This window comes from Cyprinus carpio, chromosome A18, assembly GCF_018340385.1.
Source record: "Cyprinus carpio isolate SPL01 chromosome A18, ASM1834038v1, whole genome shotgun sequence".
NCBI lineage: Eukaryota > Metazoa > Chordata > Actinopteri > Cypriniformes > Cyprinidae > Cyprinus > Cyprinus carpio.
Window position 1 is genome coordinate 646,805 of NC_056589.1, and position 72,089 is coordinate 718,893.

At 37.3% G+C, this 72,089-nt stretch overlaps 3 protein-coding genes across 3 annotated transcripts in view; all 3 read right to left on the reverse strand.

The window, feature by feature from the left end:
* Positions 1-1,380: 1,380 nt before the first annotated feature.
* On the reverse strand, positions 1,381-52,193 carry LOC122148508 (pleckstrin homology domain-containing family A member 7-like). Its single transcript, XM_042774699.1, has 4 exons — positions 52,053-52,193; positions 51,870-51,946; positions 51,677-51,734; positions 1,381-1,468 (listed from the first exon to the last, which is right to left on the reverse strand). The coding sequence occupies exons 1-4, from the start codon at positions 52,133-52,135 to the stop codon at positions 1,381-1,383; spliced, it is 306 nt and encodes a 101-aa protein (XP_042630633.1). The 5' UTR covers positions 52,136-52,193.
* A 6,833-nt stretch (positions 52,194-59,026) lies between these two features.
* LOC109073468 lies at positions 59,027-62,342 on the reverse strand. The gene is made up of 3 exons (XM_019089587.2): positions 61,852-62,342; positions 59,950-61,047; positions 59,027-59,674 (listed from the first exon to the last, which is right to left on the reverse strand). The coding sequence occupies exons 1-2, from the start codon at positions 61,997-61,999 to the stop codon at positions 59,954-59,956; spliced, it is 1,242 nt and encodes a 413-aa protein (XP_018945132.2). The 5' UTR covers positions 62,000-62,342; the 3' UTR covers positions 59,027-59,674; positions 59,950-59,953.
* Positions 62,343-65,005: 2,663 nt separating this feature from the next.
* The window catches only part of LOC109073481 (phosphatidylinositol 4-phosphate 3-kinase C2 domain-containing subunit alpha-like), a 26,011-nt gene continuing 18,927 nt past the window's right edge, over positions 65,006-72,089 (reverse strand). Inside the window, exons 18-31 of the mRNA XM_042774723.1 lie at positions 70,672-70,776; positions 70,183-70,275; positions 69,686-69,815; positions 68,811-68,947; positions 68,535-68,704; positions 68,305-68,461; positions 68,024-68,133; positions 67,713-67,920; positions 67,479-67,603; positions 67,282-67,399; positions 66,042-66,123; positions 65,746-65,855; positions 65,534-65,659; positions 65,006-65,444 (exon numbers count right to left, since the gene is read on the reverse strand). Coding sequence (XP_042630657.1) covers positions 65,262-65,444; positions 65,534-65,659; positions 65,746-65,855; positions 66,042-66,123; positions 67,282-67,399; positions 67,479-67,603; positions 67,713-67,920; positions 68,024-68,133; positions 68,305-68,461; positions 68,535-68,704; positions 68,811-68,947; positions 69,686-69,815; positions 70,183-70,275; positions 70,672-70,776 — 1,854 coding nt within the window. The 3' untranslated portion in view covers positions 65,006-65,261. The remainder of the gene's footprint in view (positions 65,445-65,533; positions 65,660-65,745; positions 65,856-66,041; positions 66,124-67,281; positions 67,400-67,478; positions 67,604-67,712; positions 67,921-68,023; positions 68,134-68,304; positions 68,462-68,534; positions 68,705-68,810; positions 68,948-69,685; positions 69,816-70,182; positions 70,276-70,671; positions 70,777-72,089) is intronic.

Consider the following 72,089-nt stretch of genomic DNA (forward strand, 5'->3'; position numbering starts at 1 on the left):
AGCATGTGCCTGGTCTGCTGATACATTAAGAGCGAGAGCATATACCTGCGGTTCTCAGAAAGCCTCATGCACCCACACAGCTGTTAATGAGATGCATCCATTAGGACGTGGCAGGAGAATACAGCCTCCCGCTCGCAGACAGACGCTAAGAGAGGCCCAGTCTTTGTAATATATGCACTAATATGAGCTGCTTTTTGAGAGATCCAGGTTAGATAAGACTGGTGGGCAGCTGTTGAAACTATGTTCTAATGCCAGATCCTTTTCGGATTATAGCTGTTGGACTGTGTAATGTTACTATAAGATTCCCTAACATAACCCAAAAGATTCTGATGTACCTCTTAACAGCATACAATGAAACAGCCCAAAATTCATCTTCGATAAGGAATACCACTGAATTAAATTTTCCAAGTCTGAGAAAACAGACAGCTATAATATGAGTTACAATTTGACAGCAGCAAGAGGGGATCTGAGTGAGTGAGACCACTGACAAATGCCAGTGGAGACATGTGATACTTAAGTCAGCTGTATTTTTCCAGCTATGCATCTGCCAACATATAGATCATTAACATGATACATCATAACCGTATGATGGTACTGATTTTTTTAAATGCTTTATTTATTTATTTATTTATTTTTAAAGTTCACCAAGCCTGCATTTATTTAATAAAAATATAGTAAAAAACATTCATATTGTAAAATTTTATAACTATTTAAATAACGGTTTTCTATTTTAATATATTTGAAAATGTAATCATTTTCTGAGAATTTTCAGCAGGCATTACTTAACTTTTCAGTGTCACATGATCAATCTAATATGCTGATTTGGTGTCTAAGAAACATTTCTTATTATCAATGTTGATAACAGTCATGCTGCTTAATGATATCATGATATGTTTTATCCAGGATTCTTTGATAAAAATAAAGTTCAACAAAAAAGATGTCTGTTTTTTTTTTGTAACAATGTCTTTATGGTCACGTTTGATCCTTGCAAAAAAAAAAAAAAAAACAGTTTGCCAAAAAAATACCTTACTGACCAAAAAAAAAAAAAAAAAACACGTATAATATCAAAGTAGGAAATACTCCTAGTTAATTACCAGTGTTGGGGAAAGTAACTTTTCAAAGTAATGCATTACAATATTAATCTTTAAACAGTTTTGAGAGAAAATGCTGCTGGAATTATTTTGGTCCCATATGTAATTCACTCATGCTTAATAAAAACCCTTATTAACATGAAGCATGAGACAAGCAGCCTGAGCTCTTTAGACTCTTAAAAGTATATGAAGTCTCAATATTTCATCTATGTAATCAGAAACCAAACTCGAGACAGAACATGAAACTAACAGAAAAAGAAATGACCTAGTCATACCAAAAAGACCATACTTACTGGTCCTGTAGTCTGAAATCAGAATTCTCAGCCGAGATCTGGCCTGTCACTGGATGTATGAATGTAGTCGTCCTCTGGTTATGGCTACAGATAAGACAAAAACAAAGCACATTACCATGGTGATTATTATGCTTCTCTGCAGCAAAAACACCATCTGAACATCAGAACAATCAACGCCTCGGATTTTCCCAGACATGTCCATCACAAAACAAATCACACACACCAGTGATAATCAGTGGTGTTTGTCTCTTTAATCATGTTGTTTACAGAGTAACCACAGATTAATGCAAACATATATGCAGTATATAACCTAATATCATCTATAATATTACAAACGGTAAGTTAGTAAGGTACAACTGGAAAAGATTTATACTCTCAGTGTAACATAGTCTGAGGTTTGGCAATATGTCAGCATGACATGTATTTCCAGTGTGCCTATTTTAGGAAACTGCATCAACATCGAGTGGTCTGTTACATTTGAGGGGGACACGACTGCATGGCAGAAACAGGCTGTGCACCATATGAACAGAGGCATTGTCTCTACTATGTATTAAAGTGCTTCATGAAATGAACAACAAGAGACTAACTAACTGTGCATGCATATGTAATCAAAGTTACACTGCAGTCTATGTCTGAGCTGATAAAAAGCACCTTTCAAATCTGTTTAATGGCTGCAGAGTGTTAAAGGAAAATGTCTACACAATTGAAGTCTGATAGGAAATCTGAAGGTTTATATAATATAATTATAAGCTCACACTTCAACGTAATTTAAAACAACTGTATGCACTTTTTTTTAATGTAGTTTTTTTTTCTCTACTACACTTTTCCCTATTGGTGTTGACAATGTTAAACGAACTGTATCCTGACAAGATGAATAAAAATAAGAAAAAAACTGTTTTAGTACATTTTTATTTTCTCTGACACTTTTTTTCCTACTATTGTTGTCTCACAGTCATTAAATTTAAGACTCTTGGACAAGACGAATAAAACACAATTTTGTGCTAACCTACACTTTTATTGTCAGCATAAAAAATAAGAAAAAAAATCTTTCAGTAGACGAGAAATTAACACAATTTTCCTACTTTGTTGCTGGACTACATTAAATTGTCAGAACGGGTCAAGAGCGTTGGGAAGATAACACATTATTTTCAGTAGTAGACTAATTTTCAGACCTAAAAAAAATTTTAAATGTGAGATTCTGGAAAATGAGATCTAAACTTTAGCGGGAACGGTCGGGTTGGGAAGAAAATTATTCTAAGCGGATAGCGGGTGAACAAAGAGTGAATATATAGCGGGAGCGGGTGGGTGTGGAATAAAACCTTGTGGGAGCGGGACAAAAAAAATAGTCCCACACAGACCTCTACTTTAAGGTATGGTCACATTAGCGAAGATTTCATAAGGAAAAATCAGCAACAAAATCTGACAATAAACCATCCCATAGATCCTGTTTCATAAGCTTCATTAGCAGGTTGGTCCAACCAATGCACACTCCCAAGCACACGTCTCAGGACTCTAACTGCTTCTATTGGCAGCTGCAATGACTTTACCAATCCATGACTGGCTGATTTATTTAGAAGGCGGGACTTATTCTGCCATACAGACTGCAACAGTGCCTGCCCACTTTTTTCAACAACTTTGGTTCCTTGGAAGTATTTATTCTAATGTTTTTCCTATTAATGTTTTAAAAAGTCTCTGTTAAAGAGTTAAAGGCTATAAGCAGAAAACCAATCCAACCAGCTATGAGGTTAAGCACATCATTACAAACTTTGCATCTTTACAAAAAATAAATATTTGAAAACCAGAGACAGCAAAAAGGTGCAAGACTCCATACTTAATGCCTTTATTGAGGGTAAGAACTACAATCCCATGAAACTTTGCAAAAGACAATCAAATTAAAAATGATGAAGAAATATACAACTATTTTTTAAAGATGTTGATTATATTTAAAGCAACACTTTATTTTAAGGACAAATTCTCACTATTAACTAGCATGCATATTAGCTGTTTATTAGTACTTACAAAGCACATATTAATGCCTTATTCTGCACGTCTATATTTTATATCCCTTAATCCTACCCCATACATAAACTTAACAACTACCTTACTAATTATTAATAAGCAGCAAATTAAGAGTTTGAGATGAATATCATAGTTAATAGTTAGTTAATAATGAGAATTGGACCCTAAAATAAAGTGTAATCATATTTAAATATAGAAACAATATAGTTTTGATTTATTGCAAAATATGCATATACATTTAAGTATTTTGAGAGCGTAGGAAGCAGTCTCAGATAGTTAGTTAATATGGTAGTGGGTGGAAGCTATTCTTTTGATGCAATTTGATTGTTTTGATTCCCCCCCCCCCCCCCCCCCCCCCCCCCCCCCCCCCCCCCCCCCCCAAAACACCCCCCTAGAGCCCCCCCCCCCCCCCCCCCCCCCCCCCCCCCCCCCCCCCCCCCCCCCCCCCCCCCCCACCCAACCCACCACACCTCCGATCGCTGGAGATTTATCTGTAGAATCATGGGTAATGTAGTTTTTAACCAGAAATTCCCACTGTTAAAGATGATTTAAATAAATAAATAATGCATCTGGTGGCTTCAACAAAAGCATATACCATTTATTAAAAACCTTGCTACATTAACCTCATAGCTCTTTAAAAGTTTCAAAAACAATTTCCTTATGAAGAATATTTATATTATTTTTACTTCCAGAACCCAAAGTGTTTCTTGGTGTTTCTTCTAACTAAAAGCGATAGAGTATGCAGAAGCACTATTGTAATAAAGAGCCAAGAAAAATGAAGCCTTGGAGATTGTAGCAGTATTTAAGGAAAGTGCAGGCAGCTCACTGGTTCCTGAGAGATAAAGCAACCGGTATCAGACATGAATCCACCACCATCACCTTCCCCGCTACGTCCTGAAAATTTGGCAGACAAGCCATGCAGAAGAAGTCATAGAAGAGCTCTGAAATTATCATCTAATAATCAATTAATAAATCAAATCTAATTTAAACCAAGTAGAAGACATGAAATGTAGTTTCTTGCCATTATAAAAGTATATACTGTAAGCTATTTTTTAAATGGATACAAACTGACCCCAAAGCCTTGAATGTAAAACACTTCCTATCTGAACCGGAATGCTTTGAAGTCACGAGGCATCATTTCACAAGCAGAACACAATGGTGTGCATCAAGAGTGTATACATGTGAACTCGACACGCTTTTACACTTCCACTAAGGCAGGAGAGAGGTAGAGGTGAGGTCAGAGCACATTGTTTCCTTTCCAGTCGCTCCTATGTATTTAAAGACCATAATTCACTGCATGGAGATGCCACAGGTTGCAGTGACTACATAAGCTTTACTGTTGTTTGTAATGGAGCTCTTTACTGTTCTGGCTGACAGCCTGTGATAAGTGAGGGTTTGTGTGCACAAACATGGTGTGTATCCTTGAAAGGAGCCCCCGGATCTTTATAATCACCACACCTGTTTAGTCTCATGTGATTGTGTAGAAATACTCACTACGTCTTGCTACAAAGCCTCATCAGTTCCACCTTATATTTTTAGATATACACCATTATATGAAAAAAACTGAAATTACACAAAGGCTGTGATTTAATCAAATAAATATACTGTATGTTCACTGTGAAGTGTGGCTCTATATTTATTTACAAAATAAAAAATGCAATTATTATTATATTACATTATATAAATATATATATAAATAATATTTTTATATAATAATAATAAAATAATAATAATAATTATTATTATTATTTAATAATAAATATAATTTTTCCCAAATTGTGCTGCCCTACATTTAAGTTTGGTGTCAAATTCAATGCGAATTCTATTTGGATTTTTTTTTTTTTGCATAATTTTAACTTCTTTTTTTTTTTTCTACCATACTGATTTTGAATAAATGTTTTCCAGGCTGGTTCATTATCATGCTTAAATTATTTCAGATAAACATGCCTCATAAATGGAAACAGAACACCACACTTTATGTTTCTTTTTGTGTCTAATTTGTGACAAGACTCTCTAAATCATGATGAAGTAAGACCAAGTGGTCCTAACAGCCTTCCGCTGATGAGACCCTCAAGCAAACTTGGCTCAACACAAGCTAAACTGCAAGTGAAAGACAAGGAGGACTATAAATACAAATGCATTAATTTATCTGAGAATCCAAGGCTATATCCAGCTAAGTAGTGCACGTCAGATGACTGCGTAAATGTGTCAGAAACAAATTGTTAAAAGGCACAATCTATCGATTATACAGACAACTTGTCCAAAATTGAAGGATTTGTCTCTGTATTGCTTGGCACAAGCCAGTTGGTTTGTTTTACAGCCCCAAAATGAATTGCCTTGAACCATTTTTTTATTCAATGGGCATGTAAAGGTGGTGTCTATTTAAAAAATGTTCAGATAAGCTGTGTTTAAGCACCGGAAGCAGGTTGAAAAGCATTTTAAATGGCTCTCTCACAGGGACAAGGTCATTCCCATTCACATCACACAGAATCGAGGGAGAGAGATGAAAAATTACAGAAAGCTCAGATACAAATTTCATCATCTGACATTTAATGCTGGACCCAATTACAATGAGAACAATGAATCACCACATAATCAGTTAGAAATCCCACACACACCGACCCAGTGTAAGCATGCAATTTAATGCTATATAGAGAAGCCAAAAATGTTTCATATGACAGCCATTTAATATAACGTTATAGGCTGTGCAATGATTCATGGAGTAGATTCATTATTGCATTCGACTAACATTATTAAGTTTCACATTAAAAGCTTTGTTAAACTTAAACTTGCATATCTCAGAAGCACATAAATCAGTTGAAATTAAAATTTAACTGAAGCATGACTGAAGTGCACACTGTGTGAACACTCTACAAACCAGCCAGACATTGCCTTTAGAAAACACGCTAGTGCAGCTTGTTTACCAGTAAGCTTAAACCGTACTTAAGAGACCACATTACTTCAATGAGCGCATTTTCACAATGGTGAACATGACCTGGTTTCCACTTACAATCAATAAGTGTCCCTCTGATGCCATATACAGTGTTGCAGAACAGCAGCAGGCTTTTGTTTACCTGTCTCTTCACAGCTTAGGCTTCAGCGCTCTGTCTCTGTTGCCGGGGCTTTAGTGTGTCTAGCTGTCTCGTATGGTTGGGAGGGTAAAATGCCAGCGGTGTAGTGGTGTCTTGTGTCAGTGTCAAGGCACTGAGAGAGCCGACCCCTGAAAAGAGCCGCTAGAGCTTGCAAAGACTGTGAAGTAATGACCCTTCCGCATGTGTTAGGCTATTAGTCAAACCTTAATGCTTGGAACATACACTAGTACCAAAGTTCAAAAGTTTGGGTGTCTGTAAGATTTTTAAATGTTTTATGCTCACCAAGGTTGCATTTATTTAATACAAAAAATACAGTAAAAACTTGTGAAATATCATTAATTTATAAAGTATGTTTTGTTTTTTTGTGTAATTTAATTATTTTTAATTTTCTGTTTTCTTTTTTTGTGTAATGTAATTTATTTAAAACATCTGTTTTCTTTTTTAATCAGCCAGTTTGGAGTCTCACATGATCATTATTACTCTTGCAAACAGTTTTATTGTGGAAACCCTGATTTCATGAATAAATGTTTTTTATTTCAAATGCATTTATTTCAAACTGAAACCTTTTATAAATGTCTTTACTGTCACTTTGGACCGATTTAATGCATTCGTGCAAAATAAAAAGTTTTAATTCCTTAAAAAAAAAACATACTGACCCCAAACTTCTGAACAATAATCTACGTGTACAGTATATTAGAGTTTCCTACAGAATACAAAAATGCAAGGATTTCATACTAACTGAGTTCTATATGAATTTCTTTTCAAGCAAAGAGTGCACAAAACAGTTTAATAAGATGAAACAGTTATAAATGTCAAATTTGGCAAATGTGTTAAAAACATTTCTTGTTATCATCTTTATTTCTGGGAATTTTGTTGAAATGTTTCTACAAAGAAAACAGCTGTATATTTCAGTCCATTTATTTTAGACAGTCTTGTTCATCTGACAACTTAAATGCCTTTAACAACCCAATGACAAGCATCGCCACATAAAAACACAATGAATTATACAACACATGCATCTGTATGTTGAATGCTCAATGGCAATGTTTGGCAATGGTTTTGCAGTGTTGTAATGGCTTTTCTAAAAATGGGTTTCCTAAAGCACAAAAAAGACTGCAACCGTATGCCAAAACAGTGGTCAGTGCAGCAGCCATTCATTGACATACACATAAATATACATATGGCAACATGTGCATGGTTTAAACTTAATATGCATGGTTTAAACTACACATGACAAAATATATGCATGATTTTATGTATGACGTCCTAGGTCTCTTACAGTTAGTATAGCCACACTGCACAGTATTAGGACCTGCTTAATGCATTCTGGATGATATAACCTCAGCATTTAACTGCAACACCAGCTGAATTCCTGACAACCTGACAAAATGTATATGAAACAAAAATCAAACAAACAAGTTTCTATGCAGATAGGGACAGTAAAAACCAACAAAAGCAGTTAAAAGTACCTGCAAGTTGACTAGGGAAGTGTCAGACTTGTTTCATTGGTACATAAAAGACATTAATACTGTGTATATAAGATGATTTGTAATAGAATGCTGGGATGCAGCCAAACTTTGCCTCTAGAGACTTGCCAGCAGTGTAATAAGAATAGAGCATGGACTCGAAGGAAAATGTAACTAAAAATATTTAGCTGCTGGAGTAGAATTAAAGTATGCCAAGCTTTGCCATCCCTCTAGTAATACGAGCTGAGAGCCAGCAACATGACACTTTTGTACACTTGTTTTTTTTGAAGGACAATATCTGTTAAGAAATGTAGCGTCATGCTGTATCGTACCTTGTCAATTTTGTTTAAACTGTTCATCATAACCATAAACCATTCAGTGCCAGCTGTTGCATACCAACTGTTTTATCCCTCAAGAGCAAATTCCCACCAACAGTTTACTCATTAATCTGTCATTGGAAAGGTAATGAAAATTTTGCTGTCACCACTGTATATACAGTAATGGCTGAGTGGGAACTGGCTCTACGAAATGGGACGCGACATTTAGTATCACAATTCTACAACTGCCTAAGACACCAAGAGACTAGCAGGTCACGTGTTTACTGAAATTGAGTTTCAACTCAGTGAAAGGACTCTTAAGGAGCACTGGTAAGGCAGGAGAATTTTGAGTGCTACTCAAGTCTATGACCTTAAAGTAAATTCTAGTGTGGTACTGTAATAGGATGGCACTTTTGCAATAAGTCAGTTTGTGAAATTTCATTCCTGCTAGATATTCCAAGGTCAATGGTAAGCAGTATTATTGGAAAGTGGAAGCATTTAGGAAAAGCAACAACTTGGAAGACCAAGTCACAGAGTGGGGTCACTAAGTGCTGAGGTGCATGGTGTGTGCAGCCCTGTTAGATGTGTTTGGGTTGATCGGATCAAAAGTAAACAAGAGAGACACTCTCCTGTTGACACCTGGTATTTTAATCTGTCTCTTTTGTCCACTTTCGACCACTTCTGTCCTGGTTTCTTTGAAGGGAGCGTTTATGGGCAGGTCTTTTTGTTTTCGCCAAAATACCGGTGGCCCTTCCAAATGTTGTGTGCATAAATGTTGATGCGCACTAATCTTACTAATATAACATCAGATTTATGCTGCTTGTGGTGTTAGCGAAGAAAGATGCTGCAGAAAGTTGTGTACATGTATATGTATGGGCTTTTTCAGCTCTTTTGATCCAGTAGACAAAACAAGCTCACACAACATTCATATGCTCGCAAAATAAGTCAACAGAAAAAGACGTGGAGAGCAGCTGCTTTCGTTTTTTGCAGTGATAGACAGAACACTGAATGCTGTGGGTTTCTGGGCTTAGCAGATGGAATAGTGAAAGGTGATTTTGTTTTTGCATCAGACATCATCTGAATAGAACAGCTATTGTAACAATATATATAGAGTGTTTACTGTAAAATCAACACAGATCTTATTGTTGATCACTTATTGTTTTTAACTTAATGAACAAAAGTAACATTTAAAAATCATATTTAGTTAAATTAACATATGCCAATATTAACATGTTACAAAATAACTTGCTTATTCAAATCATCTCAAAAATCAACAAAGAGACAACCAAAAATCTTCTCATGAAAGAAATCATCATATAAGAGAGCATCAATGCATCATCAAAAGAGGGAGAAGAAAATACACAAGTCATCAATAGTAAATCAAGACAGTATTTGACAATTTATTAAGTATTTTTCAGTTCAAACATCCATAATGTAAGCAACACCTCAACCCATGACTCTTTGAATAACTCATTTGAATGTTTATGTCCTTAAATATTGGGTTTAAAAAAAACGTGATGTTTGTGTGTGTCTGTGGTTGCAGCGCGAGTTATATGTCCACTAAACCCATCTTCTCAGAGGGCCGATGGTGATTAAATGGCTTCGTTGAGGAGGAAGAATGTACTGTTCATGGCCTACCTGGAGTCCAACGTAGACAAAACTCAAGACAAAACTCACTCACAGTGTTCTAATCCCATGCAGATCAAACACAGTTTAATATCATATGCCATAGCTAACATCCAGACACCCATCCACCCATCCACTGTGCAGCCAATGAAACTCTCAAGCTATTGGTAATCTTTAGTCTCGTTGTTTCTTTGTCAGTGGCATTATTTCTCAGTGCTTAATGTCTGATGACTGAGCTTCCGTACAGCCCAAACACAACTGGAAAAGGAGCAGCCTACAGGAATGGTAATAATCCAAGCACTCCATCACGAATAAAGCTCTCATAACACTGTAATCTTCAATTCTCGTCGTTTCATTTTGGGGCATTTTATATGTCCAGAGACTCCAAAGCAGTTCAAACTTGTCCCAAACACTCTCACACTCAGTACAGTATACGAAAAAAACTCTTACTCTCAAACACCTGTGCCTAAATGGATCCTGATTTCCCCCATTTGCTTCTGACTCCTCCTACTTCTTGCATTGCATTTTGGTCACTGTACTTCATTTTTTGTTACACTTTGAAGCAAATTCTCTCTGATAATGCATGAGTTTTCACTGACTGACTTAAACATCCATGATTGGTCGGTTCGTTCTTGTGTTCAACAGACATGTCTGTGATTGACTACAATGTTTAACACTGCATAAGCACGTTATCACGATATTCACAATACTCCCTAATTTAATATTGTCAGGATAATTACCATGCCAATGTTCTATGTATCGCCCATTTTTAATTGCGTATAGCTCTAGATTTATACAGTCCTGCTTAAATGTGGCTGCGTTCAAAATGATGGAAGTCCTTAGGGGGTTGTGCAGCTAACACTTTATCAAATCACAAAACGTTTATCTGACAGTCAATAGCCCTGAAGATGACATGGAAAAGCCACTTCAACTGTCAGGCCAGTGACCTCTCTGAGAGGTATGAGAAGGAAAAGGTCTCTATCTTTAAAGACCGATAAAGAGCAATCTGTTCAGTATCTGAAAAAAGACAAGCCTTTGGCAACACATCACGAATATGACTTCAATCAGAGTGGGTGTATGGCACAAATTTATATCCTCACTAGTCAACCCAAGATACTTATCTCAGTTAATGTCTGTTTTACATCCTGCCATTTGATATGGAGGCATCAACAAGCCACTGTCACAAAATGAGCTCAATCACAGATAAATATAGATGACAATTTGACGTAATCCATCATGCAGCTTGGAGATTCTTGGCAGCGTGCAATGAGACTTTGAAGGCTGCTTATCTCCAAAATCAATTGTGACAGTCAAAGAGGCAGGATGCTGGAGAGAGAAAAATGCAAGAGGGATCAAAAGGAAAATGAATCAGACAGGATAAACACCACTGGAATAAGAAATCACTTTCACATGCTGTTACTCATGACCTTCTGCTTTAATACTGTGGTCTCATTTAACAACTAAGATCAGCTACTTATAAGCCTATAAATGAACAGATAGTATTTTAAATGGACGCATATTAGTGTTTCAATACTAGAATTTTTATTAATCCAATACCATGAAAAATATTGATACATGAATATGATGATGAATATTTTAGAATAGGTATATTAATTATTTTACTTCACAGTAACAGTTTATTCACTTTAAAGAGTTAAACCCTCAAGGTTTTATTTATTTTTGGCAGAGATGGAGACAAAAACACACAGCTGGTACTAGTGTATCAATTCTCAGCAAAAGTGGAAACCGTTTCGCTATACATACAAAAATAAAAATTTATGACAAAACTAACAAGATATGCATTACCTTTAACTTAGTTTGAATCAAGTTAGTGAAGTCCTGGATTCCTTTGACCAAAAACAGTTGGAACAAGCAGACCTTTAAAAGCCCTCTCGCTTAAATTCACAAAGGTAGAAATGGGATTCTTTCAATTATTTTTCCTTTGTAGGATTCCAGCACATGATATTGAACGGAAAGTAAAATAAGGCTCCCGTGGATGAAATAAGGTTCAAAAGGTCTTTTCAATTAACTTTCTAACCCTTCTGTTATGCAAACCGCTGTCTCTTCCTGTCTATGATAACAGAAGTAATTCACAAGCCTCATTCACCTCAGAACAGCAGCAGAAGAGAAACATCAAGAAACTCAATAGCTCAGACATCTGGAGAAATGAGATTAACCAGTTGCGTCAGTTGCGTGAGCAAATTAAGCCTTGAAAGTTATTAGGAGAGAAAGTATAATCCTTTGTCAATACTTCAGAGAGCAGAATTTTGTGTCTTGAGAGCGATCTTGTGATCTGAGAGACATTGAAAGCAAAATATAGAATGTATACAGTAAATAAATGAATCACTTCACAATCAGCCATGTAGCCAAATTCTCAGTTTTTATCATTTATATATACTGAATTCAAATTATATGTGTAATTTTGTTTTGTGAGGTAGAAAGTTATTTTGTTTATTTGGTGTAATGCAATGTGTTTATGCAGTTTAAGGTTCAAAAAACACATTATTTTCCACAGACTGTACAGTATTGTTGCTCCTCTATGCCCCGCCTTTCTGAAACGCGTAAATTTTTACAAATGTAATTTTTTTGTGAAGTTTGGTGTTCGATGATTGGCCAGCTATCCAGTGAGTTGTGATTGGCTGAATACCTCAAGGTTGTGACGGAAATGTTAAGCCCCTTACTATACTGTGATGCCGTGTCCCTGCGCAAGAAGACAAAACCAATAAAACCCATTATAAACGAGCCATTTGTTGCATTCAGTGGGGACAAAATTACTGATTATAATGACTTATACTGTCTTTTTAAGTGTTGCTTGCATATCGCGCCGCATAAACATAAAACCATGTCTTTTTTAAATATGTAAACGTACTTACAGGCCGTGAGTCAGAAGCGCCAGACTGTTCTTGCAAAGTTAGAATTGCCCCACTTTATAGAAACAGCCTTTGTGCACAGAAGCATTGTAGGCTACTCTCCCAGGTTCAGGAAACAGTCCTCCGTAAAATGCGCTAAACGCATCTGAATATATGGGTTGAACTGTTCTGGAACAGTGTTGTAAATACAGCTTAACCACTGATTTCTAGTTGGGTCCTCTTTTGGAAGACCAAACAAAGTAGTTTAGCTTTCACAATGAAACAAAGCGTCTCCACAGTGGCAACAGCGAGAATCAAAGTTACGTCTTCTTTCTTTGCGTGAATTGGGCGGTGTTATGCAAATCTTCCCACACAGTGACATAGACATGTGGGTGCGTGTTTACACAAGGCGTTATAGGAGGGCGTGGATGACTCTTAACTTTTATAAAGAATATCTCTTTGGGTTTGAGACTTTAGTTTTTGCAACTTTAGGGATCTTATCTATTCACGAACAGCTTGTAACACTCCAAAGAGAAAGGAAAACTGACCCCTTTAAAGACATGCCCTGACGTTACTTTACAGACATATGGGTAGAACATTGTGTTAACATGTTAGCTAACAAAAAATGACACATTCATATTGTTACAATGGAGTACATTGGCTATAGGTGCAAAGATAATTAACTTTGGGTGTAAAAAGACAACATAGAAGCTCTTGTGATATTTCTAGTGTGGGAATATCCCTTTCTCTGTCTTTCACTCTAATCAAATTTCAGTGAACCTGACAAGTCATGGGAACATTAGACTATGACAGAGGAGCGGTTGAGTGTAAACAGAATTGCTCTGATGACATGGTATTCAAATGACATGTAAAGAAACTTTACTCAAACTCCAGTGTCACCCAACTGGACAAACTGGAATGACATGTTATGCTGGTTAACAGATTAAAGAGGATGTGGGTTATCTTCTGGAACAACGTTTCTCCTGTTGTCAATATTTGTTAATACGTCTAAACAAACTCTTATATTTAGTATGATATGTGAATAATTCTATGGAAACAAATTTGGTAAGTGTTCCTTATAACTGTCAGCAATTTCTGGGCCAATTTCTAAATGAATTTCTAAGCCAAACTCTATGCCAGAATCCCGTTCTCAGTAATCCATCATCATTTAAAAAATATAGAAATATCTGTATTGATAGCATATTGCCATTATCAATCACAATTATTTATGTGACATCATCAGAATGAGAAATAAAATAGATTTTTATATTTTCTGAAAAAAAAAGAGAAAATGTGCCACTTGCAAAGATATGATCCAGAAACATAACTACTGGATTGTTTTCACCCATAAGACATTAACAAAAATTAAAAAAATTAACCATTATTCATTGTCAGCAGTGTAGCATTGTATGACACACAGCCCAGTCACTTTCAAACCAAGCAGCTTTCTGTTGGTCAATGCAGAGAATTCACATGACCAACTTGAACTCAATGTTTAATCTTTCGCCCTCGAGTGGAATTCACGGTTGCACAGACACACATCGATTTTTTTGACAATTAAATTCATAAAACAACATTAAATGTGACCAGAAAAACAAAAAACAGACAGACAGAGTAACAGATTTATCAAGGACAAAAGATGATTCTTGCATTGTGTAGCCTCAGAGCAAGCATATGTAAAACAGAGTTTGAAAGCTATTAGCATATATCTCAGAAAAAAAAAAAAAAACAGTCGGCACTTGTGGCTGCAGATTTGTTAAACCCTGATAAGAAGCCCAGAAGGCATAAATGGAGTAAAGAAAAAAAAACATACCACATCTAATTGAACTGCTTTGAGGCTGTTCATATTCCTCAGTGCTTTACTGATGCTGTTGAGCGGCATAAAACTGATACTTGACGTCTAAAGTAAAAGCAGAGGCGGAGGTCCACTGAGGCCAGAGGAAACATGGATCTCAGTGTAAAATAGTCTCCAGCTGCCTCGAGGCCCAGCAGTGTGGCCCTTCCTCTCTGTGAGAGATGTTGTTTTGCTAGTGAGGAGGATGAAAGAAGAATCAAGAGTGCTGCTATCGTGGCCTACAGAAGGTAAAATGCGGGCCAGGCCAAAAAAACCAAAGGTAATACGGCTCTCTTTGATCCATGCCTTTTCCATCTGACCATTTGTTTCTGCTAAGATCTATTGTGTCCCTCTTGATTCAATCTGCTGCCTGTATGAGTCACTGCACTCATGCCCACACACACACACACACACCACACACACACACACACAAGAGAGAGACATACACATGCACACAGTTCAACCAATGATGTGTGATATTGTAATATTCCTGGTCACTGAATGTTTGTGTTTACATGATGAGTCGTGGTAGACCTGACTCTAGATTTGACTCGCCTAAGTTTAGCTTCCCTATATATAGCTTAAAAATTCATGCTGGTCTGAGAATGAAGGTTACAGGTCATCTATAAGTATTTGTTTGGGGAAATTATGAGGTCAAAGGTCAAAACTAAAAGATAATCCCAATAAATCAAGCAGGGTTGGGTTATTTAAACATTTTTAAAATGTAAAAAAAAAAAAAAAAAAAAAAAAAATTGGTATTTTCAGGTTTTTGATGCTACACATACAGCATATTATATATATAGACCACTTGATCAGAGGAAGCATTATAAATAAAATACAATAAAATCTAGCTGAATATCATCAAGGCATGTTTTCATATTTTAATAAAAGAACACATCAAAAATTGTTTAATAGATTTTTTTTTTTTTTCATTTATATGCACCAAGATATTTACACAAAAGTGTTGGGGTTGGTAAGATTTTTTTTTGTGTGTGTGTGTTTGAAAGAAGCATTTGTTTGATCAAAAATATAGTTAAAATTTTTTGGGTTAATTACCATTTATACCAATCAGTATCTTTAATGTTATATGACTCTTCAGAAATCATTCTTATATACTGATTTGGTGCTCAAGAAACATTCCTTATTATTATCAATTTTGAAAACAGCTGTGATGCTTAATATTTATATGAAAACTGATATATTTTTTCAGGATTGTTTTTATGAATATAAATTTCAAAAGCATTTATCTGAACAAAATTATAAATGGTCACTTTTTTCATGCATCCTTGCTGAACAAATATTTATTTATTTAAAAAAAAAAAAAAAAAAAAAAACGTACCCGAGTCCGCTTAAAAAGGGTGGTCTGGGGTATGGTTCATGTGAACTCCTGGACGGTTCGCTGCTGATGTGAACGCAATCGTACCAAATCGCGGAAGTGAACAGGTATTAATGATGTATTATTTGATAAAAATGTGTGTTTCACTCACTTTCCTGACAAGCGTGACTGACGCGCTGCAAACAGAGAGCTGTATATCTCATTTCTGTTCGCCTTCAGATCATTTGCAGTACATTCATAAGACAGACGTAAGTGCCATTATGTACCGAAGCTTTGTAAACAAAACGAACGGTTCAAAAACGTAAATATATAAAAGTGCAGGGAGCAATGTTATGCATTTGCCGCCTTCTCCTGCGCGTAAATATTTAATAAGCAAGAGGATAAACAGCTGCTGGCTTGATGACGCAAATGAACTGCGGTTCGGACCCAAATAAAAATAATAAGAACGCAGTCCAATGGGGGCAGGGGGAGGAGGGAGCAATGGAACTCGGGTTTGGACCAGGCAAGCAAACCAAGTGTGAAAGCACCCTAAATTAGTGGTAAAACAAACTGCAATGGTGTTTTTGCATGCATAAACATGTTAGTTATAAAAAAACTTTCTGAAGTAGCTAGCTCAATTATAGTAAAATAATAATGCGAAATCTTATACAAACATGGTACTGGGACAGAGCACGAATTTTCTCTGTTATGTTATTTTTATTAAAACTACAGGCTTCATGAACACTATCAAGCAATATTTTGGTCTGTGTGGGTCAGATTTTGCCAGCATCCACCGTACCACCTGCTCCCTCAAGTTTCATTCCCTGCCTCCAACACAAATTTTTTTCCTACGCCGAAGGTTTTTATGATGTTAGGCCTCGTTTCCAGCAATCCCAGAATTTTTAAAGCTGTTTAAAATCAGGGCTGGGTTTGTTTTTTTTTTAATCTGTTTAAAAGAAACTGATTTGCAGAAATGTATCAGACTTGCCAAAGCTTCAGGGAACTGAGAAATGTACTTCACAAATTGAATTATTTAGACGTAAAAAATAACAAAATAACAGAGCCAGCTCCAGCCAACAACTTAGTTATACCGCCAGCCCCACCACTACAACAATTTCCTCACACCACACAACTAATCTAATTAGGTAGGATCAATGGGAATTCAGACCTCTATACTACACAGTATACTAAAAGTACAAGAAAATACCATGGGGGTTTACAGAAACTGTATTTTTTTGTGACTCTCCACGCCAACATACAGCGCGACATTAGTCCTGGTAGAAATATTTAACACTCTGGAATTTTCACCACCCACCATGACATCTGAAATTATTCAAGACATTTACGACAAGCTCTCCCCCTCCATTTCTCTTGGACTTCATGAAAGCCCTGTGCCCTCACAACAAGAATCACTGGTTTGATATATGAGTAAAACCCTCTTGAGCATTATATTTGTATTTAGGCAATTCATGTAGGAGTCTCATCCATGTTCTTGAATGTGGGAAAAAAACAAATATATTATATCAGCCCCTGAACCCAAACACCTGGTGCTGATCCACTCACACACACACACTCACAAATGTTATTTTTAGACATCTCTCTTTCTACAAAGACAGATGATGCTCATTTCTTTATTTCTGCACAGCTCAATTCACATCAGTGTCAATCTTGTGCAGGGCTTCAGATATAATTTAATTGGGAATTGAAACTGCTGCTGGCCTTGACTCTTTTCAATGCCAGATTTAGATTCTGTGATTTCACACACAAGCTAAGAGAGATTATAATGGATCTCTCAATTAAAGATAGAAGCATTCCTCAGCTGGCAATAGAGACCACTTCATAAATGGGCTTGCATGAATTAATAATAAAGGTCTTGCGTCCATACAGTACACACATTGACAGAATCGGGTATGTTAGCAAGACCTATGCTGCTGTCCTGAGTCCCTTGTTGAATATGCGACATTTAAATGTCCGAGGATCGCCTTTAGACTAAGGCGGTGAAGTGACCACCAATTTAGAAAATGAGGAGTGTGGCGGAACTGTACGTTCTCTTTTTTTTATCTCAGCTACACTACATATTTAAGACAACATCCCTTAAGTAAGATCAGTTTTCAAATGGCATACAGTATACTATCAAAAGTTTTGTTTTTTTGAAAGAGACTCTTATTCTCACCAAGGCTGCATTTTCCCATCCCAGGTGTTAAATTAAGAGATCTCTTATTAAATGATTGTGGGATTTTTCATCATTTAGCTTTGTAATATATAAGATGTTAGATTAGCCCAATTGTTATATTTTTAATATTGTCTATAGTTTTGTTTTAATTGTTCTTAAACTGTTGATCTATTTAATACTGGTGTTTTTTCAATATAACAGAAAAAACAAGAGTTTTACTTTGCAATTGTCTTTTAAGAACCTGTAGTATAATTAAAAAAGGCTATTAAAAAACATAAAACACATTTCCATTAACAAAATATAGTAAAAACAGTAATAATGTGTATATTATTACTATTAAAATAGCCTTCTGTTATTATCAATGTTGAAAACAGTTGCACATTAAATATTTTTTGTGACCTCAACCTGTGATACAGTTTTCTTTTTCAATAGCAAGTGAAAAGAACAGTTTATTTGTGACAAAGAAATCTTTTGCACAAATTAAACGTAATTACTGTTACTCTTTGATCAATTTTAATGCATTCTCTTGCTGAATCTCAAAATATAATAATATAACATATAATAATAATAATAAAGATAATTAAAAAAAAATGTTTTTTCGAAAAACAGTGTAAGCTAGTACTGACTCACATTTTTTATAAAAAAAATATATATTATAAATGATAAAATATAGAAATATTTTAACAAGTTAAGTTTAGAATTAAATAATTTAAAATAATAATAATAATAACAATAAAATATTAAATAAAAGATCAAGGACAAATACTTGCCAATTGATTAAGAAAAATTAAAATAAAGTAATTCAAGAAAAAACCACTTTTTTTAAGTAAATTTATATATTTTTAAAAAGATCACTTTGATATAATACTGGGAAACGAAGACTAAAACAAACATAAACGCATGACAAATATACGGTTATGAGAGGCAGTGCATCCATCTTCCTTTCTGGTCATGTGATACTTGACGTTGCTGGCTAAAATTGCCTAGGTACCTTTCAAACAGCAAAACCCTCATTTAGTCCTACCTTACATGGTTCAGTCCCAAGCAGCTCTGAAAACAGTTGCTTTAGCATTTTAACAACCCCTTAGTGGACTCAAGATAGACAATATCCTTTTGCTGTAACATCTACTGTGTCCTCCCACAGAAATAAAAAGGTTCCAGTTCACTGGCGAGATGTCCACTCATCCAGAGAAAGAGGCGCGGTCACAAATCACATCACAATCCACACATCTGGATCCATCCCTCTGATCTTTGATCCTCTCAATCTTCTGACAGCACTAGGATAAATCACGAATGTAAATTACTAGGCAGGATCCAGCCCCAGTATGCGCATGGGACTTTTTTTTAGCCTCCTTTTGGGGTCTCAGTGTGGCCTCTCTGGAACCCATGCTGAAAGGTTTTGATTGTTCGTGCTGGAGCCTAGAGAAGCAGATGCGCTCCAAGTGCAAATTCTGCTTTTTGTAAATGGGCACAGATAATCACACAAAAGACACTGCCGTAAGTTTTGTCACAGATTCAAAGGTCTTGTTAGTGAAGAGCTGCATTTATAATCACCTCTGATATTACACCTGCATAAAATAGAGCCTCGAGACTGGGGGGCCTCTGAGTACTGCATGATAAAAATCAAAGAGTTATTTAGTACACTCAACAACTGACTGATTGTTTGTGGTGTTAGATGAGGAAACTAATGAACACGGTCAATCACAATCAATAAGACGTACAGGGTGTAAGTTATATGTCAATCATATGAATGGAGGTCAGGCTGGTCAAGTCTGGAAGTCTAGGGTATTATGAATCTGGATCTTGAACTCCCCAGACAATCTGCTATTTCACCTCTTCACCTGCTGTCTGGGCTGAGCCCCTCGCTCAACTGGCCATACATTGTGTCTCAGAAGAAAACTATAATATACTGATCAATTAATAATAATAACTAGAAGTTTCGAAAAGTGGAGTAAAACTAACGTTTGAGTTGTTGGCTTGAGCAAAAGCCTGGGGTCAGCCTTGGGTCAAAAGAGCCATAGTAACTTGTGTGTCCTGCATTCTTGAGCTTCCCCGCTTGCTCAAAAAACCAATTATAATCGTATTTTTTCTATGAGACCTTGCTATGTATCTATTCTAATACAACAGCCTAGCTAGGTTTATGAACAACATCTTCAACAGAGTTGCTAGGTGGATGCAAAATAAGTCATGTCTTTTTATTGATTCCATGTTTGGTATTTTCACAGTCCTTTCACCAAAGCATTGTGGCCCAACACCACACAAGGTAACTGAAAACAACGCCGGTTTAACTTAATAAACAGAAAACCAAATATGTAAAGATAACGTACAGATATCAGGAAATTATTGCCTATAAATCTTGTATCATCTATCATATCTTGCAGCACCTTGAACGGATTGTTTCTTGGTCAATAGATACAGCATACTTTACTTTAATTATCCTGTCTTTACATTTTACATGGGTACGTACCCCAAACCAAACAAGATAGATTATTTCATAGCTAAAAAATATTAGATGACCAACTTAACACTTTACAATAAGGTACACATGAGTTAGAATTCATTACAAACATGACGATGTATGGGGTTTTTGTTAGGGTTACGGTACACAAATATTGACTCGGTTCTCGTACGTACGCATCGGTTTTAACACTCGCGCGGTTCCTTCGGTAATGCTTTCGGTACAGCAGGGGGTAAAAACTATTAGTTTTATTTTTTAATGGTGTTACTAGGTCCACCCCCCATGTTGCTCTGCTTCTTGAAATACCTTCAGGTTTTCAATTTCTCTCGGAGTGATGCAAATCTAGCTCTCAGCTTTATTGCTTTAGAAACTATAGGGAGCGACTTTTACATTATCAGATTAACAATTCGTCGTGCCAACTTAACTCCCACACATACCAAGCCCAACAGATTGTGCGTCTGTTTTTTATTTCAAACTACAAGCTAAAAGAACACACTAGAAATCAGTCGCATCCTTGTGGCAAGCCGGTGATGGACACAGTAAAGCAGCATACACAGCATATGGTGATTATGGAGAGACCAGAGGACGACGCGTGTTGACCAAAGGAATCATCTGTAATAAATACGTATATTTCTTGCTGTTCCTTCTCGCTTACACAAAAGTTCCTTTGCTTCATATAACCATATTGCACGTCCGATGGCTAGATGACCTCAGATCTGCACTTCCGAACTTCTCATACCTTTAATGGATATTCACACTGTTATCTATTTGGCAAGTCTAGGGGAGCAGTCTCAAGCCTCCCGTGTTTTTCATGCCAAATATCGTCTTAACCCGCGATTGTGTTTCTGAAAGACGAACTGACGCTTTGTTTACGGGATGTTAGAACGACGGGCGTGAGATAAGATGAATTACATGACAAATAATTTTCAGTCTTTGGGTGGAGTACCCCTTTAATGCTGCGTTCATCCACAAAATGCGTGAATAGAGCGGCAAATGTTCGCGTCTACCGCGTCTAGTTTGCCGCTTGAACATTTGAATGCTTCCTCGCGTGTCTAGAGCACAGACGACGCGCATTAGAAAGCCAAGGTTAGTTTGAAGCGAAATGACTTAGCCGCTCTGCCGAGGCGAAATCATCCCTTCTTGATGGGAGGGGCAAGTGCTTAGGTCGGTTTGTCTGTTTTGCATGATGGCTCAATGTTGAATTGCGTAGCTATTTCGTAGGCTTTTCCATCCACCTTTTTCCTCGCACACGTTCTCTGAATAACCCACGATTATCTTTTTAGCGTAAAGGTAGTTGTAATATTAAGGTGGGACAATAGTTACCTCTAATCGTCTGTTTGGTGTGAACGGCCGCGCTTTATGATCGCGTTCACTGCGTGCTCAGGCTCAGGTCCAATTATAATAATATAAACAGATTATTAACAACTTTGGTTTATTAAAGTATTAGTAAATGTGTAAAATGAACATTAGTTAAGATTAATAAATGCTATTTTTAACTACTTTTTCATTGATAGTTCATGTTAATTAATGTAGTTAACTGTAATGCTAACAAATGGGACCTTATTGTAAAGTAGCGTTACCTAGCGCTAAATATTGAGGATAATATTTGAGTTAAAAATTATGTTAACACAAGGGTGGTAAAAAAAAACAAACAATGGAGAGTTAAAAAAAAGAAATGAAAAACAGGGAAGAACATCTGCTCCTGCCTGGAAAATGGTCAGTATAAAATATTGCCAAAATTACTGGCAATTAAACCAATCAGGAATCAAGTCTTCCAGTGTAAAAATAATTAATAGCAAACAATTTCTGGTTTTCCACACCATACAAAGTTTTATCTGCTATTGGTCCCAACTAAAGTACCAAAAATCAACTAACTTAAAATCAAACAACCAAAAAATAAATGACACACAGTGGCTGACACTTATTCTGGCCCCTGTACGAGACAGTGGCAACATACTAATGGATAGGGATGTAACAGACCTTCACTCAACTCACGATTCAATTCTATTCGATTCACGATTCGATTTCTCTCACAATTTTTTTCTTTTTTTTTACAAAATGAGATTCAAGACATTATACAGTACATGAAAAGGTGTCATTTTATTAGGCTATTGCTTGCACATTTCTTTGTTCGAAAATTAACAATATAACAAAAACTAAATTGAAATTGTTAAACAACACCCCAAATCAAACAAGTAAGTAAATAAGTATGGACGATAGGGGGGGGCGGGGTAAGGGGTTGTGCCCAAAGCGTAACACCACTAGGCGCAGTTCTATGGAGCCACCACAAAAAGGTTAGCACGCCTTGCCCAGCAGTAAGCCTGTTGCATTACAGTACATGAAAATTTCATCTTACCACTAAGTGTTAAGTTAGTAGAAATGTCCTGATAAGAAGATTAGCGGCTATTGATTTGCAGATCCTGAGCACTAATTGACAAAACATCTAATCTTGTCAAATGTGTGGGAACTACTGCCACTCCATAGTATAGAGTCCTGTGATTCGCGAATCTCAAAGGTGACAGTGAAATTAAAATGAGGAGCGTGCTGCAAGTCGGAAAGTGTGTTTCCAGATAGCGGCTCCCTGATGCCCACTTTATATACATTCGCCTATTCCCTATAATGATATAATTGAAACAGAAAACCAGTATTGAAAGTATAGATTTTACGCTTCCTCCCATCTCGATATACGCTAATTTATTCCCTTTAGGGTTTCGATAGTACACTTTATTTCCTGGTCCAAACACCGAAACTGGGAATGCCGGGGCGGATTGCAGGGGGGATTGCATCATGATGTCCAGCATTAACCATTGTGAACTGTCTGTCAGCCATCGGTGAGTAAACGATGTATCGTCTATCTCGGCCCAACCTCTATATAGTCTATACCAATCAAAAATACAATCTCTTAGTCATGAACAAACACTAGGAGGCTTTGACACTCGTGCGCTTTGCTATCTGACAACTAGGAGGAACCACGGGATTGGTTAATCACAATCCTTGTGATGAAGCAGGGTGCCCAATTCCTTTTATGAGCACGTCTCTCATCTAAATTAGACTCCATTAATTTCTCAAATTGGAAGCCAAAACAGAATGGTCGGACCATTTTGTTGTCTGAAACTATACTTACATAAAACATATCTCTATTTTCAAAAACAGCAGAACGACGACTGAACTGAGACTCGTTGTTGTCTACCTTCCATTGTTGAAGCTTTGGCTCAATTCAAATAATGGAATTTAAATTTGTAGTTAAAGGGAAAGCCATGCAATAAAAAACTTAAGGGCCTTCCAAAAGTTCTCATTCCATTCTCCAAACTGCATGTTCCAGGATGCTGGGAGGCCCTAAGTGTAAAAAAAATTACCACTTAAACCATATCACTTATGATATGATTTTATAAGATTATAAAAACAATGGAAACCATACACTATAATGGCTAGTGTTTAATGTGTAGCCTATTATGTTATTCTGTTGGTAACTGTAATAAGTTGCGCTAAGATAAGTCTTATGAGTTTCAGTTTTACTATAATCTCTGCAATTTCAAGTTACCTAAAATTCACCTGACTTCGTGAAGTGCATTGCATACATGCAAGTCTACATGAGTACAATCACTCAACCAGACATACCAAGCACAGTATGAAGATCATAAAAAGGGACAGACTCGTTAACTTAACTCAGCATAGAAAACACTTTCAGCAAAGCATTATCAGTTGAGTCAAAAGCAGGCCACTTACATAATGTCGCGGGTTAAATAAATGCTAGAGAAGTAGGCCTGCTTACTTGGGAGTGAGTTTTATAACAACAAATGTAGTGTATACAGAGTTTTCCAGTAAACTAGAGAGGGAAAGTGAAAGTCAAAAAACACACGGGCAGTTATTAGAGAAGCAACTCATAATAATGGGTTTGGTATAATGATCACAATGCAGCTAGAAAACATAAAGCAGACTATAATCAAGCAAACCCCTGCTGTGACCTCGAAAGTACACTAAAAATACAAATCCAAACTCCACACTAACATTAGCATTTCCACCGTAATCACAGAGAAGAACATGCATGGCCGAGCCAAATGGCCTGCAATGTGTTAATAATGACAAGAAACAATCTCTGTCCTTTCTGAGCTATTAGGAAACACTAAGTTATGAGAGAAAGTAAACAAACCTTTGCAGAAGTATTTGGCGTTCAAGATTGGAATGCTGCCCCTGGTATTTGAGAAATACAAAACTTTCAGTCAGGAGGACAATGAAAACTGGAGGCATGCTGTCAGACTATGAACACCTTCACACAGAAACAGAAAGGAACTAAAGCCACAACGAGTGAAGATTTATGACATGTTTTCGTTGCATCACGTCTCTCACTTTCCACAGAACTGCTAGACTTGCCAGTTCAAACAGGACTTGTTGGAATTCACAAAATGTCTTGACATAAAGCACACCCCCCCCCCCCCGTTAATTCTTCCTCCTCTCAAATGTAATCCGTGCCCACAGACGCACATGGTTTTAGATTTAATCTAGTATTATCAACATTAAACCTTGGCCAAAACGGTATTCAGCATCAACTGTCAGGCAATCCATCCTGAAATGACCTCTCGGCAAGCAAATCTGTGGACATTCCCCATTACAGGAAGAGGAAAATGAAAGCAAAATCTGCAAACATTGTTGCCAAAATAACCTAGCGTCAACATACTTTATCATTAAACTCTATTGTGATCTAAGATAAAACAGGAAGGCCAAACCCACCTGTAGGGTTTCATGGTAAAAGGGATGAGGGGGGGGGGGGAGGAGGATGAGGCTGGTGGTTGGAATATCCTGACTGGCTCCACATGGTAAATCCAAACAGCTCCAAGTGCCAAACTTCCAACTGAATAACACTTACAGAAATTCAAGTTCTAATTTCATTTTAACAGCAGTAAATTCAGGTTTCATGACAGAGGGGAAAACACTGCAGGAAAAGGAACAAATCAGTCTGAATAAAAGGAAAGAGTCCCGAGAAGAGCCCTAATGGAATAGTTCCAGAATCTAAATCTCATCCGTTTCTCAAGAAAGAGCAGCAGAGATGTTTCAGAGCTCCATGGCTGTTAAAAACGAAGAACAGGTAAAACCGGAGCGTTCTGCCGTTGAAGCGGGCAAAGGCGTAAGCATCAGGATTTGCTGTCTGTGTGGAGTCTCCTGTCTCTGAGCTCCTGTTTCCTCACCGGCTCACAGTCACCAGCCGGCGTGCACGCACACATACACACCAATCTTCTGCTCTGACGTACCACTGCACACACTCACGGGAGGAGAGGGAGAAACGGGAGGGGCGTAGAGCGAACTTACTCTTTTTGAATCTGCCTGCCTGCCTCTGACAGGCAGGATGTGCAGTGTTGTTGGGAGTGGAGAGACAGACTGAGAACAGGAAGGGAAATATATCATATGAATGAGACAAATATATAGAGAGAATATTTTGTAAACGTCATTAATCCAGTGAATAAATAAATGGTACAGGGGCTCTTCAAGTCTACTTGGATATAAATCTCAGCATTCCAGGCTGAAACTGAAAATTGCCTGCCTTCACAGACAGTATAAAGGGACCGTTCACGTTTGCATTCAACTTCGCTGCTTTGTTTTTCCATTTATTTTCCTATGTAAACATACTTTGTAATTTTTTAATCGAAATGTCATAAATCGATCTTCTGGCGAAGCGACAGACAGTAACCTTTTCACAACTGATTGTGAGCTTGCATTCAGATCTGCCTCCATCCAATCATCAATTGATGGATGGAACCAAGTCCCCCTACATGTTTTTTGATAATCTATTTTACTCAGATGCATGTCAAAATACATTGCATTTACAAATCCTTCACTACTTCCTTTACATCAAGACTTAAAAGGTTTTAAATATAGGAAAAGAAAAGTATCAGTTAATGGAGTGTGAGGGGCATTGTAATCACAGTTTCAATCTTAATGGGCTTCAAGCTGGTGCTAGAAAATGATCTCATTTAGATCTCACTGGAGTTGAATGTGAATTTAAGTGAATTGTGTGAAAGCTAAAAACTTTGGCTCCACAAAGAAGGATTAAAATAGGAGAAGATAAGTCATAGTCTGTCTTCTCCCAAGATATGCTTTGTTTTTAGTTGGAGTCAGCACAAAGAAAGCATTAAAATAACTCCTCCATGTATTCATTCCTGCTTAGTCTAGTTTTTTAGTTGTCTTTAAGCCATCATGGAATGAAAATTCACCCTATCCATTCTGTAAATGAATATTATAGATCTTACTGTGAAGGGTCCGTCCATGTATGTTTCATAATTTCATTTTTTTGAACTTGCAATTTGAAATTAAATAAAATTTTGAATTAAATAAAAAACTTTCAGTAAAAACAACAGACTTTTCTCTGGTGATGTATACTGGTCTTTAGTCCATTTAAAAAACAATGTTAAACTTTGTTAAAATTGTATTAATGTGTCTTGTTTTGTCATAACTGGATTTGAGATTTATGGGTATTACAAAAGAGCACTAGCAAAACAAACGTGTATTTGAAAATCCTTCCTTTTAAACAGAAGAGATCACCCTCTTCCCCTGTGCAATTACATGGAAATCCCACCTTGGGGCATTGAAGGGCTGACAGAGCTTTATTTAAATCAGTGAGTAAGAGTTAGAGTAATGAGCTACATTAAATAAGCCACAGAGGTTACTGACCAGAGCTGCATATCAGCAACTACACTGTGGTACAGTAAATATGCAATGCCTCATGATTCAATATATCATGATTCATCATAATATCCTAATATAAGCATGACTGAACCTGCACCAAACACACCTTTATGTCATGGATTCTCCTTAAAGCTGTGCACGTTAACCACAAACTTGAGATTGTGCGGTCATGAGATTTGAATGTGTGGTCTGCTGAATGCTATCTGCTAAAGGGAAGTGTGTGATTAGTGACGTACGTACAGCTTATCAGCAGCGCACAGAAGTCTGCAACCCATACAGTCATCAAAGTCAAGGGGACATCTTCCGGGATGTGTAAGGATTTACCCTATAAATCTTTCTCTGTGTTTCAACACAGAAACCCAAGCTCACAGAGTTATGACCTTGTGTAGGGTCTATTCTGGTGCAACTGAACGAGTTCAGGCTTGCAAGAGATTATTTAAGGAAAGCAATATGCTCCAATAATTCAGAAAAAAAAAAATCCTAATTTAAGAGACTAATATATAAAACCACTGCTAGAGAATAAAGCATTTGTGTATTTGGACCTTTAACTCAAACTACTGATACCTTGTGACAATCCTCCTTACTCACAATACAAATAATACCACAGGAAGCTGCAGACATACACTAATATTCAAATGTTTTGAGTCTGTAATACACGTTTAACCAAGGTAATTTTTTGTGGGAATTTTCAGCATCCATTAGTCTGCTGATTTGATTCTCAAGAACATTTGTCATCATTATCAATGATGAAAATGTATTGCGTACAGCAGTTTTTCTAATCTATGCTTTACTGTTTGTATCTTTTACTGCCATCTCAAGAGCATCTATGAACCAGATATTTTATTGCGAATCCCAGCAGATGCACAGAACTTACTATTAATACATCCTACTACAACATAGCCTGCGGGTCTTAACCACACTATTCTAAAACCAGTAATGCTTGTGAATGGTACAAGACAGAGAGATATTATTGGACAGGAATATCAATAGCAACAGCCATTTGGAATCAGCTTACCGCTGAGATGCATTTAAATTAAATAGGGGTTTAATGTATTACAACAAGTAAAAGACATTGAATTTCAAAATCAGTGAATGAAAAATGACTTAGTTTGATCTTCAAATGTAAATCTGCTTCTTCTTATTATTTCTTCTTATTCAGTGATCCCAATTCTTTAAGGAATATCATGAGAAATAGCAAGACTCCTGTTTCGGAATTAAATTAAAGGGCAAGTATTTAATTTTTTTAGACAATTAATTTGATTGTCATGTGAAATAGCAAGACTCCTGTTTAAGAGTTTTTCTTATTTTTGTTTGTTGTAGTATGAATGGTCTAGGTTTTTGTTGTTTGTTTGTAATGTGTTTTTATTATGAGTCATTATGTTATGTGTAATGTTTTAAATAACAGCCATGAAAATGGGCCTCAGTTATCAATCATCCTCTCATTACCTCCACATCCCTTCCTTTAACAAACATTTACTGACCTAGTTTAATAAAAGACATGACATCTTCAATGTAATGGAGGGTCCAGTCAAAAACATCAAAGGTTCAGTTTTAAACTAAATATGGATGCACTAAATCAGTGTTCACAGTCTGGACAAAACCTCATTCCACAGGCCATGCACTTCACTGAAAAGCTGAAATTGGGATAATCTCTCACTTTGAAAGGTGTCTGTAGGGAAGATTTTCTTTTACTGTGTGATATAAACAGGCCGAATTTCTACAGGTCACACTTTGGAAAGAAAACAGACAAGTGATTCCTATTTGATTCCTAAGCAAAAAGAGTAAACAACCTTTCAAACCAATTTACTGGAAATAGGGCTCGACAATAAGGACTGCTGATAGCGTGAAAGACGCTCTGGATAGTTGATGGAATTGTAGTTGAGATAAACAGACGTGAAAATAAATCAGATGTTTAATTAGTTTGAATTTGTGCATTAGGTCTTAAAGTTGACCACAGCCTAATAGACAGTACCTGCTGCTCTCTCTTGTCATTTATGTTATTTCAAACAATAGAGAAAATACAAAGAGGAAAATTGCTCACTGATCTTGACTGAATAACGTTTGTAGCTTTAACAAGGATTAATCCATATTTAATTTACCACAGTGAAGAATATGTAGTGTTATTTTACAAAAGATTATTGAATTTCTGTAGCTGAATGCCACTGTTAGACCTACTGCACATCTATTTTATTTGTATCTTATTCTGTTGTTATTATTGGTGATATTGCTTAGAATTTTGTTTATTTGTTCTTATTTTATTACTTACTGTTCACTTGTCTTTAATAAATTTACATTAGTTAGGCTAGTTTTTACTGTGGATCGAGAATCCAGGGTAACGTGAATTGTGAAACTTTATGGTATCAAAAATTTTTGTGTCATGAAAAAAGTTTCAAAATTTTTAGAGTACAAAGTTAGATGGGTAAAAAGCTATGAAAACAATAACTGATTGATTGATTGATTGATTGATTGATTGATTGATTGATTGATTGATTGTAGGTTCAGTTAAAATTTTGGCAGGGCAAGAAAAAAAATTAACCACTGGCCCAAAAAGGGTGAGTAGAACACATTCTCAGAGTTGAGCCCTGGGAAGTGACTTTAATTTATGGGCATTATCTATGTGAACAGCTAAGTGATGTTTTCAGAGCTTCAATTACATAAACATTGAAAAACCCTTTAATTTACCCTTTTCCTGGTTTCAAAGAGCTTTGTCTGTGTGTGAAAAATACTGAATTCCATTTAGAGTGTGCCCCTATTATTCCTTTCCAATAATGTGCCTTTCATTCAGTGTTGTAATTGTGGCTGTATGTGAATGTAAATGATCAGTTAAAGTTGTAAAGCCAAAAGTGCACAATAAATAAAGTTATTGTCTCCAAAAATAAAGAATCAACTCTCTACAGCCTAAACGAGTCGTTAGTAATTATGAATCCCACTTCCGTGATGGCTACAAGTCACAGTGGTACACATTTGCATATTCCTCCTATGTTCTCTACGTTGGCTGGCCTAGCGAACAACTTGACCCCACCCACAAACACATCATTCTACCGACGACTACTTCTCTAATCCTGGGTAGTTAAAAAGTATAAAAGTCTCGGGGGTTTCAACGCTTGTTCTCGAAAGATGGCTCAATACCCTGTTTATTTGGATTATTATGATAAATAATAGATGTTTATATTTTCTATTGAGTGTAGACCAATCAAAAAGACTAGGCCACCTGACCAATCAGAGCAGAGCAGGCTCACGGAAAGAAGCGTTTTAGAGAGACTGAATCGTAGAACTGCTTTGAACGAATCGTTTGAGAATCGCTGGAAAATTAGGTGATACTTAAAGCATATTTTGAGAAAACAAAAGTGTTTTTTGACCTAGCATGCATGTAATCCTATTGTAGGAGACTCTCAAAACAATAATAGGAACCTTTAAAATGGCATAATAGAGGCACTTTAACACTGTTGCACATATAACAGTCTTTACTATACAATATAACAAACTGTCATAAATGGACCTTGAAAGAGATCTATACACAAAAACCTATGAGAGTCTACAAATATGTAACATTAGCATTTATTAAGACAGATCAAAATGTTAATTTTGAAGGAAAATCCTTCTGGTTGTCAAGCGACCCCTGATTTTGACATTGCAACTAATAGAAAATGTAATACAAAAAAATGGATACCTCAAACCTCTGAGCACCAGCTGCTTTCTTCTATTATTTTTAAATTCAGTACTTTGCTGTAGTTTTAGTTTTAATACTTTGCCCTATTATCTGAATCAGAACAGCAGTGGGTAGCAAGGCAGCATTTAATGATTCTGAAACAATGCTAGCAGCCTGGCGCTATCAAAGAGACTTCAAACAGAAATCATTATGGAATAATTCAAAATGCAGAAAGAACGGACACCATTTTAGGTTGAAAATTCTTCCAGAAGTTCGGTCTTCATACAAAACCTCCCAGTACATGCACAGATAACACATCCCATGGCAAGATTAATGTGCAGTTTTTCTACGCTTTACACAACCCTGCTTTCTCAAAGCAAATGTGAACACAATCCAAAAAAAGCTGTAACTAAACATGACAGCTTTGCACTGGAAAAATGTGAGGTGTTCCTGTTAACATCAAGAACCAGCAGGCCCTCATTCTGTCATTATTAACGACTTGAATTAATATCTCGGATGGAAACAAGGGCTTGAAGATGATCAGTAAAAAGTTTTCAGAGCATTAATGTTGCATTGCATTTTATCATAAAACAAATGTCAAATACGGCTATTTGAGATTTGCAAACAGGGCAACAAAATGATCAGATATTTAGCCTCAATATTGCTTGAATGTTCTAGAAATCCTGAACAGATTAATTATTAAAGATGAATTGCAATTAATTGTCTTCATTCCTGCTACTTTTGCAGGTTCATTTGAATGTAGTGGATTTAATTGGAATAATATAATTCCTACCGCTTAGGAATTACTAAACCTTATTAGTAACTAGACTGTTTTTACAATCTAAAGATGTCAAAAGAACTGGTACATTGCCCACAAGTTACCAAGATACCAAAATAAAAAAGTAACAATACCATGGCTTTACACAATATACATATAAGGTACTAAGTGACTTATGCCTTTTCACACCAAGGAATGCCAAATATTAAAAGATTACTATTGTGCAACTATCTTATCATCCACACCAACACTTGATAACATCTGTTTTATTATGAGCGCGCATTCCAGTTTATGCTTGAATGTTTCCAGGTCTTTAGAGTCAGGTGGATTCTGATAGGTTGTCCAATGTGTTCACATTCATAAGACTGGAAAAAAATTATTATTCTATGTTGGTTATCAATGTAGCTGTGGTGTGGACTTCCATATTTTTTACTAAATTAGAATGAATAATTGACTCTTTATAGGTTACAATAAAAACCGGTCTTGAGACTCTTAAAGGGTACATGTAACACCAACAAACACATTTTGTTAGCTGTTAACAGATATATCCGTGTTGCACATGGCTTAAGTAATAGCTGTCACAAAATATGTTACCAAAAGTGGAAACTGGTCCTTTTTGAATTTTTGGGCCCATGCCGTTCATCCGGTTTAAAAAAGTACGTTCAAGGCATTGACGTAAAACCCGAGTCTTTGAGTGATCATTGGCTGCGTGGCTGCACATTACACCATTTAGTCCATGGGTTGAGCTCCATTATCATGAGAACAGTCACAAGTGGTGGCAAGTAACCTTCCAAAATGTAACAAAATTATATAGTGGTACTGCAATCTGAAACTAGTTAGTTACAATAATGTTTGAAGTTACACAACTTTTGCATTACCTTTGAGTAATCTTCACCAAATTAAAAAATAGCTAGCAAAGGAAAATGGCTTGTAAGGGTATTAACACTATGTTTAAATGGCAGACAAAATATATTTAGATGGCAGTATATAGGCTACGTTTAACGTTATGTTGTACAGTAGTTTGTACTAACACGGTAGATAGCATAGGTATGGCCTAGTAATCAATACTGTAGCCTATATGAATCATAGCAACGTTAGTTTACCTTGTCATTGACTGACAAGCTTGCTAAACACCGGCGAGTCTACTGTTGACAGAAGCTGCATATCTTCCAGTACAACATTCTCAGCCACGAAGTCACTTCACTTCTCAGGATTCAAGCAGCATGGCAGACCGAGAGAATATTCATTTCTGTCGCTTTGTCTTGCTCAGCTCTAGTGTGACACCGGTTCAGGTCTTTCTTCAACTTACTCATGCTACTTCTCGATGTAGATGTGTTCCCTCAGTTTCGCACATAGATTGCACTTGACTATTACGTTCTTGTTCTTTTGTCTTACGAACTAAAATAATATCGGGAGCATTTCCATCTTGCAAATGTAGAATCTGTCTGAGCAGTCATCTGGTGCTGGAATGTCTAGAAGTGCTGGTAAATTCTTGGTAAAAAAAAATTAAAGAAATAAAACATCACTAACACACTAACACCACATGAGATTGTTCAGATTACCCAAAAATGCCTTGTTGTACATGTTCGTACATCTGATTTGTTTAAGATTGTAACAGGTAAGGACAAATTGTTACAAACAAAATTTGATAGGTAATTAGGTATTGCGTGTATATTACTGCGGTTTTTATTTACTATATACAGCAATGATTTAATATTACTTATTGTATTACCGTGCTCACATTTTCTTTGCCGTAAGCGTCACATATGGAGTTGTTTGCACCGGAGGTTTTGACCAGTACAAGCAGGGAGAAGAAACTAGCGAATAGCCACATGCTGGTGAATGCTCCCGGCAAATCTGCAGCATTCGCCGTGAGGGTGGGCAGGCGGGGCAGTGGGTAAGTCGAGAAAGAAAAAGAAAAAAGCGGGAAAGATAAAACTAATCGGACGAAGTCATCCAAAAATGTGGGAGGCCCCTTTACTTTGAGCCTATCAAAAAAAGAAGAGTAAAATGTAACTGCGGCTGGTTTCGCGGCAGGAAACATATCCTCTAAAAAGAGAGCAAGCTAACTGTGAAGCCAGAAATTTGGACATGTTGACCTTTTTTTTTTTTGCCAAAAACTGCAATGCAAAGTTTTTTTTCAAATAAGAGTGAATGTGTTCTGCCTCAAGTCACAACATGTAGGTCGAATTCCTAGTCAAGTTCAGGCATAGCTGTTTGTTTAACATTTATGATTATACATTTTTGAATTTTGCCACTGTTAAAAGGACCACTACATATTAAATCGATGAAAAATCACAGTTGTGCATGCAGACTTTTATTGTGCAGATTCTGCCGAGTACAAGGTGTTGCAAAGGTTTAGTCGTAAAAAGTGATGATAAATTGCTTTTTAACAATTAACATTTAAAGCTTTGAGTAACCAGTTAATAATTCAGTCTTGCAGCCTAATTATGGGAATGAAGGAGAGAGGTTATGTGTAAATGTATTTGAAATGCACTTTTTTCTAAGTATTCACTGCACTTTTTCACACAGAGGTTTTTGGTGTGTGTTCCAATTTTTTTATGGAAACTTCTGAGGTGTTACTTAAATTTTACTTTAAATGTGAGCGTCCATTCAAGTTTCCTGCCGTTGGCACTTTATGCGAAGGATGTTACAATTTCCAGAATAAGCTATAAAGCTGTTTCCCAGGTCAGCTGTTGTTTACAGGAAAAACATAATAAAATTGCATTTACTGCAATTTATTCGTTTTATTCTTATTCTTCGTGGAAAATATGTTCTGAAAGATTCCTTATAATAAGTTTTGTTCGGGTGTTTAAAGTATTCCAGGAGCCTAAGGACTGCCATTGAAACATTATTTGAAATCTCCTTGGGACATTTTGCTTAGAGTATGTATGGGTCAGTGTTTTGATTGCAGAGCAGTTCGAACAAAGGATTACTAAAATAATTAAAAACACAAAACTACAGGTATGTTTTGATGCGGAGATGACACGGCAATGGTTAAAATCTCTAAAACGTCTATGTTGACTGATAAAGACACTTTGTTAATAAATTTACTGGGGGAAAAAAAAAAATGGGCAAAACTAAAAATATAGTACAAAAACCGATTCATCGATAATCGATAAAATCATAGACCGATTAAGCGCTTATTCAAAATAATGGTAGTTGCAGCCTATAATATTCATTTTATATTTATCCTATTTCTTGTAATTTCTTTATTTGAATGATTGCCCTATATTGTATTTCCTTATTATCTTATTCTTAATTATTAATTGTTAAGTTATTTTAGAATTTCTATATTAATTTACAGGTAGAGTTGTACGGAAACTCCAAGGAAGATGAAGGATAATCCAAAACAAAGTCTTTGTATTTTTAATCCACACGAAATAAAAGGAAGGAGATAAACTCAGGGTAGCAGCAAAACATTGTAAACACCAAACAATAACCAACAGGATATGAACAGAAAGGAGGGGGGTGGGGGGAAACAGAAAGGAGACTTTAAATAGGGGCAGCTGACGAGGGGCAAAACAGGTGATGGAGTAAACTAATGACAACGAGGCAAATAATGAGCTAAAACAGAAACAGGAAAACAAAACCATAAGGAAAAAACAGGAACAGGCAGACGTAAAACAAACAAAGGACAACACTAAAATTTCATAATCCTAACAGTACTCCCTCATCCCAGCAAGCGCATCCTCCCACTGTAACAGGACGATCCACAGAGCGGGGGAAGGGGTGTGGGATGAGGACGGACTGGCAACAAAGGGCTGGTGGAAAGGCAGGCAGGAAGGCAGGCTGACGACCAAGGTGGCGACCGATGGAGGGAGGAGGCCATTCTGGAGACAGGAAGATAACGGCGGGCCGACAGCAGATGGTTATAATTAAAGGAAGCCAAGGAATGAGGACAGGAGAGTGGAAGCTGGAGTAGGAGGAGCCAGACCAGGACCCAGGGCCGCAGCCATGATGGCCCACCCCCAGTGGAGCCTACGGAGGGAGGAGCAGTGGTGGAGGAAAGAGGAAGGGATGATGGCTACATGGAGACGACCGGACGGCGGTAAGCAGGTGGAGGTGGAGGCCAAGGTTGATGGCAGGAGCCGACGAGCCAGGGTGAAGCCGCCAGGAATCCAGAGGGCCACGGCGGAGCCGGCCCCCCCCGAGTGACAGAGGACTGAGGTGGGAGCTGAAGGGACGAGGCTACAGCCAGGACTGACGTGTAGTCCGAGGTGAAGGTAGGGGGGACGACTGGACCACGGCAGAGCTGGAAGGCAAGCGGGAGCCCCTCCCCCACCCCCCGGTGGGAGCTGGTGGATGAGGGCTCCGGTGGAGACGAGGCGCTGCAAGCCATGGTGGACCACTGGGTCACAGTGCTGACGGCAGAGTCTGGGCCTCGGAGGCGGATGTCAAGGGATCCTCCAAGACTAAAACCACCAATGGAGTTGGAGATGGGCAGGACCCGCGGCAAGCCCACGCCACATGATGGTGGGCTGAGGGTGAGAAGAGGGGCTGACAAGATCCAGCAGAATGAGCGGTTGATGAATGGTAAGTTACAGATCAATTGAGTGGAGGCGGGAGAGGGAGTGTTGGGTGCGGGATTTCTTGCCAGAAATAAATATTCAAAGATGATGGACATAAAGGTCCTTCTCAAAAAAATTAGCATATTGTGAAAAAGTTTCATTATTTTCAATAACGTACTGATAAAAATTAAAACGTTCATTTATATTTTAGATTCATTGACACACAAAACTGAAATATTGTCAGGTCTTGTATTGTTTTAATTACGGAGGATTTTGGCATTACAGCTCATGAAAAACCCAAAACTTCCTATTCTCAAAAAATTAGCAGATTTATCCGGAACAATTAAAAGAAAAGGTTTTTAATACAAAAAAAACAGTCAACCTTCAAATAACTTATGTTCAAGTTATGCAACTCAATACTTGGTCGGGGGAATCCTTGTTGCAGAAATGACTGCTGCAATGCGGCGTGGCATGGAGGGGCAATTCGCCTGTGGCAATGATGAAGGTGGTTTAGGAGGCCCAAGGATGATTCGATAGAGGCCCTTAAGCTCATCACAGAGTTGTTGGGGTCCTTGCGTTTCTCCAACTTTCTCTTCACCATCTCCCACAGAGTTCTCTAGGGGTTGGTCAGGAGAGTTGGCAGGACAATTGAGAACAGTAATACAATGGTCAGTAACCATTTACAGTGGTTTGGCACTGTGAGCAGGTGCCAGGTCGTGCTTGAAAAAACGAAAATTATTCATCTCAATAAAGCTTTTCAGCAGATGGAAAGCATATGATGAAATGCTGACTCCAAAAATCTCCTTTGCAATAGCTAGCTGCATTGACCTGCCCTTGATAAAACCACAGGGACCAACACCAGCAGCTGAACATGGCACCCAGACCATCACTGACTGTGGGTTTGAAATGGACTCAGGATTTTGGCATTGTCCTTCTCCCAGTCTTCCTCCAGACTCCATGGAACCTGGATTTCCGAATGGACATTCAAAATTTGCTTTCTCGAAAAAAGACTTTGGACCACGGAGCAACAGTCCAGTGCGGCTTCCCTGTAGCCCAGGTCAGGCGACTTCTGCCGTGTTTCTGGTCAAAAAGCACACGCCTGTGCACGGTGGCTATGGTTGTTTCTACTCCAGAGGGGGTGGGGGGGGGTGGGGGTCTCAGCCACTGCTTCCGCAGGTCCCCCAACAACACCTCAATCCCTATTCATTATCTGTGTTGAGACTGTGGAACAGTCATCCTTCTCTTAAGGGACATTATTGGAATTGGTGTCCAAACCTGTTTGCCTCCCTAAAAGTAACTGGTAACCAGAATCAGCAGGCTTGCAGTCCAGAAACCAGTCCTCATAGCACACTATCAGTACTAAACACTGCAAGAACAGTGTTGGTGTGCTTCAATTTGTTGTACACACAGAATGCAATACTTACCTTTAAATTTATAAACATTAGTGCCAAGCAGCGCAACCTCATCTCCCAAATGATCCGACGTGGTGTCGGAAACATGTACCTGCTATTCCAAAGATGACCTGTCAGTCTTCGGCCATGCCAACTTTCTTGATCACCCTCCGCGGTGGCTCATGGTAAATACAAGGTAAATAAATGGCTTTCATTAGCCCCTGTGATCTCCAAAGCTGTATCCACCATCACTGCGCTGTCGGTCTCAGCACCTGGTCAGACTCTTGAGGCACACGTTCCGGGGTGTGATTTGTCAGCTCTGTCGCTCCTGAATGGCAACTGGGCTCACCGACAGCAGGCATGCGCTTGGCTCTCTGTCCGATCTGGTGCTGCAGCTCTGACAGTCGCAGTGAACAGCTCCGCGTCACATGGGGTAGACTGGACTCGTGGACATCGGGCTGGGCTTCTGCTTTGGTCCATGGTAAATGGTTGATCCGGTGATCCACAGTGCGAAAGTTTATGTATTTCTCAAGCAACACCCGCACGGATCAGCTCTGGCATGAGGAAGCAGATACTTGTTCCAGCCCACACTGAGTACCAATCCATTAGATGAAGGTCATCACATCTTGGCTGAGATGCAATAACTCCAAAAACCTCGACATACTCCTCCATGTCACATCCTCTTAAAAATGAAAATGAGGAAGCCCCTGAAGCTAAGAGACACGCCCTTCGGGCTACATTAATTGGGTGCGGCAGTTTAAGGTCATTTATTCCCCCCCCCCTTTTCTTACGGAGCTCCAAGGAAGATGATGAAGACAAAGGATAATCCAAATAAACGTCTTTAATTTTAATCCACACAAAGGGTACAAGGACTGCAATAACCACAGCAAAAACATAACACCAACAATAACCGGACAGTATACTGAAATCATTACCGGAGAACTTAACACATAGGGCAGCTTACACTGACGTGCCTAACCGTGATGCCAGGGTGGTACAGGGCGGTGGCGGAGACTTGAAACATTTCGCGTCTGTGTACAGCAAACTAAACTAAAAATTAAGGCGTGACAAAAAGATGAGCGAGTAAAACAAACCCTATAAGGAAAACAGGAACAGGCAGACGCAGCCGAAAATGACAATACAAAGTTTATAACCTAACATTATATTAACTACTGAAATTTTGAACTGAAAAACAATTTTATGCAATCGATTTTTGCATGCAGATAGCTGCACAAAATAACATTCCATGCAAACTGCTGTTATTCAGTTTCAATATCAAAACAAAACTTATCTAATCAATATTCCCACTTCCCATCTGTGTACCTGGGAGGCCAGTCATCTCTCATACGATTACATTTATTGGATGAATTGTCCAAGAGCCTGTTTGCCTCCCTAAAAGTAACTATGAGTTAAAACAGGCACCAGATCAGCAGGCTGCAGTCCAGAAACCAGTTCCTCTTCACTAGCACACTCTTCAAGTACTAAAAGCAGTGCAAGAACAGTGTTGGTTGTTAAGCTTCACTTTTTTCAATACACAACAGAATGCAATGCTAAACCTTTAAAATATAAACATTAGTGCCAAGGCTGCACCTCATCTCCCCAAACTAGTCAGGAATGGTGTCGGACATGTACCTTTCTATTCCCAAGATGGCTACTGGTCCGTCTTACGGCCATGCCAGCTTGTATCTAGCCAGCACCCCGTCTCATGACCCAAGTCCCCTTTACAACCCACTCAGGACACATTCCTGGCCAGTCTCTGTCCGCACTTGCTCCTGGTCTCTGCCCTGTCCTAAGTCTGCCCATGGTCAGGACACTCTCGATCTGATGCTGCACCTAAGATGCAATGTGCTAATGCATTAGGGGAGGCGCACAGGGAGGTCAGAAAACCCAGCGCCGTCCACGTTTCCACAAAGCAGGTCCCCTTTAGCATATAGCCGCATCTGCCCTCTCAATTTCTCCTTTTGTCCCAGCACCTCCGGCTAGTGCTCCACTGTCCTACAGAATCACTACCGCCGAGATAACAGCCCACAAGCACACTAGAAATACCGCACAACCAACCATGACAGAGAAGCAGCTGTTCCATTATGAATGCATGCCATGCTGTGAGAACAATAGAGAGACTTATCAAAGAGCACTCATATATCAAACAAGTACTAATCAAGGGTGATATAGTAAACGCATATTTGCTTTGACCGTGTAGAAAGATACAAAACAGAAGTGCAGGCACCAATTGTTTTGATATTTGTTTGATTTTTCCCCCGTGTCTCACATCATCTGAGCAACATAAAAGGCGGCGGAGAAAACATAGCACAAACAGAATAGCATTTTGAGGGGAAAGGAGTGTTCAAATTCACGATATCACCATCTGTAGTCCTGTAGGATAGAGAGATTACAGATAAAAGAGAGTCGCATGCAGTGGAAGGTGCAGGTTAATGTGTGAGGCCTAAGTCAATAGACTGGAAAGGTGACGCCACTAGATTGAAGTGCTGGAGTGCCCTCTAACCAGTATTAGATATAGGGGCCAGGTTTGAAAAAGATGGAAAGAAAATTTTCCTTTAATCAAGAACACCCTCTCTCGGGTCGTTTGTGGGTCATTTTAATTGACTTGTCTTGCACAGCTGATACAAAATAGCTGCAAAGAAATTGAAATGCAATCAGATAAAATGCAGGTTAATTCGTGATAATGGTATCTTCCGATGGCAAACAAAGCATTCGGGGGTTAATTCTGACAGTATCTTCAATCATATATGAGCATAATGAAGATTTATATTTTGCTTATTTTTTTTTTTTGTGTGAGTGAAAATTTTTTTTTTGTTATACTATCTTTTTGTGGTGTGGAAGTGATTTTTTTATATCTAATAAATTTGAAGCCTAATACCTACTTTTCAAATAGGTTAATGAATATAAATAATTATGTTAAATTATAAATAAATGCATTACCATTATCAATAGGTAATTAAGTATGTTTGAGGACTGTTTTATTTTTCTCAGATACACACTTTTCCGCATGCAGTTTAAAGTTCTGATGCCTGATGAATTTAGTATTGAATTTATTTATTTTTTTTTTACATCAGATCTTAAAGGTGTCATCGGATGCCCATTTTCCACAAGTTGATATGATTCATTAGGGTCTTAATGAAAAGTCTGTAACGTAGTTTGGTTACAATTTCTCAATGGTGGTGTAAAACAACACCCCTTTTACAGTATCAAAAACAGCTCTTTTCGGAGCAAGCCGTTTTGTAGCATTTTCCTTTAAATGCAAATGAGTTCTGGTGACCCCGCCCCTCTTTTCCAAGCCCGCCCTCTGAGGGACTGTTTACTTTAGCCACATTCATCGTGAAACTTGCTAATTAACACATTATTAGGGAAGGCAATTTGCAAAGATTCTGTTCTTTCCTGTTACTTTTGATAAATGTAATGGTCCTTGCTGAATAAAAAGTATTAATTTCTTAAAAAATATTGAATGGTAGTGTAGATAGCCTGCTGTGATGTCCTGCGAATTATTTTGTCTACACACCGAGAAAAGGCATATATTTACCAAAGAACTGTCAAGATCACCAGCTGGAATGCCCTTGTTGAACATGTCCGCAAAGGCACTCCATCCAAGGACTTCATTTCCCATAATCCTCTGCTGAAGAAAAAGGGGGGAGGAAAGAAAGGGGGTCTCATCAGCACCTCATTGTTTGCACCTTTGTCTCATTAGCATGGTTAGCTCACCCTATATAAGCCCGTTCTCACAGTCATCCTTTTGCAAAGTCTTGTACTGTGTGTGTCATTACTGCAATTCTAAGCCTTTACCCCTGGTTCCCTGGTGTCTTTGTTCCTGGTCTTGTTATTCTGCCTGTTTTTCTGGATTACTCTATTTGCCTCCAGCCCCTTACTTTGACTTTTTTTTTTTTGGCTGCCTGTTTGTTGCGTGACCTTTTCCTGCCTCTGGTTGTTTTGGAAGCGTTTGTGGATTAACAGCACTATATTCAATAAACTACTGCATCTGTGTTGGATCCCTCTCACACTGTGGGTGATATCACAACATGCAGTTTCATGACGAAAACATGTAGTATTGAATTGCTGTATTATATAACCGCATTTCTGTTATAGCTGTATAGAACTAGTTGTCATAGCCTCAGTGACCTAACAAAAAGCTGTGATGATTGAAGTTATGTTGCTTTCCAAAGGAAAATAATTTCTGGAAGCAAACATATCCGAATTGTCACTGAAATGTTCTAATTGTCTATCAAACCCCCTGAACACAGTGTGTTTGTATGAGTATGTTCCTCATGGGCTCAAGTATCACGTCTAAACAATATCAACACATTCATGAAGTGCTTGCAGATGCTAAAAAAGTTTTCTTCATGAAGGTCACGCATAACTTCAAAAATCAACCAAAAAAAAAAGGTTTTTTAAAAGTGTTTTCTAGGTCCACACAGACTTTGACTCAAAACGCAGGAACATGCATCAAAAAAACAACGTAACTCTCACACCCCCCTCAGGGTGATGGAGATGCAAGTCAAGTAGTAACAGTAAAGACAGGATCTGAGAATCAAGAAGTTACAAAGACAATGTGCTCGTGGATTTCCTCCCACGCTCAGCACAGCCCTGGAGGCACAGTTTAATATGTAATGGCTCAGAAAAGCTCACACTCATCTTTATCATTTATCATTTATTTCCAACAAGAGATTCATTAATATGAACCACACTGAGCTGCATGGCCTCACGTCGCCCCTTTAGGCCAAAAAGGGGGAGGTGAAACATCCTTATTTCATATCCTGAGGAGTCTAAAGCTGTGCATGATTAATCATTTAGGTTAGGCTATGGAGCTTGAAATTCAACCACAAACAAGTTCAGAAAAAAAAGTATTAATTATTTATTTGTGGTAAGCATGTACTACACTCATGAGATATGAGCTATATCTACATTTATGTTCACTCGAAATGGATCTGCAAATATCCATAACATTGCTGATCGAAACCTGTTGGGAAAGAACCACAAAGCGTGACTCATGTGGAGAATACACACTGTATTCTTCTACAGTCAGATTGCCATTTACACCCCCCCGCTGACTGTTAGGTAAACTACAGAACTGTGCACTGCAACACAGGAAGTCAGTGTAATGAATGTGTATTTACCAGTCTGCCTAAAGACTCTACAATTGAGTGCTTCTGAGAAGAGTTTGCACTTATGATATTTAAGATTTATGTGTTGAGAAGCCTAGTAGCACATCCCAGTTCCCTTTTGGCACATCTGCACTTTGTTTGCAAAGCAGTGCTCCATTTACTCCACCCCGAAAATGCAATGTGTAGATTTTGGACAAAAATACAGAGCCTTGATCAATTATTGCATTGCTGTATCGTGCCCAACTGATGATGAGGACCAAATCCTAATAATTTTAGCATGGAGAAAAGAAAAAAGAGCAGATATCATCAGAAAAAGAAATTCTTGTTTTACATAACGCATACTATCTGATAAAACGAATCAAGCTGTAAACCAACACCATGTGGTCCAAAAAACGTCAAATATATTAAAAAAAGAAAGCAGTTTTACTGCAAAGGTTCATGTAGTAACAATAAGGTGTTTTCACTGAATACAGTCCCATAATGCACTAATCAGAAAACAGTTATTTTAAATGGTAATATTATTTCACAATATTACTGTTTTTATTTATCAATACAATAAATGCATAGAGAAAAAAAATAGTAAGCATAAAGAGACTTCTTCAAAAAAACATTAAAAAAAAAACTTAAAGAGAGGTCATATATGATGCGATTTAAATTTTTTCCCTTTCTCTTTGGAGTGTATTACAAGCTCTTGGTGCATGAGAAGATCTGTAAAGTTGCAAAGACTAAAGTCTCAAATCCAAAGAGATATTCTTTATCAAAGTTAAAGACTCTGCCATACGCCGCCCCCTGAAGCAGGCTCCATTAGCAACATCGGCCCCCACATCTCTATGTCACTATGTGGGACATCCATTTGCATACTACCGCCCAAATGTTTACTTGTAAAGAAAGAAGGACGTGGCTTCATGAACCGATAGTTAGTGTTGAAGCAGCCATGTCAGGAAGATGCTGTGTGTGTATCTAGAGTGAAAGCAAAAGCACTTTTTTATTTGGCCTTCCGAAGTAGATGCATTTAGGGAATCTTTAAGATTACTGTACAACAAACATCAATGCATGGTTTATAGACGACTGTTTCGTGAACCTAGGGAGAGGAGGTAATCTCTGACTTTGCTCACGACAATCTGAGCGCTCCTGAATCAGCGCTAGCTGTCATAGTATTGTTTTGTTTATTAGTTTTAAGTATTTGCTATTGCACTGTTCAAAGCAGACTTTGCATTCTTGCATGTGTGGTGTATGTGTGTTGTGCACGTGTGTGTGAAGAAAGGAGGGAACCAAGGAAGAACAAGGGACAGAGAGAGGCAGGAGAAAGAGAGAAGAGAGAGAGGGAACAGGGATCCACACAGTGGATCATTGTCTTACCGTCCCGTGGCTTGGTTTACTGCAAACACATAGGAGCTTCATCAGAGCCGATCTGTCAAGGTGACTCGTCCCCTTTTCAGGCTTGACTGATGGTAAAACTAAGGACATTATTAGCTGTCTTACATTTATTTGAAGATGAATCTCGCGTTGAAGAAAGGCGTTACTGGGTCAGTTGTCAGAACAGACTACTTCAGGAAGGAGAGGGACTTTGTAGAAAATGACGTTAAGGGGAGTCAGGGCATGTAGAGGACCTACAATAATGTAAGTGTTGAAAAGATAATTTTTGAACATTGTATATCAACATATTTCCTATTACAAATGCAAAAAATAATGATCTTTAAAAGCATCATATGACCCCATTGTCCATACTTGATAGTTTAGATTATATTGCAATATATTTGCCATGCATACAGTAGGTGGACATCCAAAGCGTCGTTTCTACGCCCGGCTGTTACCGCCCTTGTAATCTGCAAAGAAAGTGCATTGCGGCACGTCGCAAGGTGAAAACGATACAGGTTTTTCAAACAAAGGCATCAAAGCCGCATTTTATGGAAATAGGCGTCAGCTTTGCCTCACGAGAGTGTTATATTTGAGGATTGCAGTCGGGAAAATGTAGAAAAAATATTTAATATTCACAGATGAAAGTTTAGTCCTTATAGAAGAGATATGTCGTTTCTTTGAGACGAGATTCAAGCAGGATAAATGTCAAGCCCTAGGCTGTGCTTATATTTTCTACACCATATTTTAGATTAGAGCACATTTTAAATGATGTACAGTATTATTTATATAATATAGGGTATGTATTATATTTATTAAAAAGAAAATGTGGTTTACTTTTAAAAGCCCGGGCATTAAAAAGTGATGGCTATTGTGGAAGGCTATAGGCACGTTTTCTCAAGTGCTTCTTTGTATTTTAGTAAGCGTAAGGCTATATAATTTAAACCACATTATTTAGGCCTAGTTAAGACAAAGAAGCGAATAAAATTAAACTACTTGCAGTTTAACAAATCCATTGCAAACTAAAGAATGGATGGATTAGTAAAGGCGTCTCACTTGTCAGCTAAGTGCATACGATGTAAAAAAAAAGATGTAAAAAAAAAAAGAGCTTCACTAATTGACAACTGATTTTAAAATTGCAGTCTTCAGCGCTTTCTAGCATAATTTTAAATTAAAGTAAAAATAAATGATAAAATAAAATAAAATGATTGCAGCCGCATTTAAATGCAGGTTTATTATAATATTCAAATGGAAATATCAGTGCAAGATTTTGCTCTCTGCATGATGCTGAGTGCCTTATTTATTCTGTATACATATTTTATCTTATTTGAATCTTGTTTGGTTTTATTTTTGGATAATTTACATGTAAAAAATAATTTGCTTTATGGTATATACAAAATAGCCAGATTATTAATGTATTTAAGTGAACTTGTGCAAAGATAAATTAATGCATGACAGGAAGGCCTTACCTCTACGTCAAATAATTTTTTTCCTAATAATGAAATAACTGAAATTGTAGGCGTCTCACATACATGAAAAATATATCTACAGAAAGCTTGGGAAATGTCTTTTAGTAGGAATTTAAGCAAGCATTATAATCTATGAAGGAGTTGTATTTCCTGTTTAGGCTGGCGTCCATATGGAAGAGTCAAGCTTTGCATAAGCGTTTCATCTTGGCCGATAAGATAGCATTTATTAATAAATGGGTAAATGTCTCCTTTTCACTGAAAATTATTGGGGCTATTTCTTTTGTGCTTTTATGTAGACAATGCATGTGTGAAGCGTGAAGTCTCGTAGGCTGGATTATAGTTATGGTGCTGGCCTGGCACTTAGTTGGAAATAATGACAAATGGTGACTAGTAACTAAGAAAAAATCTTACGTGGGAAGCAGACCTAGTAATTCTGCAGCGCGGGTGGGGGCAGTAGGGAGTCTCGCGGGTTCGCCGCGAGGGGGATTGATAAAGAAGATTTTTTCGGTACTGGGAGCCCTGCGGCCGCGTTGTCCACCGGGAGATGCGGCCCCGGCGTACCTGGGCCCCGCATGGTGCGCCAGAGAGAGACAGTAGCAAAAAAACAGCTCTTTTCAGAGCAGCAGTTTTGTAGCATTTTCCTTTATGCAAAGAGTCGGTGACCCCGCCATCTTTCCAAGACGCTACCTCTGAGGGACTGTCTTACTTTAGCCACATTTATCGTGAAAAAACTTGCTAATTAAAACATTATTAGGAAAGGCCCAATTGCAAGATTCTGTTCTTTCCTGTTGCTGTTGATAAATGTAATGGTCCTTGCTGAATAACCGTATTAATTTTCATAAAACAAATATTGAAGGTAGTTGTAGATAGCCTGCGACCATTAGAAAAGCCTATATATTTGGGCTACACACCGAGAAAAGGCATCTATTTACCAAAGAACTGTCAAGGATTCAATTTCAATTCACTAAGGGGCAATCTCCTCAAGGACTTCAGTCCCATAATCCTCGGCTCGGTCTCATCAGCCCTCAGTGTTGGCACCTTTGTCTCATTAGCATGGTTAGCTCACCCGTATATTCAACCGTGTCTCAACGTCATTCTTGTTTTTTGCAAAAGTCTTGTACTGTGTGTGTCCATTTACTGCATTCTAAGCCTTTACCCTGGTTCACTGGTGTCGTTTGTTCCTGGTCTTGTTATTCTGCCTGTTTTCTGGATTACTCTATTTGCCTGTTTGATTAGACCCTCTATTTTTTTGGCTGCCTGTTTGTGCGTGACCTTTTCCTGCCTTTGGATTATGTTTGTGGATTACGAATTCAATAAACTACTGCATTTGGATCCTCACCTTCACCTACTTCACCATGCAGTTTCAAGACACAAGAACATGTATTTATTGTATTCATCCTCATTTCTGTTATAGCTGTATAAGGAACTAGTTGGTCATTGCCCTCAGTGACCTAACAAAAGCTGTGATATGACACAGTTATTTGCTTTTCCGAAATCACTTTTGGGAAATAAACATATCCGAATTGTCTGAAATGTCTAATTGTCTCCAAACCACTGAACACAGTGTGTTGTATGAGTATGTTTCCTCATACTCATTATCTCTCACATATCAAACCATTTTCAGGCTTGCAGTCTAAAAATTTTCTTCATGAAGGTCACTAACTTTGTCAACCAAGTGTTTTAAAAAAATACTCGGTTCCACACAGACTTTGACCTCAAACTCAGAACAATAAAAAAAAACAAACGTAACTGCCTCACACTTCCCTCGGTGATGGAGATTGCAATTCAAGTGTGAACAGTAAAGACAGGATATGCGAGAATCAAGTTACAAAAGACAATGTGCTCTCAGGTTGGATTTCTCCCACTCTCACAGCCTGGAGCACATTTAATATGTAATAGCTCAGAAAAGCTCACTCATCTATTATCATTTATCATTATTTAATTGATGAACCATTTATTCATTAATATGAACCACACTGAGCTGCATGGCTCACGTCCCCCTTTAGGCCAGAGAAACATCCTGGTTTCATACCTGCAGGGTCTAAGCTGTGCATTGATTAATCATTTAGTTGCTATGGAGCTTGAAGTCAATAATGACAAATTTAAACAAAAACAAAAAAAAAAAAAAAAAAAAAAAAAAAAAAAACAGTTTCAGATAAAAAAAAAAAAAAAAAAAAACAGTTTCAGATTATTTAACACAGACACTCATGCGAGATATGAGCTATATCTACATTTATACAACTGACAATGATCTGTAATATCCATAACATATGATCGAAAACTATTGAGAACCAAAAAACGTGACTCATGAGAATACACTGTATTCTTCTACAGGTCAGATTGCCATTTACAACCCCTGCTGACTGTTAGGGTAACTACAGACTGGTGCACTTGCACACAGGAAGTCAGTGTGAATGTGTATTTACCAGTCTGCGCTTAAAGACTACAATAAGTGCTCTCTGAGAAGAGTTTTGCACTTATTGATATTAAAGATTTATGTTTGAGAAGCCTAGTAGCAAATAGTTCCTTTGTCACATCTGCACTTTGTTTGCAAAGCAGTTGCTCCATTTACCACCCCTAAAATGCAATGTGTAGAGTTTGGACACAATTACACAGTAGCCTTGATCAATTTATTGCATTGCTGTATCGTGCCCAACTATGATGATGAGGACCAAAAAAATCCTAATAATTTAGCATGGAGGAAAAGAAAAAAGAGAAGATATCATCAGAAAAAGAATATTCTTGTTTTTACATAACATACTATCTGACTAAAACGAATCAGCGTAAACCAACACCATGTGGGCAAAAAAAAGTCAATATATTGCAAAGAAAGCAGTTTAAACCAACAAGGGTTCATGTAGTAAATAAAAAAAACAATAAGGTGTTTTCACTGAATACAGTCCCATAATGCACTAATCAGAAAACAGTTATTTTAAATGGTAATATTATTTCACAATATTACTGTTTTTATTTATTGATGTAATAAATGCATAAGAAAAAAATAGTAACCATAAGAGACTTCTTTCAAAAACATTAAAAAACTTAAAGGGGTCATATGATGCGATTTAATTTTTTCCTTTCTCTTTGGAGTGTTACAAGCTCTTGGTGCATGAAGAAGATCTGTAAAGTTGCAAAGACTAAAGTCTCAAATCCAAAGAGATATTCTTTATCAAAGTTAAGACTCTGCCACGCCCCCCTGAAACGGCTCATTCAAACACGCCCCCACATCTCTATGTCACTATGTGGACATATTTGCATAATACCGCCCAAATGTTTACGCAAAGAAAGAAGGCGTGGCTTCATGAACCGCAGTAAGTGTTGAAGCAGCCATGTCAGGAAGATGCTGTTTGTATCTAGGTGAAAGCAAAAGCACTTTATTTTGCCTTCCGAAAGTAGATGCATTTAGGAATCTTTAAGATTACGTACAACAGAACAGCAATGCATTTTTATGGACGACTGTTTTCGTTAACCTAGGAGAGGAGGTAATTCTGACTTTGCTACGACAATCTGGCGCTCCTGAATCAGCTACTGTAAGTATGTTTTGTTATTAGTTTAAGTATTTGCTATTGACTGTTCAAATGCAGACTTTTGCATGTCTTGCATGTGTGTGTATGTGTGTGCGTGCACGTGTGTGTGTGAGAGAGACAGAGAGAGAGACAGAGACAGAGAGAGAGAGAGAGAGAGAGACAGGGTCACACAGTGGAGTCAGTTGTCTTAACCGTCCATGGCTTGTGTACTGCAAACACATAGGAGCTTCATCACCGTATCTGTCATGCGACTCTGTTCCCCTTTCAGGCTTGAACTGATGGTAAAACTAAGGACATTATTAGCTGTCTTTACATTTATTTTGAAAGATGAATCTCGCGATTAGGGAAAGGGGCCGTATCTGTCATGCGACTCTGTTCCCCTTTGCGGTGTTCGGCCAATCACAATGCACTGGTTCAGTTGGCCAATCAGAGCAGACTGCGCTTGTCAGAAGGAGGGGACTTTGTAGAAAAATGACCCGTTAGAGAGAGTCAGGGCATAGAGGACCTACAATAATGTACAGTATTTGAAAAAGAATGTTTTTTGAACATTAAAGCATGTCAAACATATTCTGTTACACCAAATACAAAAAATAATGATCTTTTAAAAAAGCATCATATGACCCCATTAACTCCATACTTTTAAATGATTTCAATTATATTGCTGTATATTATTTACATACATACATACACACACACACATATTATAATGTATTCTATATCACATTGTAACTAGGGACTCCTAAACACTGGATTTATGGGCAGCGGTGGACAAGGCACAATAGGCATCAGATGTGGCTTCATCAAGTGCTGCCAGCATTTTTTAGAGTCCATCTTTCAGCTCCACAATATTCGGCAGATAGGCAGACCATCAGTCACAATACATATTAAATCTACGTCATACCCTGAGTAAAGACAGCATTCCCTCATAAACAATACAGCTCACTTTCAGCAACTTATTAAAGTTAATTATTTACTTGATCCAGAGGATCACAAGTTTATTTCCTCTTTATTGCACAAGGTTTTGTTGTTGCATGATCGGACACTCCTACTGCTGGGATTCCCGAATGCCATTGGTGGGCCTGCATAATAGCCATAGCTTTTGAAAGTATGATCATAATGTTTCAATTCTCTGCCATGAGCCTGATTCAACCACTTGAATGTTTGTTAGATTGATTTTCTGTTGGGTCTGGGATCATGAGAGGTTAAAACATTTATAAAAAGATGAAGAAATACTGCCACATAGCATATTCTGGTTGTATTGTATGATGTGAGGTTAAAACATTTATAAAAAGATGAAGAAATACTGCCATAAACACTGCAACTGCTAAATCCATATATTGAAAGACCCCAGAGAGTAACAAAAAATGACAAAATGAAAAAAGATAATTGCAATATTTTTTTTTTATTATTTAAGCCTACAAAAATTATATTAACCTCTATAATAATGAGTGCTTGCATTATTTTGTCCAACCCCTGTGTCTTTTAGTTTCAATCAGTTTTGTGTTCCCTAATCACATTAAAAGTCACACTATCCAGAGTCAGTCAGGAGAGCTACAGTAGGAAGTCACTACTGCATCCTGTTTGTCTTTAATCAAACAGGCTCCAGCCATGCAAGAGATCCTCAAAACAGACTGGCGCGTGAATGTCATGTGATGCATTTTGGATTTGTCAGCAAATACATACAGTCCTGCAGACAAAGGCATTGACTGACTGTCTTTCACTCTTTCATACAAGATCACAGCTTTGATTGCAAGTATATGATCAGCAACTTTGCATGTGTGTTGATGTGACCTGCAGCTTAATGCCAAATTCATCCCCAAATCAGCACTTCATGAGTTAAAATCTAACCAGCCTGACAGTGACTCCATCTATGTTTATTCAGAGATTTCTTCCACTCATCCTTAGAAGAAATACTGAAGGAACCATCTTACCTTCTATGGGCGGCCTTTGAAAATGGTGTTGAACAATATGGAGGGGAATTGCAGTCACACAATGCAGTCATTTCAATAGGAATCCACACTAGTGAGAACTTAGATATCTCCATGCAGATTTTTTTATGTTAATTTTTAGACCTTTTTTGTCTGTGAAATTTTGCTACATTTTGGCTAAAGTGACTTATCAGCAAATCTGTTCGACTGCTGCAAACAAACACCTGCATAAAGCACCTCCATTGTCGCAAATGCCTTCAGACTTGCAATAGCAGAAGGTTTATATAGCTTACATACTGTATTCATAATGTATGTATGTATGTATTGTATTTGAGATATTTTTAGGTTTTAGTTATTTTTGGTTTTACAGCGCACAGGTTTTTAAAATTTTCAACACTTACTCTTAATGTGTGTGCATAAAGCATCCTTGAAAGACATTCTAAAAACATTTTGAGAAATTAGCTCGGGTTTTGACATCAAGCCAACATCAACTGTAAACTAAAAGGGGCGTTGTACACCTATTCTGTTCTGTAGACTTTGTTCTTCAATGCCAGGGCTTCAAGGACAATAACGATGCATGTTTCATACCTTTGATACCCCTCATGCACAATTCTCACTATTCATTCTTTCCTGATCAGGAAGGAGCAAGACTACTAGCATTAAGCGCGCTTATGACCTGTAATTCACCTGACGCACTACAGGACCGCAGTGAGGTGTAATTACTGTAAACACATCCACTTACTCAATGAAGAAACTCGCTCCTTCCTTCGTAAATCCTTCCTCCCAACCTGTGGGTAGATCTAGGAGGCGAGAAAAATAGCACGTTTGCGGAACTTTTAGCATTCATTTATTCTTTCATGGTAGCCTATGCAACACCGACATATCACTTAAATACTGAAATCTCTAAAGCTAAATGGAAGCATGAATGCACTTACCGGATCGGATCATGTGTCCAGAATTGACAGGTTCACCAGTGCAGGGATGAAGCCAAGAAGTGCTTCTCGTCTCATCGCTGACAGGAAAACAAACCACCTGTTAGCGATGCAATTGGCTGGGAAACACTCGAACGGTATGAGAAAGAAATTCTTACTAATGTCATATTAAGCATATATCCTCACTTTATGAAAAAGACCCTGCCGTCGCAGCACACCCCGTAACAGTAGTTCTCAGGTAAGGTGTCCCGCCGGAGCGGCGCCGCCATTATTCCCGTGTAAAGTCCCGTCTACCTCATATTCCCTCCGCGCTGTCCTCCTTTGCAGCGCTCGGGCAAAAGGCGATTAAAGGGGAGGGCTAACTTTGCACTTGGCTTTCAGTGACTAAGGTTGGCCGACAAAAAAAGATAAATTCCTTACAATACAGACTATCGTCCTGCAACGTAGAGAAATCCATTGCTCACGGTCTTGAGATATCATATAATAATTATAATAATATTTGTATTTTTTTAGTCCAAACAGATTTAGTCAACACTTGTCTGTATTTGTTTTGTAGTGCTTGGTGTTCCAATGCATTGAATGTTCCCTATGCATGTCTTTCAAAGCATTGATTTATTTATTTATTAGATTCTGCTGTTTGTGTGATTTTTGTTGCAGAATAGCCTTTGGGTTGCCAGGTCTGTGTAAGATAAACGCATACAGTTCCGCTTCTTATCCATAGGTTAGTTAAGCTTTATTTACACAAATGCAGATTTGATAAAGATTCTGTAAGTTTTGTGACATTTAAAAATGACTTGATAATTTATTTTAATCAGTAAAGCACTGAAAGAAGAGTGTCTTAAAACTCTTTACAATACTTAAACTGCAATAGCCTATACTGATTATCTATTTATTTGTTTTTTATTTTAGTTATTTATTGTGGTTGTTTATTTATATCTATCCTGCTTGGAATTATTGTGGTTGTGTGTGTGTTTTCTTTCTTATTTCTTTGGACATACTACTCCAGTTGTAAATTTCCATAGAAAATAGTAGCCAGATTACCTGTTTCCACTTACCATCTGCAACAGTTCCACAGACTTGGCAACCTGCCTGTTGTATTACTCATAGTTACTTTACATATTTACAATAAAATATATTGTGCCGTTGTTAGCCTATGTTATTTCTACCTGATCCACTTAAAATTACTTTCATATGTTTAAACATAACGTATATTAACACATTTTCTTTGTGATCTTCACAGTAGACATGGATCTTTTGCAAAGATTATTTATTAGGGATGCCAGTACTGTACATAAAAGGTTCACTCTATATTTTGATGTGGTCGTATTGTGACACCTAGAGGCGTGTCAGTATAAAGCAAAAGTTATTAGTTACTGATACGAGGAAGGAATGTTTTGAGAAGCTGAGTCTGGGTCAGCAAGCGGAGGGAGGACCAAGCTTCTTTCAGGGGTCTTGAAGTCCTTCCCCTGCAAATCAGGTCCAAATCCCTGGACCTGGACCAGCCAGTGCAGCTTCAGTTAATATTAACAAAGTGACATGACAGTTGAGGGTGGGTTTACTGCCATAACCCCCAGACATTTGCACACACCGCTGTCAGTGCTTGAAATTTCATGTTAACTAAAATTATTTATCTTTTAATAGACATTTTTAGCCCAAGCATGGTGATCCTCAAGATACGGCGCCATCTATGAAGAGAGACGCTTGGATGGTCTTGAGGTATCATTATTTTACATACAATATTTAGCTATCAAATAGTTTTATTCCAGAAATAAATGTTAATTGTATTATAATAATAACAATTTTTGGTTCCTGTCACAGCTGCCCCAAACATGCCTGTCTCGGCCTCTCCACGCCTAGCTTCTCGCAAGGATCTGGTAGTATCTGGCACCTTGGCTTGAGGCACTAATATGGTAGTGTTACTTAAATAATAAATACATTAAAAAACAATTGTGCCATGTTTCCAATTGCTCATATTGTTTATATTCTAATGGTTCATAAAGTTCCTTATATTTCTTCAGAGGATGAAATATGTTGCATATATAATTACCATTTTCAATGTGGAATTATCTAAATATAATTTCATCAAAATAATTTAATAAATTCAATTACATTTTTTGGTAAGTTTACTGAAGACCCTAAAAGATGCATAGTGAATGTAAAAGAGTACATAATCAAAATCAATATATATATATATATATATATATATATATATATATATATATATATATATATATATATATATATATTATTATATATATATATATATATATATATATATATAAAACTTTATATTTATATTTTACTTATGCTATCTACAGGTCCTTCTCAAAAAATTAGCATATTGTGAAAAAGTTCATTATTTTCCATAATGTAATGATAAAAATTCAACTTTCATATATTTTAGATTTATTGCACACCAACTGAAATATTTCAGGTCTTTTATTGTTTTAATACTGATGATTTTGGCATACAGCTCATGAAAACCCAAAATTCCTATCTCAAAAAATTAGCATATTTCATCCGACCATAGAAGAAAAGTGTTTTTAAATACAAAAAAAAGTCAACCTTCAAATAATTATGTTAAGTTATGCACTCAATACTTGGTCGGGAATCCTTTTGCAGAAATGGCGTGGCATGGGCGGCAATCAGCCTGTGGCACTGCTGAGGTGTAATGGAGGGCCCAGGATGCTTCGATAGCGGCCTTAAGCTCATCCAGAGTGTTGGGTCTTGCGTCTCTCAACTTTCTCTTCACAATATCCCACAGATTCTCTATGGGGTTCAGGGTCAGGAGAGTTGGCAGGCCAATTGAGCACAGTAATACCATGGTCAGTAAAACATTTACCAGTGGTTTTGGCACTGTGAGCAGGTGCCAGGTCGTGCTGAAAAACGAAATCTTCATCTCCATAAAGCTTTTCAGCAGATGGAAGCATGAAGTGCTCCAAAATCTCCTGATAGCTAGCTGCATTGACCCTGCCCTTGATAAAACACAGTGGACCAACACCAGCAGCTGACATGGCACCCCAGACCATCACTGACTGTGGGTACTTGACACTGGACTTCAGGCATTTTGGCATTTTCCTTCTCCCCAGTCTTCCTCCAGACTCTGGCACCTTGATTTCCGAATGACATGCAAAATTTGCTTTCATCCGAAAAAAAAGTACTTTGGGACCACTGAGCAACAGTCCAGTGCTGCTTCTCTGTAGCCCAGGTCAGGCGCTTCTGCCGCTGTTTCTGGTTCAAAAGCACACGCCCTGTGCACGGTGGCTCTGGATGTTTCTACTCCAGACTCAGTCCACTGCTTCCGCAGGTCCCCCAAGGTCTGGAATCGGTCCTTCTCCACAATCTTCCTCAGGGTCCGGTCACCTCTTCTCGTTGTGCAGCGTTTTTTGCCACACTTTATCCTTCCCACAGATTTACCACTGAGGTGCCTTGATACAGCACTCTGGGAACAGCCTATTCGTTCAGAAATTTCTTTCTGTGTCTTACCCTCTCGCTTGAGGGTGTCAATGATGGCCTTCTGGGTTAACCTCTTACCCATGATTGCGGTTTTGAGTAATGAACCAGGCTGGGAGTTTTTAAAAGCCTCAGGAATCTTTTGCAGGTGTTTAGAGTTAATTAGTTGATTCAGATGATTAGGTTAATAGCTCGTTTAGAGAACCTTTTCATGATATGCTAATTTTTTGAGATAGGAATTTTGGGTTTTCATGAGCTGTATGCCAAAATCATCAGTATTAAAACAATAAAAGACCTGAAATATTTCAGTTGGTGTGCAATGAATCTAAAATATATGAAAGTTTAATTTTTATCATTACATTATGGAAAATAATGCTAATTTTTTGAGAAGGACCTGTATATACAAATTAATATATTTAGTTCAGGTTTTTTTTTTTTTTTTTAATAAAAACTTAAAATATCGTTGTAGTCTGGTTGTACTTAGGTAGCTTCATATTTTAATTCAGGTTATGAAAAAAATATATAAAGATGGATACAACACATGCTCAGTGGTCCCACCCTGTGTTGGTTGTCATGCAGCACATACAGCGAACCACTGAAGAGAGATGAACTGTATGAACCTGAATTAAAGGTTTCTGCTCTGGTTCCTTCATTTGTGCCACATGTAACAGCCTGAGTGAACATACAGAGAGCTGCTGTTCCAAAATATTATTTCAAGAAATGTATGCAGGCTACACTGAACTATATCATTCATTCTCTGGTATATGTACAGCTTTTAGCAATCTGGTTTGATGTTAATGGTAGTCTGATTTTATAGAGAGGCAGCTAAATAAAGATTCAACCCCTATTCAGCATCCCAACAGTAAAGTGTGCTGGTGTTTTTCAGCGGCAGGGACTGGGGGACTTGTAAGAGTAGAAGGAAAGCTCAACACAGCAAAATACTGAGATGAAAACCTAGTCCAGACAGCATACAGAAGCTGGGCAGAAGGTTCACCTTCCAACAGGACAAAGACCCGAAGCACACAGCAGGAGTGGCTTATAGACAACTCTGTGAATGTCCTTGAGTGGCCCATTCAGCCACAGCCTGAGCTTGAACCCAATCAAACCTTTCTGGAGGAACCTGAAAATGTGCGTTGCCCCCATCCAACCTGACAGAGTTTGAGAGGTGAAGAGATGAGAAGAAGAATGTCAGATATTTGCCAAATGCAGATGTGCAAAGCTTGTCACATCAAACAAAAAAGACTTGAGGTTGTAAAGGTGCTTCAACTTCTGAGTTAAGGGTATGAATATTTATTCGAAGTACTTAATTAGGTTTTTCATTTTTAATACATTTGCAAAGTTGCCACATATCAGTTTTTTGCTTTGTCAGTATGGTGTATGGAAGGTAGATTGATGTAAAAAAAAAAAAAAAAAAGCAGTTTGACATGAGGAAGCAGCATTAAACGTGAAAAAAATGAAGGGAAATGAATACTTTCATAAGGCACCATACACACACACATAATTTTTATATTATATATTTATGTATTTTATATAATGGTGGTTTATATTGACAATAAAGATTTTTACAAAAGATTTCTATTTCAATTAAATGCTGTTCTTTTTTTTCTTTCTATTCATCAAAGAATCATGAAAAAATAGAATCACAATTTTCTCAAAAAAAAAATTGTAAGCACATTAAACATTAAAATAATGAAAAGCATTACAACATTTTACAAACTCCAAACTTTTAAACAGTACATACAAACACAAAGCAATTACCAAAAAGATTAGGCCTCTCACTCACATTCACAAAATGATTCCGTGCAGCTGCTGGATCTAATTTGAATACTCAAATATTTTTACATATCAGACAGGGAAGCATCACCATTTGTAATGATTCACATTTTTAACCATTACATGTACACTGACTGTGCACATTACTGAGATTCAGTACAATTTAAAAGTGACTATGTAATAACCAACCAAGTTCGAATTATTCTCTGCAACATGAGATGTGTCTGACTACCGTTTTTTATTTTTTTGTCTCACACACTGTGGCTGCTGACTGCTCTATTGCATCAGGCAGTCAGCGCTTTGTAATTGAGACTCCAGAGATCCTCCTTCTCAAGCTTTGGACTCCCCAGGATGAGTAACAAAGGCTGGGGCCATGCTGGCCACCCTCCCACAACACACCAGCCCCTGCTGCAATCAAATGCAATCCTCTCATTGCCAAATAGTGCTGTGCTTGGTTGCCTAGAGACCAAGGTCACCTGGGTGAAGGCGCCTTGCAACCCTCCCACAAACTGCTCTCAGATCTGTTGCTTTCAATCAGACACTGCTACAAGCAAAAAGTAAATTACAACCAGTCAGCCTTGTCACTGCTAATATAGAGTTAAACACTTTCATAATAGCATGTGTCCACCTTCACATTATCAATAAATGTGTCTGAAATGGCATCTAATTAAGTCAAGGACAAAGCATCATTAAATTACACCTGCAGTCTGCTGTCACAGCATGAAAGATTGCGTAAACGATTGCTTGTCTTTGCACCATGCAAGCTTGTGTTGCAGCTGATGTGTCGAGGGGAGATGCTAATTGATTTCTCCTCAAGGGAGAGAGTTTCATCACACTTTGTTTTTAACCCTCTCTTACATGGGCTGCACATGACGGTCCCGCAGGAGTTCTGCACCTCTACATTCAGAGTCTGAGACACAATGAACTCATATGATGAACCAAAACAAATGAGCCAGGACACAGTGTGCAAGGAAACAAGTGGATATTCAACAAATGCAGGATGTGATAATGGAACATTTGCAGAGTAATAGTGTAAAACATACACAAAAATGTTTCTGGAAAGCAAAAGACTTGCTGTCATTTAATTTATTCTCAAGTACAAACTGCAATGATCAGTGAAGTCAAATGTAGCAAACATAATATAACAGCATCTGTTTTGTAGGACAAACGGTGTAGGATGTAATTTTCAACATATGCACTACTGCTCCAAAGTTTGGGGTCAGTAAGATTTTTTAAAATGTTTTTGAAAGAAGTTGCTTATGCTCATCAATTTAAAAAAAATCAAAATTCAGTTAAACAGTAATTTTGTAAAATATTTTTACAATTTAAAATAACTTTTATATTTAATTATATTTGAAACATTTATTTATTCCTGTTATCCTGTCACAATTCTTTAGAAATCATTTTAATATGCCGATTTGCTGCTTAATGAACATTTCTTATTATTATTAGAGTTGAAAATTGTTGTGCTGCTTAATAATTTTGAAGAAACTGTGATATGTTTGAACAAAACAATTATTAGAAAGATAAACATTTTGTAACAATATAAATGTTTTTTACAGTCACTTTTTATTTCATGTACACTTGCAGAATAAAAGTATTAATTAACAGTATTAAAAAATTATAAATAGCATAAAAAAATCTCACTGACCGCAAAACTTATTAACGGAAGTGTATTTGAACAAATATATATCTATATATAGAAAAATGTAAACATTGAGGTGCAATGTAACTTGACCTTGTTACATTTTTTTTTTTTTCATTTTCTTCAACTTATAATAATAATAGCAGCCTATTTTCATGCCATTTAAAACCACTGGAATAAACAAGGTACAATTTACCCAAAAAATATTCATATTATTCCAAACCAATGTGACTTTCTTATTTTGTGAATCACAAGTGGAGATATTTAAAAAAAAAAAAAAAAATAAAAGCTATTTTCACTGAACAAAACAACAACCCTCTGACTTTCGTTGTACAGGGAAAAAAGGCCATGTCATTTTTCAAAAAGTCTTCTTTTGTGTTTCACGTAAAGAAAGTTATACAGGTTTGGAATGCCATTTTGGAGTGAACTATCTCTTTAAATAAAATAAAAAAAACACTAGTTAAGTACTCCAACATATCAACAATTTGTGTTAAAAATATATGTGTGATCAGTCACACTGAAGAGTCTGTAAGGCACAGCAAAAAAATAAATCAGTAGCAACAGCAGTAGTAACATTCAGTAGCAGTCAAGGTACAATGTGTGTTGGGACACAGCAGTGAGGTAAAAATGTCAATTTAAATCAATATATCAGTCTAGAGGCTGGCCAGGGGAATATAAGATCAATAGTTACAATCAGAAACCCCTTTCGCAGATCAAGGGCTGGCTACTTCTTCTGTATGCTGTCCTTACAGGCCCACAGCTTTTCCCTGTGTGACAAACTTAAACAGTAGCCAATGGCCTTCTCAGTTTCATTGATCCTCTTTCGGAAACGGTCTCTGTCCCGTGCAAACTCCTCCCACGGTCCCTTACGAGATGCTTGAAAAGCAAAGGACCAAGCTTGCATCTTGTGGACTTGTACGATGGGAGAAAATTTCACCTGGAAAACATTAGCAACATGCTGTTATCAAGCAATGACTGTCAGCTGACATGTTGTCTAAAGCGCCATAATGGGTGCGGTCAGATTAGCGAATTTTTGCCAAAATTTTGCATGCAAAAAGGTCAATAGTGTTGCGACGTATGAAGCACAGCTCACACAAAAATCACTTTCAAACCAAGCAGCTTTCTATCGGTCAGTGTGGCAAAATCTGCATGGAGAAATGGAAATTCCTAATCGCGAAACAAGAGTGACCACACCTTTAGACTGATAATTACCTTCTTAACAAGGGCAACATTTCCTCTGGTTGCCCTGAACAGCAGTAAGACCAACATGTCTTCTCCATGGCACCACTGATAATGTCTCAACGGGTAATTTGTGGCAGCAATGGCGAGCAACTTTACTTGGCGGTAACGGCGGCTTTGAGTGCCTTGAAGATTTTAAGAGTCTATCGGTTTGATTTTGTGTGTTGTCACTGGGCGAGTCATGTATTGGTGCTGCTGGTGAGCTTTGAAGAGGGGCTCTGAAATTCAGTGGATGATATGGGTCATCATTCTGAGAAAGGGACCTCCATAAGGCCTCTTCTTCTTCATCTTCAGAACCTGGTTTGGAAGAATCGGAGCCTGTGGACACAGTGGACTGTGATACAGTGGGACTTTCAGCCTTTGAAACCACCTGTGGTTTGCTTTTTTCAGGAACCGCACTGGACAAACATGCTTTGAAGTGTAGAGGGTGATATGGATCCGTCGAGCTGGTTAGAAGGTCCCAGAGTTTGTCATTCTCCTCTCGTTCTCCTTCAAAACAAGAGCTGTCTGTGCTTCCCCAGCTGAACTCACTGTCTGAGAACTGACCAACTGACTGCACTTGACATGGAGCTCGGACATCCTCTGTAGATGAACTACATGAATCAGGATCACCGATGGGCTTCTGATGCTTTACAAACTCCTTTGCTGAAAACCCGGACACATGTGCAGTAAATGTGCAGGTGTTCTCGGCGCATTTCCTCTCTGATCCTCCTAATATGCTCCAGTCATATCCATGATTCCACATGGAGTGATCTCCGATATAGAGGTCTTCAGTGTCATTGAGACACTCGGTTGCGTGGGACACAAGGTCGTCCACTAAGGAGCAACAGAGTTCATCTCCGACCAAACTGGACAGGACAGCTCTGGAGTGGGAACTCACATCAAATGGGTCCCTGGCGAATTTGGAAAGTGGATTGGAACCCCCGACCACTATGTTTTTGTTGTTTTCAAACAAGGATGAGAGCAGGAAACCGTCAGAAGGGTCTCCTGACCCGCTTGTCATGTGCTGAATGTGTTGCCCTGTCTCGTCTGTAATTCTCAGATGGACCTCAAACCTGAACATCTGGAAAACTGGGGACCAAACAAAGAGTTACTGGATGGATGCATAAATGAATGAATGAATGATGTGTTTTTAATCAATAATAAAATGTTAAAATACTGATAGAAAAAAAAATCATATTTAAAATACTGATAGAAAAAAAAAAAGTTTTTGTTATTTATATTTTATGAATAGTTTTTTTAATTTGTAATTTAATAATAATAATAATAATAATAATATGTCCTTATAATATGCAAAGTATATTACAAAATAATAAGGATAAGTAAATTAATAATATAATTATAAATATGTATAATAAAAGATGTTTAATTAATAAATACATGATTAAATTATAAAATTAAATACTACTAATAAAAATAGTAGTATAAATATAAAATAAATATATTATATTGGTAATTTTATTTTAATAAAACATATTCATGAAACTTCACGTTTGCTCTAGAACATTTGAGTTATTTGGTTTTACTAAAATTCAGTATTGCATTAATGTTTTCTTTATACGTTTTTCTCACTCTCCTCTAAAGAAAATATTTTGTAAATAATTATTTTAGTCGTTTTGGATAAAAGCTGAATGAATCTAAATATACACATTTTGTATCAAATGCAACTGAACTGATCAACAATGCACTTTTTCATTTGACAATTTTCACGCAGTTTGCACTTTTATTCTATAAGAATAATGCATCTATACAGCGATCTACATATAGATAACTGCATCTATACTGTAAATAGAATTATGTAATCCCGCAATGGCAAAGCATAAGAATAGCAAAACATTTTAATGCAAATATATGAATCAGTAACACCAGACTTACCCGTCATCAAGGTGCAGCAGATGACCTGGACCAGCAGCCGCAGGTGCTCCCACAGCACCGTCAGGATCTGTTTAGTCCAGGGCAGAAGCATCATGCCGCTGTCCCCGAAGCGCCGCAGCGCGGTCCGCTCCGCTCCGCTCCCTTCCATCCTCAAACAATACGCTGTCACGTATTCTGATATTCGTCCCTTGGTTTTGTTACTCTGTAGTAATTTATCGGCTGATGTTTGAAGTTTGCTAACCACATCTTCCCAGATATGTGAGCGTTAACTCCGAGCGAAAGCTGCTGAAGTCCACATGATCACCAAGTCCCGTTTACAGCACCTCCAAGTGAACGCGTGCCTGTGAAAAACGACTCCAACTTAAGAAAGCGCTCGACTATAAACAAATATCTCCAGCCCCCGCAACCGTGCGACCTTTGATTTGATCGCTTCTGTGTTACTCACATTGGCACCGCCCTCTTTCGCAACAAACCACGCCCACACGATGCTTCTCCCAGTGACGCATGGTTTGTTGTCCCTTGTGAAATATCATGAAACAGAGGGTTTACATATTGCTACTATTACATCACGCAATTACGGCAAGCAATTTTATATTTAAGACACTTAATTATTTAATTTATTTTAATGATAAAGTAATGATTGAAAAATTAAGAAAAAAATAGTTTTTTTTGCACTCGATACGTCGTGACTGGATCCAAGCTGTGAATTCTGCTCTCAACCAAGATGGAACTTAATATTTTTGTATTGTATTAAAGTAAAAAAATTAATTATGCACTAAAAATAACTTGCATCGGATTTCAGATTGCAACTAAAACCTCATTAAACTTGCTAATTATTGCTGAGGCAAATTTCAATCCTTGTTACTGCTTCTTGCGTCATACTGTACATTACACTGTTGTTTTTGAGCAATGCTCTAACTTACTAATGTTACTGAGAAAAAAAAAACACTTGGAAAATTACAAGAGATATAACTTCCAGTACAATATGTCAGATGGCACATTAATTTAATCTGTAACGAGACGAAGTGCAGCCCATTACACTTAATGAAACTGTCACATAGATTACAAATGTAGGCTAGCTTACTATTATGCATAATATTTAAAATTGAAACTTAAGTTAGTGTTTTCATTAATTTTCCTGTGTGCATTACAAATATTTGTGATAATTAGGCTACATTACAATAGTCAAATAAAAATACAAATCATATGTATGATTTTAATCTATCAATGTATTATTTGATTGGAAGCAGATGGGATTCATTATCATCTCTATCCCTTTGCACTGTTTTTCTATCCTCCAAAATACAAAATGTACATGTACAGCAGCCCTGCGTGACTGTCAAGGAGAGTGTCTTATTGTATATTCTTATTTATTTGTAACCCTCACTCTGGAGACGAAGTAAATGTGTGCACTGGCCTGACTGCTTTCTCACAGCAACAGCCGGTTTAATGAGGTGGTGCAGAAACGCTGGGAGATCTGACGTCAGGCCTTTTAGACCTTTAGAATTTTACTGCCACTTACAAAGTGCACCTGGGCCACACCACAAGAATCCCTAAGGTTCACACCAACACCTCAGCAGAAATCATTAGTGTGTGAGGGTCAAAGCTTTGAAGGTATAGTCCACCACAAAATGTGTGATGGTCAGAAATAATTTGTGTGTGAGGGTAAAATTTTTGATGGTATTGTCCATATCATTTTATTTTTATGATGTTTTGTTCTGTGTGATTTTGGTTTTTGTTTTTTTTAGAAATCATACAGGTTTGGAACACAATCTCCATATTTACTCAACATACAGTAGGTAAATGATGAAAGAATTTACTTTTTTGGGTGAACTAACCCTTTAAGATGTGTTCTTGCACTTCTTCAAATGGCAGCTTTAGCCACAAATCATCAGTGTTGTTAGCGTTATCTAAAACTATTAAAATAATTTTAATCGTTCATTTAAATTAAGCTGAAATAAAATACAATTAAAGTATTAGAAGAAAAAATTAAAGTTAACAAAAATTAGAAATATTTCTTTGGCAACAAACTAAAAAAAAATTTTAAGCTGAAGTGCCTAAATTACTAAAACGGATTTAAAAAAAAGTTAAATAGTTAATAAAAATGACAAAAGCACATAAAATTACTTAAAACTTAAAAAAAAATCAAAAGGGTAATTAAAAAATATTAATAATTACTATAATAGTATATAGTTAATACTAAAATAACACTGGAAATCACAGCATAAAATTAACTCGTCTTCATCAATGATATGACTATTAAACCTACTTATAATAATATAATAATAAAATAAAAACAAATCGCTGTATAACAGAATGCAAATTGTTTCAGAATGATATGAAAATATGAAAGTATGAAAGTGCAATTGGATAAATGTATACAAGTTTATGAAGTTAATGGAGAAATTGTTTATTGAAAATACTTCAATAGTTGTGTGTTTCTTGCCTGCCCCCTACTGGTTCAAGTATATTTTTATCCATTAAAGAAACCTCAGAACAAAGTATACAGAGAGGTGTTCAAAAACCTTTAATTTTCCTTAATAGAGAGACAGAATTACAGCAAACATTGATTCGGTCAGGTTAAGATAACCAATAAATAACTGGCCATGTTAATATCCATTCAAAATGTATTTTTGACAGTCATAAAACAGCGAATCAAGTCACTATTTTCAGAGTTAACGCTGACAATCTTGTACATCTTTTTAAAAAAGCCTGGTAAACTCATAGATTAAGATTCAGCTGAGTTCTGGCAGTAGCTTTTAGCCACATGTGCCGTTCCCTTTTTAAAGAGGGTTCATTATACAAATTCATTAGTGCCATTAAAAAACAGCTTGACCAACTCTGATCACTCCATGGGAAGTACATACTACATTATCTTACAAAAACATGGCCTTTTTTTTAAACAAATGTTGTGATGAGAGGGGAGATGATGGGAGGGGGTGTTGTGGAGGCATGTTGTTGTTTTTCTAAAGGGAAGTGGTCGCGAGTTTGTTCAGTTCATTTGGCACGATATCAAAAGCACAGTGAACTCTGCTGTGCTTGTTTTGATAGCTCAAAACCTTACAGACTTTTACTGTTTCTTATTTGCATATGTAGAAAAGGAAAGTGTAAAAGTGAGCAGTTTTAAAAATACAAGTGTCGATCTCTATATATATATATTCTTATATAATATAAACTTTTATTTAAGTGAGCCGTTTGGTCCAAGTTCCAAATGTACAGTACACGAGTGTTGATTTCACACATAAAGTTAGGTGGATTGATTCTTTCAACAAGGACTCAACCTTGATTAGTGTCATAGAGAGAGAGAGAGAGAGAGAGGGATGCTGGGGGAATTTGAAGTGGTCCTGTAAGGGCACTTGCTGCAGTCACATCACCGTTTATGGAAGACTCGTGGGCAGGAATGGTTGGATCTAAAAGTAGGGCACTGTGGTGAGCTTGTACCACTTGACAGTCTCTCTGCTCAGGTCAAAGTCTTTTAGGCTGAGGGTGATGCCACCCAAACAGCAGTTCTCTCGCAGAGACTCTGCACTGAGCACGCTCAGTTGAAGCTCCCTTTGCTTCAGGGTTTCCTTACTGTAGCCGCTGTACACCAGCTACACACCAAGAAAGAAGGAAGTTGTTTATTAGCTTTTGAATAAAGCAGAACTAATCATGCATGGTTAAACAGGTAGGTTTTGGTTACCATTTCATTAAATGTTGGGTTCCTAGTTTTCCTCGCGATTTTTGTTTTGCGTTTGGAGGTTTTGTGGGGGTCTGGGAGAAGGTATGTTTTCACATAAGGGTTTGGATCTGCTCCGTCATTTGACATCTGTGTTTGGGAGAACAAAACGGATGATGTTTTTTTGTGATGAGAAGATGATGTTTTTTGATGTTTTGTATACTGTTATTCCTTACCAGGTCTTTAATGTGCATGACCATGATGAAGAGCGTGCTGTTTCTGTAGGACACTGACAGCTTCACCTCACCCTCCACGCGGCCTGTGGTGGGACTCACTGGAGGAATCTCTGCCAAATGGACATCGGATATATGAAAACAATCATGATAATGTGGTGCGTTAAAAGTTCTGAAATACACAAAACTCTAAGCAGATGACATGAGATTCTCTTAAAAAAAAGAACTTTAGCATGTGAAATTAATTATTTTAATAATTAAAATGAAAAATGTACAAATTTGAAATATGACGCACATACCTAGGGTTTTTGAGAGTCCTTCAACCCCCTCGGTCTTGTCATCTCTCGCAATAGGGTGGAAGAAGGTGTAGATAAGATCACATTAAAAATAGAAAAACAACAAATTCAACTCAAGTAACACTTATTTACACAACTGTTCTAAAGTTTGACCTCAGTAAGACTTTTCAGAACAAAGTTATTACTTATATTAAGCAAGGATGCATAAAATTGCTCAAAATTGACCAGTCGTTTATGATTAAATAAATCCAGCCTTGTTATACATAACAGACTCAAAAAACATTTGAAACATTCAGACAATGTTACTAAAAATCAGTGCATATTCATTTGAGTGATTTAATTGGTTGACTCCTCATCACTGCTGGAGATTAAAGGGATACTCCACCCCAAAATGAAAATTTTGTCATTAATCACCCCCAAGTTGTTCCAAACCCATAAAAGCTCTGTTCGTCTTCGGAACACAATTTAAGATATTTTGGATGAAAACGGGAGGCCTGTGACTGTTCCACAGACTGCCAAGTAAATAACAGTGTCAAGGTCCGTAAAAGGTAGGAAAGTCGTTGTCAGAATACTTAATCTGCCATCAGACGTGCAATCTGGGTTATATGAAGCCGACAGAAACACTTTTGGTAAGCGAATAACACAAAAATAACGACTTTATTCAACAATTCCTTTGTCAACAGTCTCCTCTGTGTCTCTCCATATCGCTGTATGCTCTTCTGCGCCACAAGGATGCGCTGTCTCTATGTGTATTTAGCTTTTATTTGAAAGAAAACAGTGCATGCTTGTGCTGCAGATGACACAAAAGAGCATACGCAGCATACAGTGATATGGAGAAACACAGAGGAGAGTGCTGACAAAGGAATTGTTGAATAAAGTCGTTATTTTTTTTTTCTTCGCTTACAAAAATTTTTCCTGTCGCTTCATATAACCCAGATTGCACGTCTGATGGCAGATGGAGTATTCTGACGATGACTTTCATACCTTTTATGGACCTTTTACACTGTTATTTACTTGGCAGTCTATGGGACAGTCACAGGCCTCCCGGTTTTCATCCAAAATATCTTAAATTGTGTTCCCAAGATGAACTGAGCTTTTACGGGTTTGGAACGACATGGGAGTTAGTGATTAATGACAAAATTTTCATTTTGGGGTGGAGTATCCCTTTAACAAAAAAAAAATGATATTTTACAATAACATTTTAAAGCAACAAATGTTTATGTTAAATTTCCATTCCAGTCACCTGAGTGACTTCTGTTGAACCCCTCATCAGATTGTGCACATAGCTGCTCAATTCCACCTTCCTTTTGGATGCCACATCCTTGATATGTGTACGTCCCAGTACCATTTTACTGGGAAACCTATAAACAGAAAAAGACTCTTAGGAACATAGAAGTGTAGAATTTGACAAACCATGTAACAAGAGGTGAATTCATATACCCCGGCAGCTTCCACAGAGGAAAAAGTATGGTCAACTTGTTGTGCAGTTCCTGGAACTCATCAAAGGTGCGGAAGACAAATTGCGGCTCACTTTGACCTTCCCTAAGGATCCGTATAACATACGTCTGAAAGATATGTGAAAACCAGGTGAAAATAGAAAAATGATTGGAAAATTCGATTTACAAAAAAATTACATAAACTACTTTATAAACTCCTCTTAAATATTAGTCTCACATAGTGCTTGTCTGGATTGTATCTCTTCTGATATGAAAATATGGAGGCATCTCGGATCCTGCCATCCTGCTTTATTGTGTATGTCCGGGGAGCGAAGGAGAGGATTGGTTCATCATTTGAAGGAAGACCAGAGAAACGCAACTGGGCCAGGTTATGGATGAAGAAATTAAACTTTGTGGCCACACTGCCAAGACTAGATTCAATCAACCTATAGGAAAAAAGATAGAAGAAAAGAGACAGGTATGTAAAAAGTTTATTTAGAGAGCTCAATAAACAAATAAATACACAAGTAAAAAAAATCCAACATTTACCTTGTGAAGAAAATGGTAGCCTCTGCATCTGTAGTCTGAGGTTGAAGAGCATCATGCACATATTTAAGATCTTGGACTCCAGTCAGCTCAGGCAAACCGGACTGCGTCATCTGTGTTAAACACACAAATATAAAACTGATCAATAAACAAGTAAAGCAACAAAAGTCCTGAATGAAGAAAATTATGCAAACAGCTTCCTGTCCCTAGGATTGTGCAATTGACCATTGAGACAGATGACACACAAATGGCTGTTTTGTTTGCAGTGTGGTGCTGTATAATACCAGAGACAGTAGGTTGAGGAAGAGGTTGGAGTGTTTGCGTATCAGGTTGTAGGCTTGAGAGCAAAGGTCAACAAAAAGCTGGAAGCGGCTAGTGGGTCTCTCGCCTCCATTAATGACGTAAGCCATATCAGAGGTTAAGACAAATGGTGCTCGGTCCCTGCAAAAGAGATCAAAACGTGATTAATAAAATCAAACAAAACTGGGCACTGACGTAACTCATCATCATTCACCTTTTAAAACTCCCAATCATTTGTGCGTGACCCAGGAACTTCCCAAAGTCTATGTGGAACATGTGGCCGGTGGAGCGCAGCATGATGTTATCGTTGTGGCGGTCACAGATGCCTAGGACGTAAGTGGCCACGCAGCATCCTGCGCAGGTGTAGATGAAATTCTCTGAGGCCTGATAAGAGACGGTTTCGATTAAGTTCAAAAACTCAATCAACCACAAGAACTTGACCTTGACTAAAGCTGCTATGCATAATCATGCAGTTTAGTTTTAAATGTACCTTCTCATACTCATCCTCAGCAGGGTTATACTTGCGAAGCCACTCGGCGAGAGGTTTGTCCTTGAAGGAGCCCGTCACTCCGTACTCCACCTGAATCTTCCTCAGCGTTTCAGAAGACGGAACCAACTCCACCATGCCTGTGTAACCAAACACAAATGTTAGAATAGAAACAGACATTACTGTACATACACAGTGTCACAAAGTCATTTTTAATAAAGCCATATAAAAAAGTCAATTTTATTTTTAATTTAAATTTGAAACATTTTCTTTGACCTGTAGGCCATTTTTGTTGTACCTACAATGAATAGGATTTTCATTCACTACCATTCAAAAGTTTGGGGTCAAAAGGTTTTATTATTATTATTATTTTAAGAAATTAATAAATCAACAAGGATGCATTAAAAGTGACAGTTACAACAGTTACAAGGTAAGAAAAGATTTCTGCTCTTTTGAACTCTATTTATCAAAGAATCCACTAAAATTATTAAGCAACACAATTGCTTCAACATTGATTATAATAAGAAAGAGATAATTAGAACGATTTCTGAAAGATCATGTGATACTGAAGACTGGAGTAATGATGCTGAAAATTCAGCTTTTCTATCACAGGTATAAATTACATTTTAAAGTATATTAAAACAGAAAAAAAAAACATATTGTGAAAACAATATTTTCACAATATATATACTGTTTAACTGTATTTCTTATCAAATAAATGCAGCTCTGGTGACCATAATAGATCCCTATCAAAAACAAAACATCTTACAGACTCCAAACTTTTGAACAGCAATGTAAATCATAATAGCATTTCAAATATATACATATTTTAACTTTAATTCTAGTTAAATAGGTTTTAAATGTAGAGCAGAACATACCTTTATCTTTTCCAGTAGAGATGCATTTGAAGTTGACAATGCGCAAGTCCAGTCCCTCCTGCAGCCAGATCCGATCCATAATCCGAATCATCTGCAGCGCCAACATGTCCTGCCTCAGATCCTCTCCAACCTGAGTTTCAGTTATTAAGGATGATATATTATTAGGTAATTCATCAAAAAAGAGTGTATATAGTATGTGTGTGTAAGAGTTTTTTTTTTTATATTGTTTTTAGAACTATAGGGCGTGTTTTTGTGTGAGACCAGACTTAGATTTTGGTACTTTGTCTGTGGCACATTTTTTAAGTGCAAACTAATGTCCATCAATCATTAGTGGTCATTTTATTGTATTTTGAGTTAATTTGAGTTTTTGTCTGTTGCAATTTTTACAAAAAGAAACTGACTGCCCTGTCAAACTAAAGTAATGTAAAACAATAACAAACCTCTATATAGGTATACATTCTAACTATGGAGGTCCCTTCACTATACTGAACACACACCTTAAACATGACGTTAATCTCGTCTCCCAGCGGGTCTGCATTAACCAGTGCAATCTTCAGAGGTACAGCGTTGGAATTGAAGAAAGAGCAGGCCTAGTTTCAACAAAAGCAGCACCATGTTACAAAAGCATCACAACATCAGCCTCAGGGTTTTCGTTAGATTCTCTTCTTCAACATGGCAACAAAGAGGGTCTTTGAAATGGGGAGAAGAAGAGATGGAGTTCATTGACACGACTTTGCTGTGTGTGCAAAACTCTACATCTGAAACAGGAAGAGAGGGGGAGTGAGCAATGATAAGGAAGTGAATCACATGTGAATGCTTCCCAGCAAAACGGAACAAAACCTGGCACGAGATGAGAACTGAAGAGATCCATTCATTGGAAATATAGTTTTTGAAGCTTCTATAGAAATGCTGATCAAATGCATTAATCAGATTGAGAATGTAGGTTTGATAGGGTCAAGTTAGTTGTCATGAATTTAAGCACTCACCTTGATATTGAGTTCTTTTGCCACCAGACTGGGGCTAATAGGGAGTCGACAGCTGTTCTTTTGGAAAAAAGACTGTACCCTCTCAAGACCCTCGAGCAGCACCACCTAAAAGAGAACAAATATTCAGACTGGAATATGAAGTAGCATTAAGACCGGATTTGACTGATACGAACTACAACATCATTACTTCCACCCAAAATTCCTAAGCTTCCAAAAACTTTCAAGTGGAGAAGTTTGGGTTAGAATAGTTCTCAAGAGCGCTAGTATAAACACTTAGAAGCTGTAAAAGCAGACTACATAAAATAAACATTAATTGAAAAAAAAAAAATAAAACATAAAAAACTTGGTAACACTTTTAGGGATGTAACGTTTAACCGCGAGCCAGCTGAAAATCTACTCAGATATGTGACGATTCAAATCGGTTGAGATGCTAAACAAATCGCGATTCATTTAGGTGTAGGAGTTTATATGAATGCATGTCTGAGGGGAACTCACTGTCTTTAGAAAAGTTTAGATGCCTCTGCATATTAAAGTTCATAAGGGCAGCGCTGCTTCATTTACAGCAGAAACCAAACACTTTAAGCGCCACCTGCTGGCAGAGAGTGAATCTGTGTCTCATTCAGCTCGTCTGATGTTTCATGCAGATATTTTTATGTATAGTTTCACAAAACTGAAGTCAAACCATTCTGTTTTTTCTTCAAAATTATACAATCTAATTTAAATTAAAAACTGCTCATGTTGCATGTATGCAGCTTCTTTGTTTGGATCATGAATAATTGCCTCTAGTTTTAAATGGAAAGAGCACAGACAAAGCTTGTGTCTTTTTTTTTTTTTTTTTTACGAAGAGATTTATTTTATTTGTGTTACTTATGTATTTGATTTGGGGCTTGTTTTAAAATGTCAATTTAGTTTTGTTATTTACATATACATTCTATTTAAATTTTGTCATTTAGCAGATGCTTTTATCCAAAGCGGCTTACAAATGAAGACAATAGAAGCAATCAAAATCAACAAAAGCGCAATAATATGCAAGTGCTATATTAGTATATTATTATAGTTATATTTCAATTTCACAAAGAAATGTACAGCATTTTGTCCAAGCAATAATAAAAGGACACATCTGATTCATAATTTGTCTTAAATATAATTTTGTTTAAAAAAAAAAAAAAAAAATCGTGAAACGAATCGAATCGTGAGTTGAGTGAATCGTTCCATCCCTACTTCCCATGTTCACGGAATCTTATTGTAAAGTGTTACCAAAAACTTATTTTCAGCTAGTTGCAAAGGCAACAAACATACAAATGACAAAAACATACAACAAAATGACTAAAATTAAATTGAAAACAATGTAAAAAAAGAAAAAAAAGAAAAAGAAAATCTAATTATTAACAAAAACTAAAACAGTATATCACTGATAC

Bases quoted from the DNA above. Each gene is read 5' to 3' on its own strand.
- LOC109073468 (XM_019089587.2), bottom strand. From the start codon at position 61,999: ATGGAAGGGAGCGGAGCGGAGCGGACCGCGCTGCGGCGCTTCGGGGAC. The intron at 61,048-61,851 runs GTAAGTCTGGTG...TTTGGTCCCCAG, and splicing joins CTGCTGCACCTTGATGACGG to TTTTCCAGATGTTCAGGTTT.
- LOC122148508 (XM_042774699.1), bottom strand. From the start codon at position 52,135: ATGGCGGCGCCGCTCCGGCGGGACACCTTACCTGAGAACTACTGTTAC. The intron at 51,947-52,052 runs GTGAGGATATAT...TTTTCCTGTCAG, and splicing joins GGCAGGGTCTTTTTCATAAA to CGATGAGACGAGAAGCACTT. The intron at 1,469-51,676 runs GTAAGTGGATGT...TCTTATCTGTAG, and splicing joins GGAGCGAGTTTCTTCATTGA to CCATAACCAGAGGACGACTA.